The 62,600-nt window shown below is 34.8% G+C and overlaps 7 protein-coding genes across 15 annotated transcripts; 1 reads left to right on the plus strand and 6 right to left on the minus strand.

Moving 5' to 3' along the window:
* Positions 1-3,419: 3,419 nt before the first annotated feature.
* Positions 3,420-11,428, plus strand: LOC145639034 (nucleobase-ascorbate transporter 3-like). Of its 2 annotated transcripts, XM_081690132.1 has the most exons (15): positions 3,420-3,902; positions 5,995-6,092; positions 6,207-6,383; positions 8,034-8,134; positions 8,281-8,356; positions 8,444-8,503; positions 8,604-8,788; positions 8,923-9,019; positions 9,201-9,287; positions 9,377-9,435; positions 9,948-10,039; positions 10,136-10,213; positions 10,346-10,506; positions 10,888-11,138; positions 11,252-11,428. In XM_081690132.1, the coding sequence occupies exons 1-14, from the start codon at positions 3,707-3,709 to the stop codon at positions 11,107-11,109; spliced, it is 1,689 nt and encodes a 562-aa protein (XP_081546258.1). In that variant the 5' UTR covers positions 3,420-3,706; the 3' UTR covers positions 11,110-11,138; positions 11,252-11,428. The 2 variants fall into 2 exon arrangements, with proteins under 2 accessions (XP_081546258.1, XP_081546257.1); XM_081690131.1 differs by having other exon boundaries at positions 3,421-3,902; positions 10,888-11,428.
* A 1,734-nt stretch (positions 11,429-13,162) lies between these two features.
* On the minus strand, positions 13,163-17,215 carry LOC145639036 (putative disease resistance protein At4g33300). Its single transcript, XM_081690133.1, has 5 exons — positions 16,242-17,215; positions 15,450-15,844; positions 15,002-15,357; positions 14,688-14,893; positions 13,163-14,551 (listed from the first exon to the last, which is right to left on the minus strand). The coding sequence occupies exons 1-5, from the start codon at positions 16,936-16,938 to the stop codon at positions 13,719-13,721; spliced, it is 2,487 nt and encodes an 828-aa protein (XP_081546259.1). The 5' UTR covers positions 16,939-17,215; the 3' UTR covers positions 13,163-13,718.
* Positions 17,216-18,811: 1,596 nt separating this feature from the next.
* LOC145639037 (protein OSB3, chloroplastic/mitochondrial-like) lies at positions 18,812-33,636 on the minus strand. 3 transcript variants are annotated; one of them, XM_081690135.1, is made up of 10 exons: positions 33,206-33,636; positions 30,549-30,687; positions 29,529-29,613; positions 28,483-28,778; positions 23,481-23,565; positions 22,647-22,960; positions 21,559-21,634; positions 20,818-21,119; positions 19,567-19,642; positions 18,812-19,177 (listed from the first exon to the last, which is right to left on the minus strand). In XM_081690135.1, the coding sequence occupies exons 1-10, from the start codon at positions 33,541-33,543 to the stop codon at positions 18,954-18,956; spliced, it is 1,935 nt and encodes a 644-aa protein (XP_081546261.1). In that variant the 5' UTR covers positions 33,544-33,636; the 3' UTR covers positions 18,812-18,953. The 3 variants fall into 3 exon arrangements, with proteins under 3 accessions (XP_081546261.1, XP_081546263.1, XP_081546260.1); XM_081690137.1 differs by having other exon boundaries at positions 22,647-22,948; positions 28,483-28,784; XM_081690134.1 differs by having other exon boundaries at positions 28,483-28,784.
* Positions 33,637-35,298: 1,662 nt separating this feature from the next.
* LOC145637875 (uncharacterized) lies at positions 35,299-36,120 on the minus strand. The gene is made up of 4 exons (XM_081688884.1): positions 35,981-36,120; positions 35,833-35,902; positions 35,647-35,745; positions 35,299-35,543 (listed from the first exon to the last, which is right to left on the minus strand). The coding sequence occupies exons 1-4, from the start codon at positions 36,055-36,057 to the stop codon at positions 35,451-35,453; spliced, it is 339 nt and encodes a 112-aa protein (XP_081545010.1). The 5' UTR covers positions 36,058-36,120; the 3' UTR covers positions 35,299-35,450.
* Positions 36,121-38,825: 2,705 nt separating this feature from the next.
* Positions 38,826-40,502, minus strand: LOC145640258 (uncharacterized). Its single transcript, XM_081691560.1, has 2 exons — positions 38,972-40,502; positions 38,826-38,833 (listed from the first exon to the last, which is right to left on the minus strand). The coding sequence occupies exons 1-2, from the start codon at positions 40,500-40,502 to the stop codon at positions 38,826-38,828; spliced, it is 1,539 nt and encodes a 512-aa protein (XP_081547686.1).
* Positions 40,503-41,141: 639 nt separating this feature from the next.
* On the minus strand, positions 41,142-42,239 carry LOC145640259 (uncharacterized). Its single transcript, XM_081691561.1, has one exon. The coding sequence runs from the start codon at positions 42,237-42,239 to the stop codon at positions 41,142-41,144; it is 1,098 nt and encodes a 365-aa protein (XP_081547687.1).
* A 13,847-nt stretch (positions 42,240-56,086) lies between these two features.
* Positions 56,087-60,719, minus strand: LOC145639038 (uncharacterized). 6 transcript variants are annotated; one of them, XM_081690140.1, is made up of 5 exons: positions 60,478-60,719; positions 59,785-59,867; positions 58,241-58,299; positions 57,876-58,015; positions 56,091-56,706 (listed from the first exon to the last, which is right to left on the minus strand). In XM_081690140.1, exons 4-5 carry the CDS (start codon positions 58,013-58,015, stop codon positions 56,433-56,435), a joined length of 414 nt encoding a protein of 137 aa, XP_081546266.1. In that variant the 5' UTR covers positions 58,241-58,299; positions 59,785-59,867; positions 60,478-60,719; the 3' UTR covers positions 56,091-56,432. The 6 variants fall into 6 exon arrangements, 5 of the variants coding, with proteins under 5 accessions (XP_081546264.1, XP_081546267.1, XP_081546268.1 ...); XM_081690141.1 differs by lacking the exon at positions 58,241-58,299 and having other exon boundaries at positions 56,089-56,706; XM_081690139.1 differs by lacking the exons at positions 59,785-59,867; positions 60,478-60,719 and adding an exon at positions 59,414-59,546.
* Positions 60,720-62,600: the final 1,881 nt, after the last annotated feature.

Below are 62,600 nucleotides of genomic sequence, written 5' to 3' on the forward strand. Positions count from 1 at the left end.
TTAATCGTATACGTTAATTCCCACTTCCTATGAGTGCTAAGAATAATCACCACATGCTTTAACGTAGGCGCACTTCGAGCGACGACGCCTACAGTTTCACTCTCTCTTTTTCTTTCGCCCTTCTCTCTCCCGACGTTCCCCGCATCGTTGGGGAACCACTTCGGCGCTGCCGTCTCTCTCTCTCTCTCCTTCTGTCGTTCTTTCCCCCTTTTTTTAGGTCAAACTGTTTTAATTCGAAAGGGAGTTTTTTTCAAAAGCTTATATTTTCCAATGGAATTGTCATCGGAACACTATAATTCCGTCGCTATATTGCGATGACACTAAATCCGTCAGGAATTTAGAAATTTGCGACGGAAATATTCGTCCGTCGCAAGATATCTGTTGCTATTTGGCCTATTTCTAGTAGTGTTATCCCACGTATCCCTAAACAAGCCCACGAACCAACCTAAACCATGAAGTGCGGTTTGCCAATATTTTAATTGTGGGACTGGCTTTTCGCCAACGACGACATATTGGGTGGTTGGGGCTGAGTTCGATTCGTGACGGTGGTAGGTTAGGGGTTGGTATCACCGACCATGGAAGAGTGTTGAGGTTGGGCTCATGACAGGGGTGGTGATTTTATTTTAATTAATCATTTTTTCAAAAAAGAAAATTGTAAAAAAAAAAAAAAAAAAAACAAAAAAACTAAGCTATTTTTGGCATTCTATTTTAGGTAAATGGTTATCAAAGGTTGTTTTATTAAGGAATAATCAAAAGCTCGTTTTAATTTTGGAAGAAACTAAAAGGTTATTTTATTCTTGACAATTTTTCCAATAAATTATTCTAAATCACACTTTTACTACTTTGTGAAAATAAATTTTGGGAATTAGATCTATTTCGTTTAGTGAAATTAATTAATTAAAAAATTATATTATTTCAACAACGAGTGAAAGTTGTTGAATTTTGTTTCTAAGCATGTGTTCTCTTCGTTAATTTTGGTTTTAAGCTTGTATAATTACTATTTTTTTTTTATTTTTTTTTTTGGCATGAAAAATTTTCTCTTCAAGCTTTTAAAAATGTTTCTTATTATTATTATTTTTAAAAAATGATGTTATTTTGTTAAAATTCTATAAAAACACTTCCAATTTAACAAATTTTTTGTTATAAAACTTGCTAATCTTACATTTCAAACTAAATATCAGTGTCCTAATCCACATTCAAAGGTAGTAATTACCATTACTTACTCCCTCCGTCCCCAAAATTTCAACCCTTTTCGGGTTTTAAGAACTTAAATAAAAAGAAATAAAAACATATTGGAAAGAAATTTACATGGGGTTTGTAAAAAATTAGAGAGCTAAAGTATTAAAAATACAGAAAAAGCAAAATTTTATATAGGGAAGCTGATTTTGCACAAATATTGTTGTAAATTGGTGGGTATTTTAATGCAAATGAGTCGATTATTTTGGGACTAAAATTAGGCCAAAAGGGTCGAAGTTTTAGGGATGGAGAAAGTATAACAATATTAATACTCCGTCCCTAAGAGCAAGTTTAGCTCCAAGTCTTAAGACTTGGATGTGACATCATTTTTTGTGGTTCACATTGAAAATGATGTCATCAAATTCTTGTTAAGACTCACTAAGGGTCTGTTCTCTTACGTTGAAATTCAGTTCAGTTCAGTTCAGTTCAGTTCAGTTCAGCTCAGTTCAGTTCAGTTGAGTTGAGCTCAGTTCAGTTCAGTTCAGTTCAGTTGAGTTCAGCTTAGTTCAGTTCAGTTCAGTTCAGCTCAGTTCAGTTCAGTTCAGCTCCTAATTTCCTTCTCTTATAAAATATTCATTTCAGTTCAGTTCAGTTCAGTTCAGCTCCTAATTTCCTTCTCTTATAAAATATTCATTTCAGTTCAGTTCAGTTTAGTTCAGCTCAATTCAGTTCAGTTCAGTTCAGTTCAGCTCAATTCAGTTCAGTTCAGTTCAGTTCAGCTCAGCTGAGTTCAGTCAATGAGAACATGCCCTAAGACTTACACAAATTTATCACTTTAGCCCTAAGACTTAAATATTTGACATATTATAAGTAGAAAAGTATAAAAAAATAAAAATAAAAAAAAATAAAAAAAGGATAATAAAAATAAAAGTGAAGTGGGGGAAGTGGGTCCCAATCTCTAGTATTAAGTTGAGTCTTGAAATTTCAAGACTCAACTTGGGACTTGCTTGAGATTTTTGAAAAAAAATGGGATAAGTCTTAAGCATAAATCTTAAGACTCAAAATGATGATGTCACCCCAAGTCTTGAGGCTAAACTTGCTCTAAAACTGCGAATGTTCATATTTTAGTCCCTTATGGACATATTTTAGTTCCAAAAGATTCACCCCATTTGCCTTTTTCAACAACTATTATTATTAATGTTTTACAAAAATTCCCTCCAATTTGCAACAATATCTGTGCAAATTTAACTTTTCCATGTAAATTTTGTTTTCCCATGTGCTTTTATTACTTTCTCTCTCTACTTTTTTGCATACCCAATGTCAATGTACTTTTTCAATATAGTTTAATTATTCTTTTTTGTGTTTATTAATTCCCGTGAGAAATGCCCATAAGGGACTATCAAAAGGGGATGGAGAGAGTATTATTTTTTATTTTCTGATTGATGAAAATTTTTAAATTAAACTCGTTAATCTTACATTCCATACTAGATATCGTTGTCTTGATCCACATTCAAAGACAGTATTTAGATTCTAGGTGATATTTTTTTTATAAAAAAAATTGAAAAGGATAACTATAAATAGAAACTAGAAATAAATTTTCTATATTTCGATAGAAATAATCGAAAATATTCGATTAGGAGAAACTAAAAATTCTCCTGCCTAGAATGTCCATACAAAAATTCGTATGAAATCGAGTAAGATTAATTAAAATTTCATAATGAATACTAATTTCGAGTTATATCCCTGTTTATTTTTGATGTGTTGGATTCAATTTCAATGTACCTGATAAATCACATTCAAAATTTGATGCACCAATTACTACTTAAAACTATTGTAAATTTGTAATTATTCTAAAAACTTTATTTTTCCAACTTTTGATCAATATAAATTAAATTTGTATTTAAAACTATTGTAAATTTGTAATTATTCTAAAAACTTTATTTTTCCAACTTTTGATCATTATAAATTAAATTTGTTCTTGACTTCCTCCTCCTAATAGTGTGATTGAGTGAAATGCTTTTCAAGCAGTTATAGTGAAATGAAGTAGTCGTACAATCATGGCAAAAGCAAGATTTACCGACGTCTTAAGCTACGGAAAAAGGCAAAAGATATTACTCTATTATTATAAACCTTATTGTTTTAAAAAAAAAAAAAAAAAAAAAAATTTCAAGATATTTTTATAATAACTCCAACAGTACTTTCAAGTTCCAACTTCTCGAACTTCGTACAGCCGGGAAATCTCTTCTCTCTTCTCCCTATCGCACACTGTCACACTACCCATGCTTCATTTATCACCCTTCTCTCTCTCTCTCTCTCCTCCCTTCATTTTCTCTTTCTAATTAATCAATTCAAATCCCACATTAAACTCCTTAATTAAATATTTAAATACTTAAGTAACTCCTTAATACAAACAAAACAAAACTCAACTCCATTTGAATAAACTGAGTTAACTACATACTCAGCAAAGTAGCAAACTACTCTCTCTTTCTTGGCTTTCATTGTCGGTGATTCAACCAAAATCATTAAAAAAATGGGCGAAACTCACAACCATGACCATCACAACCATAGCCAAAACAACCACCCACCTCCGCAGTCGCAGCCGATGGCTCCACCACCACCGCAGCCAGGGTCACATCTTCCGATGGGCGCTGCGAGGGGTCCCATCTTTCAGCCTCAAGAACAACTCACCAATCTTCACTATTGCATCCACTCCAACCCCTCTTGGCGTTAGTCTCTCCCTTTCGCTCCCGTCATTGCATGTTCATTAAGGGCTTGTTCGTTATCGCTTTTCTTTGAAAACTAGAAACAAAACTGTGGAAACTGTAAAATTAGTTTCCGCTTTTTTGTTGTCAGTTTTCGAAATCAACATGAGTATATTATATAAGTTTGTGTAGTTTTTCCTCATGATTTAATCTAAATCAAAGTTGATGATTATAAAACTGACTGTGATACCCAACGAGCCATTAATTGCTGATTTTAATTCAAAATTTTATGGGTTGTTTTTTTGTTTGTTGTATTGTGTTTGTATTGAGAAACTAAGTTGACTAACTTTTTGAATTAGTATTGAAGTGAAAAGGTTTTGAATTTTCATTTATTATTATTTATTTGTATTGGTTTGAATCTAATTTGATTCGGCTTTTTGGTGATACGATTCCAACTTTTTTCCTGGGATTCTATAGTAGTATATGTTGAGGGTAGTTGATCAGGTGATACTTTTTGGAAGTGAAGTTTGTGATCTTTTTAGTATCTGTATTAATTAATGAGTATATTGAAATTGGATTAGTTACTTAATTATATGTTTTTTTTTAAAGAAAAAATTAGAATTTTTCTTGAAGGGAATGAATAAAGTTTCTTTCTGTGTTAGCTTTTTCCTTTAAATGGTTGTAGACTAATGTTTATTATTTAAGCTGTTTATTAGACGAGGGCTGGACATAAATCGCCTTTTTTCAATATCTTATTCGATTTTTTGGTAGACCAAGCATGTATCTAGTGGTAGGCTTGACAAACTGATATTGAGATATCTTAACTCGGCTTGACGAACTGATATAGAGATATCTTAACTCGAAGTTAGGGGGACATGAATACATGATTGAAAGTGTGCCCATGGTAATCATATCGGATACAAGTTTCATTTCACTGATCAACAGTTGAAGTCTGTGTTATTTGGATTCAACTAGTAGTGTCATGTGTCTTTAATGTCAGACATGACCATTTTATAAAGGTTTTGGTCCAAAAATAAAATGTCATGTGTCGTGTATCTGTATCTGAGATGGGAAAGAATTGGAGTAATGTAGGTGGAAATTGAATGAAAGGTCAAATTGGGAAAATAAGTGAGTTTTGGAGTTTTAATTAATATGTTCCTCTCATAGGTTCAGTAGTCTATAGATAGGAGATTGAAGAAATAAAATGGAGAGGACATGATTTCTAATACTAGGCTTTTTTTTGGCATACTTTGCTAAATACGGTGAGGCATTTTATCTCCCCAACTTTGTTTGATTCTCAAGGTGCTGGGGGTGTGAATATGTCAGCCACCTAATGTAATTCTATAAGATAGAGAACCATTACTCACAAACTTGGGTGGAGAGCGCGAGGAGGATAGGAAGAGAGTTTAGATTCAAAAGTGAGAATTCCACCTTGGCAAGCGCTTTGAAGGATTATCATTAATGTCAAATGATAGAGATGCTGTCATTGCTTTGTCTCAATGAATAATTGGATATACTCGTGTATTATTCCTATTTGTTGATTTAACATCGTTAAATCCAAAGTCAACTCACAGGTTACTCAATGGTTTTTTGCTGCCCATTTACTGTGGCAGTCTGGCTGGGCATGGGCATACTCTCCCTACCAGGGACATTGAAACTGTGGGACATGCTTGTGAAGGTCTATGTTTTAGATTGGTTACATTGTCCGGGAATATAGGTTCTATTTTTGGCCTATATAGCTTTAGAAGATAAATACTACATATAACCTTGCTTGGTAGAGCCTAGGAGAATAATTTTCTTCTGGAGTGTGGACATAGTGGCTCGGGGGGTTATAGGCTCTCTTTTGGCCATAGTTATAGTAGAAAAATTCGGTATAATCTTGCTTAGTAGAGTCTGGCGAAAAGTTTAGTTTTGGACAATGAACATGGCTACTATGTTAGTAATCCATGTACTTCGGTGTGATCTCTCATAATTCTTTGTTATGAGTAAGATAATTATTTGTGAATGATTATAATTAAAAGCTTTAGAGGAATGAAATGAAAATAGTATCTTCGACATGCATACTCCACCCTCCCTCTTCTTGCCTTTTTGCTAAAAACATGCTCAATATTTGCAGACCAAACTTGCATACTGGGTTTTCAACACTACATTGTCATGCTTGGAACAACTATCTTGATAACCAACTCCATTGTGCCTGCTATGGGCGGTAACCGTGTAAGTTCCATTTACCTTCCTAGTTTTAGTTTAAAGTATATGTTGGTATTGTATTGTGCTAAACTTTAAGTTGTTGTTGCGTGAAATTTAATCCTTGTCTTTTCTTTATATTAGGGGGATAAAGCCCGTGTAATCCAATCTTTGCTCTTTATGTCGGGAATCAATACTCTTATTCAGACCTTGATCGGGTCTAGACTCCCTGTGGTGATGGGTCCATCGTATGTGTATCTTATACCCGTTATGACTATCATCCATAGCAATAATTCTGGATATTTTGCTAGTGAACACCAGGTAAGAGGTTATTAATCTCTGTATTTCAGTTAATGTTCAAGATTTTAATTCCTGCTTCTATAAGTCAACAATACAACCCACATTTTTCTCAAAAAAAAAAAAAAAAAAAAAAAGTCAACAATACAATTATACAATGATTAAAAATGCAGCGTTTTCTCAAACCATTATATATATATGTATATATATACATATATATATGTATATATATACATATATATATGTATATATATACATATATATATGTATATATATACATATATATATGTATATATATACATATATATATATATATATATATATATATATACATATATATATATATATATATATAGGGGGAGGCTCTCGTGAGAATTTTTCTTATGTGAGAATTTTTTTTTTATGTGAGAACACTCTTTATGTTCTAAATTTTTACTTGTATGTTCTAAATTTTAAATATGATGTTCTAAACTTTTCCTTAGGTGTTCTAAATTAAATCAAATGTTCTAATTTAGTATTCACATGTTCTAAACCATAAATTATATGTTCCAGATTTTAAAGCGTATGTTCTATATTTTTTCTCATATGTTCTAAATTTTTTACTTACACTTTCTATATTCTATATTTGTTTGTTCTAAATTTTTATTCACATGTTCATAATCTTAAATCAAATGTTCTAAATTTTACTCATATGTTTAAAATTTCATAAAGCAGATTTTATAAATTTTTAATCACTTGTTCTAATTCTTAAATCAAATGTTCTAATTCTTAAATCAAATGTTCTAAACATATTACTCACTTAGATGTTCTAAATTATTACTCAGATGTTCTAAATTTTAATTTCAGACGCATGTTCTAAATTTTTACTCGTATGTTCTAAACTTTTACTCACATGTTCTAAATTTAAAATCAGTTCTCATATAAGTATGAATTCTCACATATGAACCTATTCTCACCGGATCCCTCCCCTATATATATATATATATATATATATATATATATATATATATATATATATATATATATATATATATCTAACCTTCCTTTAAACTTTCTTGAATTTACTCTTGGTTCTCTTTTAAAACTCTCTTCATTTTTCTTGGATGCTCTTTCTTTTGCTCACCTTTAATTTCAAACTATTTCAAATGATTATCTTGTTATGCTCCTTTCTTATTATCGTACAGTTCCTTATGACACATCATGTTAGTCGACCCCAAATCATTTTGGGACTAAGGCTTTGTTGCTGTTGTTGTAATTGCTAAATATATCTGAGAATATATCTGCTGGATTTGATTGGAATGTTGGATATATTGATAGTTACTATAAAATAGAGCACTTAGACCAGTATGGGAAAGACACCAACTTCTGCGCATAGCTTTTAGCAAAACCGACCTTCAAATTACGCTTGCAATGAAGATATCCATTAGTAGACAAAAGACTGTAAAGTGATGCAATGTTAAATATCATGAATGTGCTCAATGTATAACATATACGTAGTATTTGCAATATGATTTTGCATATTTACCATTTTCCCAATACTTATTTTGGATCTGAGTTGGCCATCATGCCTATTTATACTTGAGCCATTGGTAATCTACATTTTGTGTACATGTCTAAAAAATTTTAGAAAATTTGTAGACATGCTGAGGCCTTGAAGATTGATTTTTGGTGCAGAGGTTTATCCACAATATAAGGACTGTTCAAGGATCATTGATAGTATCATCTTTTGTCAGCATTATTCTTGGATTTAGCAAAGCATGGGGAAACTTAACGAGGTTGGAAATTGTCTTCCTGTGAAAATACTTCCGTATTTCAATTTACTAGTCTAATGCTCTTATATCACCGATGTGTAATTTTAATTAGATCTTTAGCCAAGATAATTTTTTGATCATCTCTTTGTTTTATTATATATCGTTGGCAGGCTTTTTAGTCCAGTAGTCATCGTGCCTGTAGTTTCAGTGGTTGGGCTTGGTCTGTTTGCAAGGGGTTTTCCACAGGTATTGTCCTCTTTTTGGGTTTGAGGAACATTTATTTGAGTTTTAAGGCTTCAAACGTTGCTGATGAGATCTTATGCTTCGTTACAGCTTGCAAATTGTGTGGAGCTGGGCTTACCAATGCTAATTTTGCTAGTTCTCGTTCAACAGGCAATTTTCAGATTGACTGATATCACTCTCTTTCATCATTAAAAGGGTACAAACTGACCTATGCTAAAAAACATAAGCTTATTGTGCTTTGCTTTTTCAGTATGCAAAACGTATCCACTCAAGAGCGCACTCGATTTTAGAAAGATATGCATTGCTTATTTGCATGGGAATAATTTGGGCTTTTGCGGCCATCTTAACTGCTGGTGGTGTCTATAATAGAGTCAAGGACCAGACAAAGATGAGTTGTCGCACAGATCGCAACTTCCTAGTATCGTCTGCCCCATGGTATGTCCACCGAAGTTTAGGCAGCTATATATATTGCTCTTAGAATTATTTTCCCATTGGTAACTACAATTAGTTCTTGTAAATATTTAGATCCTTTAATTGATCATCTTCTGATATTCGTGGGTAATATCTAGGATAAAAATTCCATACCCTTTCCAGTGGGGTACCCCTATATTCAGTGCAGGCAGTGTATTTGGGATGATGGGTGCTGCACTTGTTGCGTCAGCAGAGGTTTGAACACATTCACATAAAATTTTATAACTTTGCTTGTGTTTTCACGATGTGAGTATTATGATATCAGATTCTGTAGCTGAAAGCTGATCTAAATATGTAGTAATGAGCTGCATTCGGCAGAAGGATGCTGGCATATTTATTTGATCCATCTTAATGAATGATTCATTTTCTGGTGCAGACAACTGGAACATTTTATGCAGCTGCCCGCTTATCTGGTGCTACTCCTCCTCCGGCTCATGTGCTGAGCAGAAGTATAGGGTGGCAGGTTGAGGCTGAGATAATATCTTTATTTTGGCTATTCAGTATGGATTAATATGTACTAATTAAGATTTTCTTTTTTTTTTTGGTATGCAGGGAATTAGCATGCTACTTGATGGACTATTTGGTACTGTCGTTGGTACAACTGCTTCTGTGTAAGTGTCCTGTATATCCAGTATTCACATGCCATTTTTCTGCTGGCAAGCTGAATCTAGTTTGCAAATTTATAGTGCTATTATAGTGTATAATTTTTCTGCTAGCACTCAGTTTAAAAATGATTCGTTGTGTTATTATATAACCCAATTGATTTCTGTATAAAACTCAGTATTTTGGCCTTCTAATAGCAGAAAGTGTTCGGTGAAAAAGAACAGGTGTAATTAAATCTCCTTTTTGAGAAACTTCTTCCCGTGCTAGATAGTTTATTAAGTTTCACTTTTGTTGATGGTAGGACAATTATTTTACACTCTTAAGCTTCAGTGGAAGTAAAACTTACCCCGTCTTTCTCTGCTGTTAAGGTTATTGTTACAAGTTTCTAGACCTCTCAAAATACTGCCCACAGTACATGAATATATGCAGGGTTGTTTCTGTTACCTGTGGTAGTTATAGGTTTTTCAGTACCTTCACCAAGCTGCTACATGTCTTACATCTAACTCAACTTTTATTGCAGGGAAAATGTTGGACTTCTTGGACTGACACATGTAGGAAGTAGGAGAGTTGTCCAAGTATCCACAGCTTTCATGATCTTTTTCTCCATATTTGGTGAGCAGTTGTGGCGTACCAGCTACAATCAAAGCTTTAATGAAATTAAATACACATATTTGTTATCTAATCTTCTCTCCCAAATTTCTTTTTCAGGAAAGTTTGGCGCTTTCTTTGCATCAATACCTCTACCAATTTTTGCTGCCATTTATTGCATTTTATATGGAATAGTTGGTTAGTATCTTTTATTTCATTTACCTATTACCTATTTTTGAACTTTGCACATTTGTTGGTTAAGGCCCTTTATGGTACTTAACAACCTACTAGTTCTTATCAATGTATTCTAATTTAATCACTCCCTTGCAGCTGCCAATGGGATTTCCTTCATTCAATTTACAAACAATAATTCCATGAGGAATATGTATGTTTTGGGGCTGAGCCTTTTTCTTGGTATATCGATACCTTATTACTTTATGAGTTACACCATGTCAGCAAATCATGGACCTGTTAATACTGGTGGTTCATGGGTAAGTTATCTACATCAAGTGATGTTTGCATATCTGTGTCAAAGAATCGAGTATTTATTAAAATGTGATTGGCTGCTTGACGGAGATAGAGAGTAGAAAATATGCAAATTGAAGCTATTACCACAATAATTAGTAACTTGTATAAAAATTCTGTTCTGTGAAATTTTTGGAGCTACAGTTTTACCTCTATATGAACTATGTTTATTGATATAATAAAATCAAATAAAAATTGAAAGACTTGGTAAAAATGAGATTATCATATGGAAAACAGCAGGTTGATCAAAAGAGCAATTGTGTGGACTCTTGTTATCGATAAATGGAGTTTTTTTTTTTTTTTTTTTTTTTTTTTTTTTTTTTATGAATATATATTTATGTTTGCAGTTTAATGACATACTGAATGCAATTTTCTCATCACCTGCAACGGTGGCCATGATTGTTGGGACGTTACTTGATATCACACTAGAACCAAGGGATACTGCCCTTGATAGAGGTGTCCCATGGTGGATTCCTTTCCAAAACAGAAAGGGTGAGGTGAGAAACGAAGAATTCTATAGTCTTCCTCTCAGAATAAACGAGTTCATGCCCACAAGATTCATCAAGTAATAACATCAAATCTTGCCTTGTAAATTAAGGTTTGGGTTTCATCTTTTGTATCTTTAACTTTTTAACTTCTTTTGTGTATGTGATATAGTAATGATATTCATTGCAACATATAAGAATATGTCAAAATAACTTTTACTGGTAGGTATTGATGTTTGATCCACAGCCGCCTATTCCTTTCTCTTGTAAACGACTGCTAATTCGATTAGTTTAGCACAGTTTTCCTCTCCTAGAAGAACAGTTGTGATTTTGTTTGTGTAAACTGTAAACGATTGCAATGTACTTCGTGTTTATTTCAATGTAGCGTAGTTTTTCTCTCCTAGATGAACGCTTTGTGATTTTGTCCTGGTACTGTATTATGATCCTTAATTCCAATGCTTGCGATGTACTTAGTATACCAATATGGTGCAGGCATTCAAGAAAATGTTGCTACGTATCATTTTTTTCTTTTGTGGGCAAAAATTTAGGGCGCATTTGTTAAGCATGAAGTGTAGGAGAAAGGCATATTTGTTACGGATTGCAATTATAAATTATCTAAATACTGCCTTCATTTTTAAATACTTGTTCAACTTTTCTTTTTTAACCGTTTTTAAATACTTGCTCCATTTCCTTATTTGGAAAGCTTTTACAATATTAAATTAATTTTCTCTCACCTAGTGGGCCACCATGATCATATTTTTTTATTTTTATATTCTCTCTCCTCCAATTCTCCTCACTACTTTTGTTTTGTTTTTTTTTTTTTTTTTTACAATTTTTATTCTTCCACTTACCCCACTATCTCCATATTTTATTTCATTCTCCAATTTTTCCTAAAACTCCGCACATGAAGAAATGGAATAAGTTTTTAAAAACGGAAGGAGTAGTACTTTTTGTGTATTATTATGCATGTAGTGGTAATTTTTACCATAATATACGTTAAATATTTTCTCCCAAAATATTTACCACCTATTACTTATTATACATGTAATAGTACATTTTTTATCCTATATATTTACTAAACGCATAGGAGTTATGCCCTAAGGGTTAATCGAAGAAGGATAAGCAAATAATACCAAAGTCAAACAAGAAGCTATTTTGAAAACAAAGGTAGGACTCGTACTCCGTATGGCCCAGAGTTAAGATATTTTAGATAATCTGTGTTTTTTTTTTTTTTTTTTTTTTTTTTTTTGATAAGCATGAATGATATGATATGTTGGCTAGGCCCGCAGTCCACTGAGACAATGAGGGCTAGAAATAGTTGCACCACGTATGATATTTGTGCAATCACTTTGCTTTATTCGTCGACATGCGAAAAGACTTGATGTGATTATTTTTTTTGACAAAGAGACTTGATGTGAACTTAATGCTTCTTTATGTGCACAATTTTCTAAGAAGCTTCCAACTCTTTAAAATGTCTTTTTGTAATTTTTAGCAGCCTCTAATTATTCATTTATTATTTTCAACGCGTTATAAGTATTTGGGAAGACCAAATTCAATTCATACTCTACGTTCTGATTAGGACACATTGCCTTATCTCTTACAGTACAGTACGAGTAGTATTCCGTATTTTGTATCATTAATTCATTACTGTAATAATCCACCATAGAAATTGTGATATACTGGTATACATCACCTAAGGATATTATTTACTCATTTCGATGATTATGACTCATTTTATCATCAAATGAGCAAACAAATATCTTTAGATGTAGTGGGTGTACCGTATACCCGAATGTATATAAGAACCTCTCAATCAACCATCTAAGTTACGAAATATGTAGTACTGCATTTGGTTTAATTGATACCTCGTATTACCTTTGTTTATTCAAGTAATTTACATTTTGATTTTATAATCAGTAATTCTTTACATATGACTGATTAGTATTTTCCATTGACAAGTGTTAAAAGATAAAGTATGATAAATTTTTAAAAAAAAATGGCAATATAAACGTAATTCAAGTCTATTTCAGCAACCATTCAGATTTTCAAATTATTTACCTGAATATTAATAGAAGACTACTGCCTTCTTTTCAAAGCAGAAGGAGTAGCAGTAACGAACTCATCACTCATCTTTGAATATAGAACATTTTCATAGAGTAATCTACACTTGCATTGATTTTTAGTAGCAGTTTATACATCCTAATCTACACTAAATAGCTACCAATCATACCACTTTATACATCATATATTCATATTAGACTAAGATCAGATATAATCACTATATACAAAAATAATGTCACTTTACTGCCCGGCATAAGGTGGGATGGGATCCTCTACCACCCTGTGCAATATTGAGCACAGCATGATGAAGGGATCACATACCATCCCTTCCATCCTATAACTGTTCTTCATTCACTCATCTCTCCATAGTGTGCTGTGCTGAACACAGCATATGATCCTTTCCCGTGTGAGCTAGATCAAAACATACCTTGACTGAACAAAAAGTTGTATACAACTCAGTCTGTTAACCAATCTAGGTCAAAACATCCCTTGATTGAATATATAGTTGTATACAACTTAGTTTGTTAACCAATCTAGATCAAAACATTCCTCGATTGAACACAAAATAGTTGTATACAACTCAGTCTGTTAGCCAATCTAGATCAAAACATTCCTCGACTGAACAAATAGTTTCAGTCTGTTAACCAATCTAGATCAAAACATTCCTCGACAACCTGAACCCTGAGTCCTGGATGAGCCATTTCCAATTCCTTCCACCCCCATGATATCTCTTCATCACATATAACATGCCGCAATGACTGCAAAGATACTGCAGACTTTGGCAGCTTCTTTATATAGGAACACTCGCGCATGTCAACCTTCTCCAGACTCATCAGTCTACCAAAGTTTTCTGGGAGACATACCAAATTGACACATTGAGAGATGTCAAGGTATTTTAACTTAACAAGCTGGCATATCCCAGGAGGCAGAATTTTCAGATTGGGGCAAGCATAGACTCTCAGGATTTGTAGTGAATCCAACATACCCAAATCAGATGGTAGCTCTTTTAGGCTGTGACAGTTAGTGATGCTCAGAGTCACTAGTGAGCGAAGCCAGCATATGCTCACAGGCAGCTTCACCAGGTCTATACAATGATCTATAGTGAGTTCTGAGAGATGTGGGAATAACCTTGGCATATCCATGACAGATTGGTCAAAACTATTGTCAATTTTGGATAAGACTAGTGACATCTTCTGCAATTTCACCAATGGTATGGTACTCTTGGGTAACTGAGGAACTGAAATCTTTTCGAGCCAAAGGCTCCTCAAATTCGGCATATTAGCAAATACTGATAGGTTGAGAAGGACTGCATGTATTGTGCTGCTGTTGATTAAGATCAATGCCCTTAGCCTTGGCATGTTGTTTATGAAGGGTGGAAGAAAATACTCGCTTGAGTTGAAGTTCAGTACAAGCACTTCAACTTTAGGGAAATCCATGGCAAACCAATCCATTTCTTTCATTTCTCCTGTAGATTGAAATATATAGCATAATCACAGAAGAATTAGGACCATAAAGTAAACCATCAAAGCAATTTTAAGCATATTAGGATGTGAAATCAGCCACTTATGCAAGCAAATGCTGCAACGAATTGTTGGTTATACCTGTATGGAGTGAAACAATCTGGGCATTGAATGGCTGATCTGCATTCCTCTCCCATTCTTTAGGAAGACTTGCTTCTCTTCGTGGCATAAGCATTCGTTTTCGCTGATTTATTTTCCCAGTATTGCTTAAATGCAAAGCTAGGTCTCTCAATACATCATGCTGCATTACAAAGATGGTATAATAACTACTATACAGATCTCCAGCCCTGTCAATTGAACACATTGAATGTGACCAGTCAAAATCTATGCAAATGATCGTATTGAACATAAGATTAAATTACTCTTTCAAAATGATTTCCTGGCTTGAAAACTACCTTGCATCTTTCACTATGGTAAGAAGATTCTTCTCCGACAACTCAATAAGAATAGCAAAAGCCTCCTCTTCATCAATGTCATGAATTTCGACCCACATGTTAATCAAAACATCTAGGGGAATCTTCTTGTCCTCAGGGAAGCAAGCCAAGTCCAAGAAACATTCCCTAACCTTTTCTGGCAAGTAAGATATACTTGATTCCATCCGCTTTAGCAAATTAACCTCATGAGATTCACCAATTGGCTCACCTCGCGAAAGCCTGTTCTTTGCACTTATCCAGAACATTTGTGGTTGCCCTCGCAATGAAGCTCCAATGACTTTTAGAGCCAAAGGCAGCCCCTTACATTCACTGACAAGCTATAAACAAACCAACTTCAGCATAATGTAAAGAGCAGCAGAATTGAAGACTAACAAAGAACAAAGCTTCAAGACAACTACTGAAGCAATACCTGCTCGACTAATCGTTCATCAGCACTGACAGGAACAGAATTCTTCCCAAAAGCAGAGTGACAAAACAAAGCCATAGCTTCAGTATGGTTCAACAGCTCAACCTCATAGGTCTGGTTAGCAACAGTTGGAAACTTCGACCTGGAAACCACAAGGGTTTTGCACCCAGGCACTCGAAAAATAAGCTGTTCCAGCACTGACAGTGACCAAACATCATCCAAAACCACGAGAGCACGAGCTCCAAATATTGATTCAGATTGGAGGTTCCATTGAGAAGCCTCGGAACTGGTTTCCATATACTCCGTTTCTGACAAAAATTGCCATACCCTTAATCTCATTTCCTCCACATTAGGAGATTGAGATACTGTCAAGTTCAATATCCGGTCATTAAAGTAAGCTGCAAGAATTTGATTCAGACAAAGTCAGAGGCAATAACACCAAAATACAAACTAAATTTAGCCAAAGTCTACTTATTTACTGAAATTAGAAAGTTATAACCTCCATAATTTTGACTAACATACTTTCTCTTCTTTGAATTCAATACTAGTAACAATTTACCAGAAATTTCCAAAGCAAAAAAAAAAAAAAAAAAAAAAAAAAAAAAAAAAAAAAAAAAAGAAAGAAAAGAGTACTCCATAATACATAGCAGCTAGCACTAGTTTGGATGAAAAAAAAAAAATCAATATCATTCTATCATATTTGGTGGAATGATTCATATCATATACTTGAATATTAAAAGTACAATACTTAGACACATCACAGAGGCAACGACACTTGACGATTAAATAACTTACATTTAAGTTGATCATCCCTACAAAGTTCTTTAACAAGGGTAGTTTTACCACTCCCACCAATCCCACAAATCCCAAAAATACCATCACTTTTTTCCAATAAAATCTCCCTAACTTTCCTAACACCCACTTCCAAACTCACCCCTAATGGCCCTAAATTCCCCAAACTACCCTCAAACCCCCCTTCTAATCCCTCCACTCTCTTAATCTCCTCCTCCACCCACCCACCACCAACACCTCCAATCCTCAACGACCCAAGTTGCCTCTCAATCTGTCTAGTCGACCCATCAATCCGATCAAACCGCTCGGCCGAGTCGAACCTAAGATGATGAACATCAGCAAGAATATGAGCCTGCATAGGACCGTGCACAAACCTTGACACCTTCTTCTCAAGCTTCTCCATCTTCCTAGCTAGCTGCAAATTCTTGTACACATTCCATCGGTTCGATGCAAGAACCTTCTGCGAGAGCTCCATGCCGTGTCGAAGCAATTCAGAGACTCGATCGAGCTGAGCCTGTCGACACTGAGGTAGCTCAACGCCAGAGTACTTGATTTCTTGGATGATGGGGAGGAGATCACGGATATGATTACTGAGTTCTTCTGCACTAGCTCTACAAAAAGCTGATTTACGGACGATTGCGAGGAGGTGTTTGAGGAGTTCAGCGGCGATCTCGCCGGCGAAAAGATCAGTCACGGCCATAAGTGTGGACGTGAGTGGAATATGATGGAGAGAAACAAAGTGTGAGTGGGGATATGGCGGGGAGAATGTAGTCAATTTGGTGGGAAGACTAGGAATAGTTTAATTTATAAAAGTCAATAAGAATCATTTGTTTTTTTTTTTTTTTTTTTTCTTTTGGGTAGGTCCATTGGATAAGAGAAAGTTGTTTTTTTATTGGTGAGTTGTCAACTATCCGGCCAAGCGTGATAGGTTGATACTCTTCTAGTTTGATAAGGTATATAACATACTCCCTCCGTTTTTAAATACTTGTTTCACTTTTTTTTTTTTTCCGACCGTTTTTAAATACTTGCTTCATTTCCTTATTTGGGATGTTTTTACAACATTTAATTAATGTCTCTCATCCAATGGACCCAACTTAAATCATATTTTATTAATTTCATATTCTCTCTCCTCCAATTCTCTCCACTACTTTTACTTTATACAATTTTTTATTCTTCCACTCACCCCACTACCTTCATATTTTATTACTTTCTCCAATTTCTCCTAAAACTCCGCGCATGAAGAAATGGAGCAAGTATTTAAAAACGGAGGGAGTAGCAAATACTACCTCCGTTCCATATTATTTGCAACGATTTCACATAAAATAGAGAGGAAAAATAACTAATCGTTGCAAATAATATGTAGCGGAGATAGTATATATTCTATTTAAAAAATTAACATTGATATTAATTGGTTGTTGGTGTAGTGATGATTGGGACTACACTTGATAGGGAGGATTGCGTATTTAATCCTCTATAACAATAATTGGAAGGGAACTAAAACCTAACCAACCATCCTTTGATTAACAACTAGTGTTCAGCTCGGGCGATGCCCCGAATCTATCGTTAAATATTCTTAACTTTGTATTACAATTTTTATTATTTTTTTATTAATAAATGATAATCCTAAATACTTTCATTATTGATTTAGTTGAAGAAAATAATTTGAAAAAAAAAATGCGTGGCCTATATTAACTATATTTAAGAGGAATAAATAAGCAAAAGTATTAGATAGCAAAGTTAATATGATTTCTTACTCCATTTCTAATGGACCCGGGTTCAATTTCGCTCCAATGATATTGCAACAATGGACTTTAGCGCTATTTTTATATCTCTTTTTTTTTGGAACGAGCATTATTCATCTCTTTTATTTGACCATATAATATGATTTATACATTAAACAAAATATAGTCATGTAAAATTTGTTAGATTCGTCTCTTAAAATAATTTCACAATATCAACTTTTATAATATTTACTCTTATATAAATACCAAAATTTAACATATAAAATGTATTTTAAAATACGTAATTTCATCCTTGTTGCAACATTATTGGAATGGAAGAAGTAATATATAACAACAGTGCATTACTACTTCCTCAATTACTAATGGAGTTTACCACTGTTAATTATTAAGAGCATTTGATAACATTTTATTTAACTCAGGAGTATATGGTAAATTTGAAAAATTTAATTGGTATATGGTGAATAAATACTTGTTGACATTTTTATTAAACACAAGGGTATATGGTGGAAAAAAAAAAAAAAAAAAAAAACCCTAATAATTACAAGTTATTATTAGGGTAATAACAACTTCAGTTTAAACTAATTTCAAAATATAATAATAATAACACATTTTGAAAAAATAATAATAATAAAAATAAGAGGGGGGGGGGGGGGGGGGGGGGGGAGGGGGGGTGTGGTTGTTAAACCATCTAAACATGCCTAAGTAGTCATTTTACCGCAGAATCATACCTAGACGTCCAAGACAGGAGGTGCAAGCATAAACTTTCACCTTTCTCCTTAGGTTTCTGCTACAATGCCATGTACTTTAAATAAATTTGAGTGCCAGTAGCAATAAAAATAAGAAGTAAAATTTTAAAATAAAAATAAAAATAAAAAAGAGAGATATACAGCTAATGTTCCAGCATCCAAGTTGATAAACACTCATTACATCTTATAATAGTTAGCCGTCATTGTTTACACCTACAAAAAGCTTTCTAACCGTTAATTGGTTCTCTTGATATTCCAGAATCAAGTATTTTAATTTGTTTTTTAACCCAGGGAGAATCACAACCACCTAGCCATAGCGCTTCACCAGAAGTCTTGTGCTTGAAATCTGGTTGCTTTGGATTCTTCTTACTTTTACGATTGTCATACCATTCATCAGGATTAGCAAAGAATTTCTTCCACAGTTTCTTTTGCGCGCTAGATTTACTTTCACCTATAAAACCACCAAAAAATAAAAATGGATAAGCCTCACTGATTTGCGCAAAATAGGAGTCTGGGATCAGACAATGACTTCCAAAATCCAAACCCCAGATCATGATGACCAAGTAAACTGTAAAATGTATGTAAATATTAAGCTGAGGTATGCATGGCAGCCAAATCTGCTAACAAAATTGCAAATTTTAAATCTACATATGCAGCCTTATTACAGCTTTACCTTCCACTTAATTATGACAAGATTTATGCAATTTAAAACACTGATTATTATATACATCTACAATTATATTATATTCTAAAAGTGACACCATGTACATAGGCTAGTCACAAAATCGAGATAATCAAACAAGAGAAATCATTTCCTAGCTAGTAATATGTATAACTTACGAGTTTCTGATCCTGAATTTTCAACACTCTGGAAATTTTCTCCAGGCTCATCCAAAGTGAATTCCTCTGCTATCACCTGCAGAAACCATTTGAACATATCAATGATCCTGTGATAGAATATGAAATGTGTGTAATTCTAAATCTGTGGATCCAACCCATATCAGTTGCAATTAGTGGATGGAAGGCACATTGTTGAAACATATCACATCCTAATTAGCTTCACCGTTGTCAGTTTGTCACACTAGATTAACATATGACTAGGCACATCTGCCTCTTACCCTTGCATCCTACATGTTTTGCAACACCTTATCTTTCCCGTCTACCTCAAAGTACTAGACTAGAAACGCTCCGAAAAAAAAGTGTTCATCAAATTTATATATTGATTCAGCTTCAGCACTAAAAACACCAATATCTATTAAGGGTCTGTTCTCATTGACTAAAATGAACTGAGCTGAACTGAACTGAACTGAACTGAACTTATTAGAGCTAAGCTGAACTGGAATGAATATTTTATGAGAGAATGAAATTAGGAGCTGAGCTAAACTGAACTGAACTTAACTTATTAGAGCTGAGCTGAACTGAAATGAAAATAATATGATGAGAACATGCCCTAAATTAAGAACTCAAGAGGATTGCTTCATTTGTAGATAGTAAGGTGAACTTCAGTTATATACCAAAAAGCTTCCCCTCCCCCTCCCCCTCCACCTCAATCCCTTTAAAGTTAGTTGCCTTTGTCTCATCAGCCCACACCACCTATATTGCACCTTTTTACAGTGCCCTTCTCATACAATATCATGTCAGCAAGGGTCATGTATCATACCTTGAAATAAAACTATCTATAGGAAACCTAAAGTAAGCAAGAGAATAGAGATCATAACAGGTAATGTACATCACAATAACAAATGAAACGGCTCTCTCTCCTAACAAACAAAAGTTTTTCCAACAAGCAACCTAAAACAAACAATAGGCAAAAAAGAAACACAACTTTCATATGGCTAAACAAGTCTTATGCAGCATTAAATCAAAGAGCACCTTGAGGATATAAATGTGCATCAATCTTTCTTCGGATAATGACTCAAACTAAAAATCGATAATAGATTATATGATATTAACAGCCATGATTTTGGACTATGTTTCTGTTGTCATACCTGTCAAGTTACTAAAGTTCCATTTCATCCATAATAAACATCACTAGACCTAAGAGATAAATCTAGTTTTTCACTTGTATCATTGACAATCTTCATTGCTTACATTAAGGTTTATCTCCTCCAACAGCTCACCAGATACCCATTTGGTTGGGGAAGATTTGGATGTCACTTCATTATTTGCTCCTCCTAAAACTCTAGAGCCAAGTAATTCAACTTGTTCTTTAACCCATAGAGGATCACGTTCACTGAACCAGAGTGCTTCACCAGAACTCTTATGCTTGAAATCTGGTTGCTTTGGATTCTTCTTACTTTTCCGATTGTCATACCATTCATCTGGATTGGCAAAGAGTTTTTTCCACAAATGAAGCCTGTCATTTTTCTTTTGCAAGCTAGATTTACCCTCACCTATAAAACCACCCAAAAAAACACGATAAGCCTCACTAATTTGCACAAAATGGGAGCGCGGGATTAGATAATGACTAGTAATCCCTAAATTATGATGACCAAGTAAAACGCATGAAATATTGCAACATTTTATCGATGTATTCAAATATATAGCTGAGGTATGCATGGCAGCAAAAAAAAAAAAAAAAAAAAAAAAAAAAAAAAAAAAAAAAAAAAAAAAAAAAAAAAAAACTGACAATATTGCAGATTGCAAATCCATATATGCAGTTTTTTTACTTCTATATTAGGGCAACATTTACGCAAATTTAGGTACTAATTATCATACTAGTATACAGCTTCAAGACTCCAAGTAAAGCGACATAATGTACATACGCTTGCCGGAAAATCAATGAGATGGCCAAAAACCAGAAACCATCTCCTAACTAGTAAGGTAACTTACAAGTTTCTGATCCTGAATTTTCAACTCTCTGGAAGTTTTTACCAGTTTCATCTAAAGTAAATTCCTCTGCTGTCACCTGCAGAAACCAATTAAGAAAATTAATGACCATCTGATTGAGTACTACAATTATGCGTAATTCAAAATCTGTGGATCCAGCCCATATCAGTTGCAATTAGAGGGTGATAGACATATTGTTGAAACACATATCACATCCTAATGACCTTCACCGTTGTCACACTAAAATAACATATGACCAGGTATATTAACCTCTTAGCCATCATCCTACAAGTTTTGCAACATCTTCTATTGCCCTTTCACCTCAGAGAGTTATAGACCATAAACGCTCAGAACAAACATTATTCATAATAAAATTTTAATATTTATGTCAGCTTCAGAATCAAAAACAACAAGTTATCAAATAAAGAGCTCCAGATGATTGCTATATTTACAGATATTATAAGGTGTGCTTCAGTTATATTCCAAAAAGCAAACCCTCCCCCTTAGTCTTTCTAAAGTTAGTTTCCTTTGTCTCATCAGCCCACCCCTCCTTTATTGCACCTTTTCACACATCAAACCAATAAGAAGTCTCTAATACCAATTTCAATCAGTGCCTTTCTCATACAATATCATGAGTAAAGGTCATAGATCATATACATCATGAAACCTTAAGTAAGCAAGAGATCATGCCAAGCAATGTACGTCACAATAACAAATAACAAACAACAAACAAAAGTATTTCCAACAAACAACCTAAAACAAACAGGGAAAGAAAAAAAGAAAGGAAAAGAGAGAGAGAGAGAGAGAGAGAGAGGGAGAGACAGCTTTGGTCTAGCTAAACAACTTGTATGCAGCATTCAAATCAAAGAGCATCTTGAGTATCAGAAAGTGCATCAATCTTTTCTTCAGAGTATGATTCATACTAGAGATGGGTAATTGATTATATGCAATTGAAAGCCATGATTTTGGACTATGTTTCTGTTGTCATACCTGTCAAGTTACTAAAGTTTCATTTCATCCATGATAAAATTCTTGAAATTGCTAGTCTAAGAGATAAATCTTGTGTTTCATTGATAATCTTCATTGCTTACATTAAGGTTTAGCTCCTCCAATGGCTCACCAGACACCAATTTGTCAGAGGAAGATTTGGATATCGCTTCAATATTTGCTCCTCCTACATGTCTAGAGCCAAGTATTTCAACTTGTTCTTTAACCCATAGAGGATCACATTCACTGAACCAGAGCGCTTCACCGGAACTCTTATGCTTGAAATCTGGTTGCTTTGGATTCTTCTTACTTTTACGATTGTCATACCACTCATCTGGATTGGCAAAGAATTTTTTCCACAAGTGAAGCCGATCAATTTTCTTTTGCGAGCTATATTTACCTTCACCTATAAAACCACCTAAAAGAAAGAGGTTAATGCACCCTTCTTCAGTCTTCTACAAAATCTTGTCATGATTTTCCATTTAGCATTAATTGACGGGAAGTCCAGGATTAGACAATTCATTCCAAGCCCCAGACCACAATTATTAAGTAAAAACAGGCTAGGCTACAAAGTACAAAGCCTACAAGCTAAGATAAACAAATGCTTGCAACAATGTATTTGTGAGTTTATTTTTTAAAATTTTTTTTAATTTTTTATTTTTTATGTGAAAATGTATATGTGAGTTGAAACATCAGGCTGAGGTATGCATGGAAGCCATATCCCAAACCACACTAACAATATTACTGAATTCCAATTACATGAGCAATTATTCATTTATAATATGGCCAAATTTATACAATTTCAAGCACTATATAATTAGCATTTCAAAATATTTTCTGTAAATTCAGCCATCTGAGCCATGTACATAGGTTCATCACAATGCCAATGAGAGAATCAATGACTGGAACAGTCACCTAACTAGAATAAGGAACCTTACCAGTTTCTTTGTCTGAATTTACACCTCTTTGAATGTTTTTCCCAGATTCATCTGGCTCAGGATCATCTAATTCTTCTTCAGTCACCTGCAAAAACAATTAGAACAGGTTAGCAACCCTGTGAGGCTGTGAATAAAGCTCACAAATATGTGTGATTTGAACCACTAGGCATAATCCTTGCATCCAACACCTCAGTTGAATTTTGTGGGTAAAAGTCATGTTGTGAGAACACATATCACATCTTGATGAGCACCACCACCGTCGTACTAAAATAAAATATGACCAGGCACCTCAGCCTCTTACCTCCCCCATCAAACATGTTTCCCATGTTGCAATATTTAAGTAATGGAGAAAGTACTATTTACATGTAACAGAACATGACAGCCCACCAGTAGTCTTGACCTACACTCAAAGGAAAAGACAAAAGCCAACCAAGGAGGGGGGAACAACAAGCAGCAATGGTAGAACAACAAGCAGCCCGACAGCCGCCACCTGTGGAAGACAAGTCATCTAGAATCATCCTAGGGGAATGTAAATAGAGAGAGAGATAGAGCTGACTAAAAGTCACTAACATGGAGAGTTGTAGCCTCAACCTACTAAATTAGCAATAAAGGCTTAACTATATCAATTTAAATATCAATCTCTCTTAATTTCCTGCTTTATTGCATACATACAAATCAACCAGCTTTGAGTCTATTACAAGTGGTATTAGAGTAGGGAGATCATAGTGACATCAGTCTTCAGCCACTCAAAGAATGGCCTCCTTGGAGGATAAGTTTGTAGGAATGGAAGATTAGAATTGAAGGAGGAGGACGCCACTAGTAGGGAGGTAGCACCCAGGGTGTCACAGGGAAGTCGAGGCTGCTCAAAACTCTAGAAGAAATTGTGGATGTGGCAGTGAAGAGAACAGAAGGGCAAATTGACAGATTTCGAGATAATTCCAGATGACATTCGCAAGGAGGGACCAAGAGAAGCTTAGACAGAACTTCCAACTGGGAGGAGACAGGGGAGACCGAGGATAGTCACTTGTAATATACTTGAAGGGGGAAAACAGTCATCAAGGGTCAAAGTAAAAGAGCGATGAGAGGGAAGAGGAAAAGCGAGAATGGTCCAGCGGAGGTGGTGGGGGTGGCCATTGGAAGTACTGTAAGCTTGAGTCCGAAGGAGAAGACCCAGAAGGGTGGACACTTAGAAGTGTACTTCAACTTCTACCACCTGAACAAGGAGGAGAAGATGGAAGCACCGATGGTTTCGATGGAAGGTGATGCCCTGCGCTGTTTAAGTGGGAGAACAGGAGAAGATCGATTAAAAGTTGGTTAGAGCTCGCACTATATACTCCAACGTTAGTGGAAGATTACAGGCAAAAGTTTATTGAACTAGAAGCACCCTTGGAAAACGCTACGAAAAATATTATGTTGGGGCACAGACAACTCATAATAGGGTTAGAGGAAGAGATTAAGGCAGAAATTTAGGTCTTAGATCCTTAAAGCCAGAAGGTAGTCACAGACACTTCATAACAGGTAACATAATGAGGTAGGGGAAATTAAAAAAGGAGTGATGGGGCCAAGTAAGTTGGGGCCCTCTAATCAAATCCTAAGACTTCTACATTTGGGCTTGGAATCTATCAGGCAAGCAACACCATCAACACTCACACTTAAAAAAGTCGGCCCAAAAAAAACATTCCCAGGGTTCCGTGAACATGAGAAAGCCCTACCAGCATGGAATCCCACGAACATGAGAATTGCAGGAAAAGAAAGCCAAAGGTCTCTGTTTTAGATGGGGAGAGTGGTGGGGACTTCTGCATCAATGTAAGAAAAGGCAATTGAGTGTTCTGTTGGTCGAGGATGACGGGGTGAAAAAACTGTGAATGGGGTGGACAAAGCGACGGAGTAGCTGTCCATAACAGCCCGGGTGGAAATTTTACTATGGTCGGCTATTGAATTTTCAAACTCGAAACCATGAGGTTGAGAGGGGCAATAGGCTTCACCCGCGCAATGGTGGTGGTAATAATAGATCCGGGGGAAACTTATAATTTTATTAATTTATTTCCACAACGACGGTCTATGTTAATTGACACTTACAAATTTGGAGTATCCTAGCGATTGGAGAGACAAGTTGTGGGAGAGGAGTATGCAAGTAAGTCAAGATGAAACTAGATGGGGGAGTGGAAATTGTGGAGGAATTTTTACCCTTACAACTAGGAAACACAAATGTTATTATGGGAGTCTATGTTACTCGGACTCTTCGTTTTACCTCAAGTACCAGTGTCGGACCCTCGACACTCGAACATGGGTATGGCACTTGGACACTTCATTTTAGTTCAAAATCATAGAATTTTTTCACAAAATAGCCGAGTCGGATACTTGGACACATACCCGTGTCGGACATGGGTACCCGAGTCCGAGTAACATAGATGGGAGTACAATGTTAGAGGATTCAATCAATATGAATTAGAAGACGCATACAATGAGATTTCAAAGCGGGAGCCTCCTCGGTGATCCAACCTTACAACTCTAGAATAACACTCATGGCTATGCTCTGTACACTCAACAAGGTATTTTGCTAAAGAAAAAAAGACAAGTATTGGCGTTTCAGGGTGGATGAACGAGCGCTGAAATTCCTTGAAGGTCGACTATCATTAAATATTGATCAAGGCCAACGACACTCATAAAACGGTTTTTCACATCAATAAAGGCCATTATGAGTTTTTAATGCCTTAGCGACCTTTCAATAGCTTACAAATGAGGCATATTGGCCTTGCGAAAATTTGTGTTGGTCTTTTATTTGTGATATTCTCACATGCCAAGGTGGTCGTAGGCATATTGGCATATAATCTCACATGCCAAGGTGGTCGTAGGCATGGAGAAGGTGAGGGCGATGATTGAGTGGTCCATCCCCAAATAATTAGAAAGATTTGCGAGGCTTCTTAGATCCACCGTTCCCCACAGCCGCATAACAAGACACTTCCCTTGACTTCATCGAAGGGCTGCTTAAATCAAAGGGGTTAGATACCATCCTAGAGGTGGTGGTTTGTGTATCCAAATATACCATACCTCAAGTATCCTTCATAAAGGAAATAGTTCGACTCCGTGATTTTCTTAGGGTCGTTTGGTTCACTAAGCTGGAATGGATTAGTATAGATTATCATACTTGGATAGTATGGATTATATATCCCATACCAATCTAATTGGATAGTATGGATTCTATATACCATACCATCTAAAGTTGTTTGGTTTAATCATGGAATAGATTCTCATACTTGAGTGGTGGTATGGATTATGAATCCTTGGGGGGGGGGGGGGGGGTAATGAGATTCCAAGGGAATGGGGTGGAGTTAGAATCCCCCGAGTATGAGATTCCATACTTAAATAGCCCAGCCAAACAAATAAAACCATGGCATGGATTCTAAATCCATTCCAAGAAGCTCAACCAAACAGCCCCTTAATCTATTGTATCAAATAGACACAATATTTTTTCGAGCATCTTAAGGAAGGAATTGTTTCGCCTGCAGAGATTGTCAACAAGACCCTTGAGGTGTACATGAGAGGCTCCGGCATTGTGGCTCTATTAGGCAAAGTTCTCAAACAACACTTTGCCCCACACTTCGATGGGAATGACACCCTTTAAGGTGGTGTATGGTAGGGACCTGCCAAAGGGTCACCAAGGTAGGAGTCGGACACACAATAGTATAAATTGGAGGAGCGATTGCAGAGGAGGGGATTAGGATTTCATGTTGGAAGAACTAAGGATGATGCTGAAAGTGCAACAAAAGATGAAGGGGAATGTCGATCAACAAAGGAGAGAACAATCCTTGGAGGTGGGAGATGAGGTATACCTAAAAATCCAGCCGTAGCAGCAGACCTTGGCCAAAAGACTCTTTGAAAAGCTGCAGACAGGTATTAATGGCCTATTGCGATAATCCCTGCCAGACACTTGTAAGCTTCATCAGTCTTTCATGAGTCCCAACTCCCAATTAAAAGGGCCATAAACAGCTCACTGTTGACATAGAGCTAGAGGGGCAACTAGCGGAGGTGATGGATGTCAGGCATAGGAGGAAGGAGAGTTCAACAATAACTGAAGTCCTAATCGAATAGAAGGGGCTGCAGCCATTTGAACCCACCTAGGAAGAAGTCGTGGCCATTAATGATTCCTTGGTTCCACCTTGGGACAAGGTGAATCTTCAAGGGGGAAATGATGTAACAGATCATAACAGCCCACCAGAGGTTCCAACTACACCCGAAAGAGAAGAAAAAAGCCAACCAACCAAGGAGGAAAGGAGCAACAAGCAGCAACAGTAGCACAACAAGTAGCAGAGTAGCAGGCAGCAGGTGGCGGCCCTATGCACAAGAAGACAAGCCGTCTAGAATCAACCTAGGGGATGTACATAAACAAAGAAAGAGAGAGAATAGAAAGAATCGGCATTTTGTGAGTGAATTTTGATTAAGACTTGTGATCTAAAGTCACTAGCATGGAGAGTTGTAGCCTCAAGCTAGAATAAAAATGTAAGGAAGGCTTAGCAATATCAATCAAAGTATCAATCTTTCTCTTAATTCCTACTTTATTGCATAAAGACAAATCAGCCAGAGTCTATTAAAAGATCTAATATGCGTCATGCAAAGAAATTACCATCTTTTCAGAGAGTGCATGTATCGAGTATTTAGATCAAAGAGCACATTTTGATAACTAGTAAAGTGCCAAGCACATCAAAAAACCTCCATTGGAGCATTAGTAAGTGATACAGAGTGTCCTTTAAGGAACATAAGCTCCAAAGTGCAAATAAAATCCTTTACTCCCAGTAACACCACTTATGAATTGTATTTAGTGAATCAATCTTTTCTTCTAAAAATGCCTAATAATTAAGATGTAAGAAAGTTTGCCACCATGACTTAAGACTAATTCTGTTAAGTTCATTTCATCCTATAAAATAAATAAATAAATTGTATTGCTAGGCTAACAGATCATTTTTTGTGTTCGCTTGTATAATTGACAATTCAAATTGCTTACAGTAGGGTTTGGCACCATAAACAGCTCGTCCGACAAACATCTGGATGAGGAATATTTGGAACTCACACCATAATTTGGGCTTCCTGAAAGTCTAGAATCGAGTATTTCTATTTGTCTTTTTACCCATGGCGGATCACGTTCACTGAACCAGAGTACTTCACCAGTATTCTTATGCTTGAAATCTGGTTGCTTCGGATTCTTCTTACTTTTCCGATTGTCATACCAGTCACTTGGATTGGCAAACAATAATTGCAGCAACTGAAGCCGATTATTTTTCTTTTGCAAGCTAGATTCGCCTAATCCTACAAAAACACCAGAGATAAAAAAATAATAATAATAATAAATAAATAAATAAACATAAAATAAAACAAAATTTTAGGCCCCACCATTCTCCCAAATATCTTGCAATTTTATCATGCTTATCCAGTTAACAGTGAATTTTCAGCTTGGAGACAAAGTGTTAGAAAATGCCTTCCAAACCCAGATAGCAATGCTATAAATCATGCAATAATTGACACGAATTGATAAATAAGGCTGAGATATGCATGGCAGGCATAATAAACAAACAATATTGCAGAATTCTAGTCTTCATAAGTACACATGCAGTTTTTCAGTCCTATTAAGATACTGTTCTCTTCACCTTAGAAAAAAAATTAAGTCAAAATTAAATAAACAGTAAAATCAAGTTTAGATTGATAAATATAAGATTCAATAGGTAATAATATGTTTTTAATAGTAAAATCTAGTTTAATGTGGTAACAACAATAAATACAACAAGAAATCAGAAAATATCATCTTCTATCAGTTAAATTTAGCTTTTTAAACATATATACTTTGTATATTACAAGATAAAAAAATAATTGAAAATAAGTTTTAATCAATCAAAATCAGAAGAAAATGAAATTTAATAAAAATACAGTGAAAAGAACAAGCATATTTTCAATATTTCCAAACGACATCATATACATAGTCTCATCGCAATGCCAATGAGAGAATCAATCACAAGATATAGCCTTCTGAGTTCTGTCTACAGTCAGAAACCTTACCAGTTTCTTTTTCTGGATCCGCAGCTCTTTGAGACAATTTTCCAGGTTCATCCAGCTTTACATAATTTAATTCTTTTGCTGTCACCTGCAAATGCAAATGAACAGGATAAAGACCCTGTGATGGAAAATGTCACATACATGTAATTTCAACCTCTGGCCACATATCTGTGGATCTAACCCGTCCCAGTTACAATTTGAGCCCTTGTGAATGGAAGGCACGTCATAACGTCATTGGAAAACATATTACTTCCAAATGAGCTTCACCAATGTCGCACTAAATAAAATAAGACAAGGCAATCGGCCTCTTACCCTGGCCGTCATTAACGTTTTGTAACATTTCCTGTACATCATCCTAACAAAGTTACATACCACAAAAATGGAGAGCAAACTCATCAAAAAATTCAATTTGGTGTCAATTTCTACACTTGAGCAATTATATCCATCAAGTTCCAGAAGATTTTATTATAGAAAGAAAGAGCTTTGAAAGACTGCTTTACTGGCAAAACAATCAGGGGCTCTCTCTCCTCTCAAGTTAATTCCCAGCCTCTAATCACACACCTCTACCACACCATCCTACGCATCAAATACTTGTAGGTAGTGACAATGCCAGTAATAATAAGTGTCATACCAATCTTCACTCAGTACCCTTCTCATGCAATCCCAATTTAGCACCACTATGATAAAATGATAGAATATAAATGAAGCAATCTGGAGCATCCAAAGGAATGACAACAAAACAAAGAATCTCCCCCTAAGATATCTTTTTTTCAAAGATCTTTCCCCTACATATTAAATGCCAAAACCTTCTAGAGGCACATTCAAAGCTTAAGAAAAGGGTCTTTGATCATGTCATAGCCTTCTATAAAGGGGTTTTAAGTTACCTTTAAATAATAATTGCAACATTTATTGCAAAGGAAAAGAATGGTTAGTCCACTTATGTCTGAATAAACCATTCCAAATAAAAAATTAATAGGGAGAGAGAGAGAGAGAGAGAGAGAGAGAGAGAGAGAGGAGAGAAACCTTATATCTTATACTCTCTTTCCCTTCTGAAGTTGCTTTTGCATATGATCCAAGTTCACCAGATATGTATATGTAATCATTTTGTTTCAAATGCAGCAAAGCTCTCTCAGCCAACTCATCCCACATCACAAGTGTTATCCTGTACAGAAAACAATGGATTTGATATTTTGATCTCTAAAATTGTATTAAAAGTAGATCAGTCTAGAAAATATGTGGCCTAGATGTATTTCAAACAGACCCAGCACATTGGGTTAAGTTAAGGTTGAAGTAAAGCTAGCTTAATACGCTATAACATATACTTCCTCCGTTCCATTTTACTCGCAACAGTTTGACATTTGCCAATATTCACATATTTCTGTTCGACCATCTCTCAGTCAAAAGGGTCTTTGATTGAACTAAAACTGAAAACATCATATATGAGAAAATAAAAGATAAAAACTACACAAACCTAATTATTGATCAGTTTATTCGAAAATAAAATCCTATGTCTAATCTAACTCCCAATTTGTTAGAAAAACTAACTGGACAAGGATTACTGATTAGCTATATGATTAATTCACCCCTTTTTCACAATCTTTCCACCAAAAATTAGGTCTAGGTAGGTAAGTAGAAGAGTTCTGCCAAGTTGTACCAATCATTGGGCATTAATCTGCAAAGTAACAAAAGTGGCATTTCAGTATTTAATTCCCCAAACCAGTAGCTATTAATGTAAATAGCAGCTTCCATACTCACGCCTAGGTCTAAGACTTTTGACAAACATAAAAATACCCATTTTAACTTAATATGTAAAATAATGCAAGCCCAAAAACAAACAAGGCAAATTAATTAATTAATCATGAGTATCCACTTTGCTCCCACATCACTCAACATTATTAAATCTTTAGCCTCATTTATAGATATTTTGATCAAAAAAGTAAAAATAATAATAAAAAAAAAAAAAAAAAAAAAATTTAAAGAAGGGGTGCCTAATGACTAACGTACAAGACATGAGCGCCTTTGACTTGCACCTAGCACCTAGCACCTCGACTTCAAGGATCCTTTGCACCTTGATGCAGCTCTCACACCTTTTAAAACTATTAGCTAAGTAGTAACAAAGGTCCACAGCATTGGCAAAGCTGATTACATAAGCATCCTTTGTCGCTTGTCCGCTTGCCTTAGAGAGGAATATGAGATAGATAATACAAAAAGGTGAGGCTAAAGATTTGACATCCTCTGGTTATGACATGGAACATTATATAGTTGAAAACTTTCTGCAAATGATATGCAGAAATAGATCTCATCACCAAATACTTTGAGGAAGATCGTAAGATAGAGATAATTAACAGAAGTAGAAGGAACTCACAAGTCACAAGCTATCATATCTCCAACAATGTATTATAGAATCTATTAGCAACAAACAAAGGATGTAACTATCATCCTTCATTCTAAGGGAAATGAAGACAGAATTCTACATCCCACCAAAATGAATGTGATATAGGCTTCTTAAGACTCTTCCTCAAAGGTAATAGAAAATTCAAGAAGCTCAGCAGATTTCATTTGTTCTTTCTGGATTTTCTGCAACTGATCAAAAAGAATTAGGTGGCATTTAAAGGGTCTCAAGGTGGCACGCAAAGGATTTCCTGGAGGTTAGCATGTCAACAAAAAAAGAGGAGGGCCATGAGTGTTCTATGGATTCAGATTTGTCACAGGCTGAAATAGAAAACTCCCATTTCAGAAACACATGCTGAAATATCTGAACAAAGTAATTTGGTTATTGTGAATCCCTAACATCCTACATTACTGCCATATTTTCAGCAGTGAGAAGTGAGAAGTGAGAAGTGAGAAACTTTTCTTTCTCTTCTGACTCTCAAAAACGGTCTACAACAAGAGAACAAGCACTAACATGTTCCAAGGAATGATTCTACATATATAAGAGGTAAGTATTCTACAGAAAGAAAAAAGTAGGTCGATTATGCAAGCCAAATCAGCAAATCAAAGTGAAAGGATACTCCCCAGTCAGGCACGGATTCTAGCTTGATCAGCCATAGAAATGAAAGGAACGTCTTCAATCACTTGTTAATGTCTTTTTAATTGATGATACCTTATTTAAGTGTTTGTGAATTCAAAACATACGTTCCCCCACCAGCCAAAAGCATGGATTAGACTATTCTCGGACATTTCAAAGAAAGATGTCCAATTTGACATTTCTTGTCTAAGAAGTGAGTTTTCAACCTCTGTTTATCAGACTACATTTCATCAAAAATTAGAACAATAAAGTTCGTAAAAAATACTTTACTGACAATTTCAAACCCTCTCTCAATGATCCCGAACTCGAATCATCTCAAACTCATCCCAAAATTGAATTAGTCATTTCAAAACAAACGGTCCTCCTCCAAGACACAATTCTACAACTTTTCTCTTATGCATTATCAGAGAAACAACATCATAGCATATAACCAATCATCAAACACTCAATTCTTTCAAACCGATTTTGCCACAAACGAAGCAAACCCCATTATAAAATTAACCAAAAAATGAAAACCCAAAAGGCCAAAATTGACATTATTCCAGTTCAAAATTCCATAACCCAATACTCACAATAAATTTAATAAAAAAAAAAATTAAAACCCTAAATGAAAGCAACAGAACAATTAAGCAGAAAGAAAGAAGAGTCTTACCAAAAAGAAGAATCAGAATTAGGAGAAGCTTTGACACGAAGAGAAGTGTAAACACCTAAACGGTCATCCTTGGAAGCATATTTCTTAACAGGGAAATCGACGGTCCCAATAAAGCTGACTGAATTGTGAAGTTGAGGTGACCAAGTTACGGTCGAAAGACGAGCGGCTTTGCGAGCGTCAGCGTCGGCACAGTCCACTGATGCGGTGGCTGAGTAGCTGTGCGCTTGCGCCGCTGCTAGCCCAACAGCGGAGGAAGAAAGGTGGGTGGCACCATTGAGGGTGCGTATGAGGGAGATAGTTGCCGGCGAGCGTAGTCGGAGCAAAGCTCGAGAGATCATCGCCAAAGAGGAAACGCAGGGCTTAGTTGTGGTTTAAATGTGTAATAGTGTATGCTGTATCGGTGTATCCTATATGCTGTATGAGTGTGTGGCCGTGTGGGGCGCCAAAGAGGCAAAAACCCTTAGTCGTGGACTCCTATAAAAAGGTGAAAATTCAAGTTTATCATCGTAACTAGTTTTGTGCCCGATGTCCATGTCGTTTATTGAATTTACTTGCAACTATTTTCTTTTTGGGTCGGTCCACATTACTTGCAACTTTCTCATTTCTTTTCTTTTATAATAACTTTTTAATGGCAAAATTACTATTTTACACTTATGTTTTTTTATTAACTCAACTTTATTGCACTACTAATCTTATCTATTTAAACTACCTAACTGATTAATTAAATTAATCATTCCCACCAAAAAAAAACCCCAACCCTTCAAATTCACCATCACCCCAACCACCTCAATTGAATGCTCCCCCATTCAATTAACCAGACGAATATGGTTGAGTTCATTTATTCTGGAGAATTCTCCGGAATAAATCCCCCTCCAAAAACCCAAGTTCATCTTTTCTCACTCCTCTACGAATCTCATCATCTCTCTCTCTCTCTGACACACACACACACACACATCTGGTTCGTTGTTTTCGCGTTCCTCCCTTATTCAATTCTCTGTTTCAACTTCTTGAGTCCCTCAATGACTACCCCAAACGACAAAGATCTTGATCTTATTTGCCACAAGACGCTTGAATCAAGTGGATCTAAGCGTCGATCTGGGCAAATCACCTACAAGCCGCAGCGAGGAACGGGAAACATGAAACCCATTCGTCGTGCTTCTCTCATTGCAAGGAGGAGGATTAGTGGTGCTAAATTGGTTGAGTATGTGAGCGATGAGGAGGAGAAGCCTTAGGAGGTGGTCTCTGAGGCTACGGCACATGATGAACCACCATTTGAGGTGGTTACACAGGGCTGAGGGTTTGGTTGTTGTTGTTGGGTTCCTACTGCTCCAGTTGATGAGGGTGAGGTCTCCGCTGCTGGATCTGCTACTGGGGAGTCTTACCCAATAGATCTGGAGGTTTCTGAGGTGGCTAAGCCACCCGAGTCCCACGACAATGATGAAGGGCCTTCCACCGGCGCTAAACGGATCAAATCTAGTCCACCTAACGGGATGACGCGGGAAGAGGTGATTCACTAGTAGAAAAAGGCTCATTTGCGTCGCTCATTTATAGTGTATTTGTGTCGCTTCTATGAGCGACGCAACTGCTCGCAACGCAAATGACTCTTAAAAGTCATTTGCGTCGCTCCTTTATAAAGGAGTGACGCAAATAAGAGTCATTTGCGTCGCTCCTTTATAAAAGAGCGACGCAAATGACTCTTATTTGCGTCACTCATTTTATAAAGGAGCGACGCAAATGACTCTTATTTGCGTCACTCCTTTATAAAGGAGCGACGCAAATGACTCTTCTGATAAACTTCTTGTTTGTTATTTGCGTCACTTGTTTATATAGGAGTGACGCAAATGACTGACTAGACAATACAAAATTACTTTATTTGCCTCACTTGTTTGTTTAATGAGTGACGCAAATGAGGTGATTTTTTTTTTTAATTATAATAATTGCCTTGTATATGTTTGTAGTACCTGTTTTTCTTGCTAGTGGTATAAAGTAATATGCTAACGCTAATATAATTGAAATTAAAATGCAATATTATTGAATAATGCAAATGTAAATTTCGGCAAAGTCTCCTTTGTAATTTGGCCTACCCATAAAATTGGGAATGACGGCATTATATTAACAACCTGTCCAATAATTTACATCTCAATATCATAGACATTATACTCATCATCCCAACACCAATTAACCAAAATCATTTATGTCAAGCCTATAATCCAAAACAAGAGTCCAACATGCGCTAAGTGTAAATCTAAAGTTCAACATTACATATAAAATACTCTGCCCAAATATCTCGAATCTCATTTATCTCCTCCTCGGTGTACGGTGTAGTTCTTGAAAAATCCTATCAACACAACAAATATACAAGAGGAAAGTTTTAATTCAAGATTGTAGCTAACATCAAATTGTATTTATCAAACAAAAATGAAATATTTGACAACTCATACCTGAATAAGATCCTCACTGCTATGGTGATGTTCAAGTATTTCGTACATATAACGCATGACGTAGGAGCCACACTCACGTCCACCCAATTGTTGAGGACACTACATGTAATATATTTATAAGTTGAATTAAATTGATATACTTAAATTATTAAGAAACTAAAAGTTAGGGTAAGAAATTAAGGTAACCTGTCCCAAATGCCATGTCAATTTACTTCCCCTAGATTGTCCACTTAATGCCTTGAAACTTCGAAAAGCACTACACGTTTGAAATAAATAACATATATATTATCCTTACACACATAAAATCATGACATTAATAATAAACTAGACTTACTTTGTCATTGCAAACTTAATTGCTAAATTTCGCTTCTGCCTCAAAGAATCAAAGATGATGACTTCACGCTTAGCCATGCATAAGACCAAAAGAACCCAATGATTCCTACATAATAAATTAGACGCACATTTGTAAAAGAGTAAAATAATATCAACAATTTGCAAAGTTCAAATAAATACAAGTTCAAAGTTTATACTTTTCATGGTATGGGCATAAGATGAACTGCTTAGATTTTTGTTTTTTCATCACATGTGTCATGTATAGTAGGATATGATCTGCATCACTATGCAAATAGGTTTCTGAAATCATTTCCGGACACATGAATCCAATGGAAGCCACATCCACCGTATCGAGTAAGTCACTCAAGGCCCTACGTATATATCATGTAATAACATTATAAATGGTAATAAATAATTAAGTATATATGGGAAGAGTGAAATTTGAATATCTTACATCATAAAAACTTGCAAAACTGAAATATTCAGCCAAGCTCCCGTGAGAAGTTGATTGACATCTTCACGTTTGATAATGATGTCCTTACTATCTTCATAACTAAAGGTCCAAGCATCAACCTTGACCTTAATAGTTTCACCTTCGGGTAATGAAGATAACAAACTATTCAAAGACCCACACTTCTGAGACAAGTTTTCCAAAGCATAATCCATAAGAAAAACTTTTTTTGGATTGGTGTTGGACTCTTTTGTTTCGTGACCACTTTCAACTACTTTCAGTTTGTCTTGCATGTTTTCTTTGGTCGCTTTGTTGTTATCATCGTTCTTATTTGATATGAATTCCTAATCAATAGTAAAGCAAATTTATTCAATAATTTGCTATATTTTGTATGGAAAACTATATGTAAATTGTTACAAAAATAATTTACCTTGTCATGCATGAGTGAAACCAAGTCTTTCGGCCATTGGGTAAATGTACCGTGAGCATGCTTAAGTTTCTTGATGACTGAAGAAGGAACTCGAACCGAGAATTCTTTGAACTCGTCAAAAAAATCATCAACACTTACCCTCACGTGATCCGGAAGGAGGTTACTATGATGATCAAGGATTAACTCCGGATGATATGTACCTTCAGCGACAATGACTTTCTCAGAGTCATTTTTCAACAATGATAGCCGACATGGAACCGGTTCCTTACAAAGATAGAAAAAAATCATATTTAAAAAATAGAAAACTGAGTTACAAAGTTAAAAGTATGTCGCAGTCATAAATCATTAAAAAAAAAAAAGATAAAAAATATAAAATAACAAAGTTTTGGATACCTTTATGTTTGCAAATGGATCATCACCCACTGATTGGCAACTACTAGGATTTTGTTGAGTCGTCCGGCCTATGTTATTCATTTCCATCAATTCAGTTGGAATTTGAATACCAATCTGTTTAGCAAATAACATAAACTTCTCTTGAACCATGGAATCCATTTTAGAATCCATCTCCTGCATAGTCTCCTCTCGTACCCTCCGGGCTACTCTTGCCTCTAATTCTTCCAGCTCAGCATCTCCGAATTCCCTACCCCGTCGGCCACTACGCCTCTCTCCGGATCCCCATACAGCTTTAATTAATGCCAATTCCACTGCCAAATGCTATTGCCCGACCATTACGATCTTTTTTCCCAAGGGCACGAGATAAGATATCATCATGCCTATTAGGAACAAATTTTCCATCAGCTTGTTGCTTTCTCCAATTATCCTACACAAAGACTTCAAGTTACAAAACTTTGATTGCAATACATAAACTTAACAAAATATATTCAAAATTGAAATAAAGACTTATTATATACTTACAATGGATTCTTTCACCTCTCTTGTTTTCTCATCCGGCAAATAAGGATTTCCCTTATCATCTTCTATTGATCTTGCTAGAAGCCAAGCATATGTCCTATCCGGCAAACTAGACACAACCGAAGAACAAGATGAAGTACTGGATGCTGAAGATGTTGTGGGAATATACCCTTTTCTACGCCATACAATATTCATTTCACCATATGATTTGGCTCCTAAATGGTGAGGGTATTCGTTGAAAGACTGGCTTTGTCTTGCCTTCTCACTGATTTCCTATTCTCACGAGCATAAATGAAGATTAGTACATAAGAATCCGTTAACAAAGTATTAATAACCTGCATGATCATTGATATTAATACACACAAACCTTAAAATCATCTGTACTATGCTCCTCCACAAATGTTTTCCACATATCCTCATATATGAAATCATAGAGTACATACGGCATTCTTTTCTCCTTCGGCATATTCCTGGTACATGTGATCCAACCACTGACCAATTTTGTTTTAAAATCTCTCCAAGTTTTATCACAAGTGCATAGGACCTTTTTTTTTCTTGTCTTCATCTTCTTCGATTTGAAACTCTCTCTACAAAAAAAATTAAAAAAATAAAAAAAAAGTTAGTAAATAATTTCATCATATTCAAATAAATTGTTTTCATCATATTCAAATAATGTCAAAATGATCATATAATAGTATAACATTTAACATTTAATAGTGAATATTACCTTAACATCTTCCCACAAAGTGTCTTTTATTCCTTGTGGAACTTGATTCCAATCTTTATACAATATAGACACCTTTGCACGGCTTATTTCACCAAGATGAGTTTTGTATGCTTTTGCCCACTTTCCAATGGGTCGACACAATTCATCCCATTCAAGCACTCTAGGAACCCCAGGCATGGATTTCAGGCCCTTTGAAGGACCTCTTGGCTTCTTTTTCTTCTTCTGAGAGTCGGTTGTTTGTTGCTCTGATTGTGATTGATTGTGTGGCTCATCTTCCTCACCTTGCGAAGACATGGAACGATTATGCATATCCTCATCCTCCATTATTACTTACCTGAAAAAAAAAGACATAAATAAATTAAGACATCGATTTGTATCATTTTTAAATTATAAACTTGTACACATAACAATAATAAGCAATTTATGCAATTAGTAACACATATTGGAAAAAAAAAAATCACAGAATTCATACCTACTTCATTCTTCTCTTTTGCGACATAAAATCCTTCATTATGATCTTTTCGTTTCAACGTTGTATCAAAATCATCGACTATTGGAGGGATGCTCCAAACGGAAGGTGGTGACTCATTAAATTGCTCATCATATTCTTCCTCGTCCACCACATCTTCAATGCCAAGTATCCTTCTTTTACCTTCTAAAACAACTGACCACTTACAATTAGCTGGGTCAGCCATGTAAAAAACTTGTTTTGCTTGTGAAGCTAATATAAATGGATCAGCTAGATGCCCTCGTCGACCAAGATTTACAAGGGTCAAGTTCCCTTGTTCATCTTTTTTTACATCACGGCTACTATCAACCCACTTACATCGAAATAGAGAAATCTTGAAATCTACATAATCCAGCTCTATTATTTCTTCAATGATTCCATAATAAAATTTCTTCTTATCAACAAGTGTTTTATCATGTGCACTAACATACTCAGATGACAAACCTACTACTTTAACACCACTGTTTTGCATTGTTGACTTGTCATCTTGTCGGCTAGTGTAAAAAGAATACCCATTGATATCGTATCCCTCATATGACATGACTTGACATTTAGCACCATATGCCAACCATCTCAATGTGTCAGATATATCGTTAGGTGTGGTGGATAGTTGGGACATCACTCGTTCCTTGAACCAAGTAACGAATGAACAATTATGCTCCTTTATCAGCTGAAGATCACTTTCGGAAGGATATATATTTTTCAGAAAAAGCATGTGCTCGTCCAAGTAAGGATGAACCTCACTAAGATTTTGCAACACAAAAAGCTCGGCCTTATTTTTCATTTCAAAGCCCATGGATATCCTTTTCCTGCCAATAGTACCTTGACCTCCAAGCCTCCCATCGTGTCGAGACTTTGGCAACCCAATTTTCTGTGAACGTGCAAGATATTGAGCAACCCATGCTGCCACTTCCTCAGCAACTGTTCGTTGTACAATACTAGCTTCAGGTTTGGCCGGATTCATGACTTTTCCCTTTAAGTCACCCATTTCTCGTTCAAAAGGATACATGTATCTCATACACACTGGTCCACAAAGTTTAATTTCACGTACAAGATGAATAACCAAATGAGGCATCACGTCAAAAAAAGATGGGGGAAAATACATTTCAAATCGACACATTGTCTCAAGTACATCTGCTTGCAAGTCATCTAAAATACTTGGATTTATGACCTTGCTATAGATAGTGTTAAAAAAGACACATAATCTTGTAATCGTATACCTCACTTGAGGTGGAAAAATTCCTCGAATGGCAACTGGTAATAATTGTTGCATCAAGACATGACAATCATGAGATTTCATGCCACCCAATTTCAAGTCAGACATTGACACAAGTCTACAAAAATTAGAAGAAAATCCAGCCGGGACCTTTAAACCATGCAATGACTCACAGAAGCTAGTTTTTTCCTTTTTAGACAAGGTAAAGCAAGCTGGGGGAAGATACCAGCGTTTTCCTCGAGATTCGGGTGCCAACTCTGAACGACCCATAGTAGCCATGTCTTTTCTTACTTTAACTCCATCCTTTGTCTTTCCTGCATATTTAATAAAGTTCCCACAATGGCATCACAGACATTTTTCTCAATATGCATTACATCTAGACAATGTCTAACTTCCAAATGTCTCCAATATGGAAGAGACCATAGCTCAGACTTCTTCTTGTAACCCCCAGTTGATTTGCTTTTGTAAGGCTTACCAAACTCATTCTCATTGTCTTTGACCCGCTGATAAACCTCACTTGCACGTAAAGGGCCACGAGCTTCTCTCAACTCCACTTTTCCATTAAAAACATCCTTATTGAATCGAAAAGGGTGGTCTTCTGGAAGATGTCTTCGATTATCCATGTATACATGCTTGCCACAATTGTCTAGGCGTAATGCCTCCAAATCATCTTCACAAATGGGGCAAGGAGTTGTTCCCTTCACAGTGTACCCCGACAAATTCCCATAAGCTGGGAAGTCATTTATCGTACAAAAAATCATGGCACATAAAGTGAAATTGGTTTTACTATATGCATCAAACATTTGGACACCTTCATTCCACAACAATTTTAAATCTTCAATGAGAGGCGCTAGATACACATCAATGTCATTTCCAAGTTGTTTAGGCCCAAATATTAGAAGGGACAACATAATGTATCTAGCTAGACTTCATGCATAACCAAGGAGGCAAATTGTAGATAGTTAGAAGAACCGGCCAAGTGCTATATTGGGTACTTAGTGTCCCAAATGGGTTTATTCTATTTGTACTAAGACCAAGCCTAAGATTTCGATCTTCTTTACCAAAGTCCTTGAACTTTCGATCAATGTTCCTCCATTGCGGGGAATCAGCAGGATGCCTCATTAACCCATCTTTCTTCCTCCTATCAGCATGCCACCTCAATAATTTTGCAGTTTTTTCATCCGAGAAGAGTCTCCTAAATCTCGGTATAATTGGAAGATACCATAATACCTTAGCCGGAGACCCTTTCTTACACAACTCACCAGTATCATTCATCTTGTAACGAGAAACTCCACACCTTGGACACTCATGCAAATCAGCATACTCATTTCGATACAACACACAGTCATTGGGACAAGCATGTATCTTCTCATACTCCATACCCAAGGGGCACATAAGTTTCTTGGCCTCATAGGTGGAGTTTGGAAGTTCATTCCCGTCGGGAAACATTTCTACTAAGGCTTCTAACAACTGCGTAAAACCCTTGTCGGTCCAACAACTGCTCGCCTTTAAGTTGAATAACTTCATAATAGCACCAATTTTAGTGAACTTTGTATAACCAGGATATAACGGGGTTTCTGCAGCTCTCAAAATACTATCATATGTCTGGGGACACTCTGTGAAATGGTCTTCAACATCATGCATCATTTCATCTATCCTGTCCTTCTCCACTTCACTCTCACTTTCAACACCAATATCAGTTGTATCGATATCCTCGCCTTGGTGTTCATTATCATCATCACAATGATTCTCATCTTCCCTTGGACAATAACTAGAACTTGCCTCAATATATATGCTCTCACCCTGCCATGTCCACCTTGTGTAGTTTTCTTTAAACCCACGACGAATTAGATGATCTTTAATATCAACTATATCACGATATCCCCTCGAATTATTACAGTCACAACAAGGACAAAGAATAATCTTTGATTTATTCTCTGTTTGGTGTTTTAAGGCAACAGTGCTAAACTCTTCAATTCCTCGTAAAAAACTTGTACAATTTCGTTTACCATACATCCAACTTCGATCCATTTTCAACCACTGAATAACAAAATTAATTTAAATAATGTGTATATTTTCTAACATATATAGCTCCTTAACCATAAACAAGAATATAAGGCATCAAACATTTTCATTCAAAGTTTATATCATGTAAATGCAACTCCGAATGATCCAATAAGGTCCTTATCACTCCAACCTAACCCATTCTTGAATATCCTATCTCACTATTAACTACTTGTAAAGTTTGGTTCTAAAGAAAATCCGGCAGCATTTCCCTATAGTTCTCCAAGCACACAATGTAGATAATCGGCTATCAACATATGTACCCAGAGAACAATCGGGAAATAGTGAGCCATGATCTTCTCAGACCCAAAAACAGTTCAAGTAGTTATCACCTAAATGAGATAGAACATTCAAGAACAGTCCCAAACCGGGGACTATTCAAGACTTACTCCTAATGAGTAAGCCCTGAACGGGTATCTAAGCCAATGATGCAAGTATTATTGCAATTCCAATCAATTATATCACAATTAAAAATCTCATACAATTCACAATCATTATACCAACCAGAACAAATAAGTTAATATTGCAAAGAATGGTTCAGATATATATACCACAAGTGAAGACAATCTCGTATGCGTACTACCACCTTAATCGTTTGTCCACAACCAGAACCTCGAGCAACTTGTGGAATTCACTTGCGCATAATTAAGAATCTGCCATAAAAAATTACATATATTATACCAACATAGTTGATTCAACTTAATCTTCCATGTGAAGTAAAAGTTGTTATTCGGCATTGCTTATTAGCCAATCATGGTGTAAAACTTGAAGACCTGAAACGAGTGTTAAGCCATCCGCAGGTATTTAGATCTTATACTAATCCATGTCTTTCTTAGATATGATATTTGCGTCAATTTAAATCAAAAAAATTGAATTTGTAGGCTCTTACTCAATGTGAGAATACATTGACCAAGTTTGGATTAATTAGAGAAGTTGCAGATGACAGTGCTGGTTCAGCACAAGTAAGTTTTTGCTTTAGCTTGTTTAAGTTTTTTTGTCCTTTTTCCTTACTCCTTTTATTTCGTTGTAATTATCAAATATACTATTTGTGATGATTGAGGAAAGTGTGAGACTAGTTCGATTAATGAGAAAAGTGTGAAAGCAACCCAACTGATAGAATTGGTCCGATAGTTTTTTGAAACTTTTTTTTAAAATTAAGGGTTGAACAAGGTGGTTGTTTAATGGATGGAATATTGATTTATAGTTTTTTTTAACTTGATGACTGATTGAAGGTCACCTTAGCTAGGTCCAACAGATGGGAAGTACCTTTTTTGTCGCCTAAAGTATGTGAAACTTTCAGTCCAATGAATTAACAACCTTATAACAGCTGCAAAGCTAATGTTTTATTGCCATCAAAGTTAAATGCTGTAAAAATCAGCAGCTCTAAGATGCAAACCAGCAGCTCTAAGATGCAGTTGCAAACCAGTAGTATATTGCTTCCTTAAATTTTCAGTGCTCATCTTAATTTCTCATAAAACTAATTTCTCAACTACTCTAGATCATCCCCTATATAAAGAAAGACAGAATTAAGGGCCTACCGAAAATACCAGTAAATCTCAAATTTGTTTTCATAAGATTGATTCTATTCTTTAATCCTCTTTTTGTTTTCTTTTCTGATCAAATTTGACTTTATTACATATCTTTATAAGTAAAGGTGGGGGTGCATAACTGCATATGTAATAGTCAGGTGTGACGGGGTTTAAGCAAAGAGCAGGAATCTTAGTGGATCATAATTTTCACCAAAACCCTACCTAATTAATTAATCATACTAATAATTTTCTGTATAAAATCAGATCAAGCAACCCATTCCTAAAAGGTATTCACAATATTTGACTCACGTGACGCCATGTGAGTCCGTAGGAGCAATTTTTTAATTAATGGCAGATCTACTGGTACCGTACTCACCCCCTTTCCTTTATATCTTATTGTTTATAGTGGACAGGAATACATACAACATATACTATATATGATGATCACAGAAAGTGACCAAACTAAAAGGGTCAGTCCAAATATTAAGTATCTTTGTCCCTGTGATTATGATAATCACTTTGTCTGACCACGTATTTGCGTGTGTGCTCGTGATCCTAAATCTCATAGAACAAGAGCGAGCACGAGAGAAATAGAGTTCAGGACATTACTGAAAGTGCCTAAGTAGAGGTACTTGTTCTCATAAATGCGCCCAATTCGTGCTTCCCATCGCCCATTATGATGATGCCTACAAAAAAATTAAATGATAAAAAATAATTTTAATAAGACATTCAAAGAATCATAGATGTCACATGACCCATAATTAAAGAAAAAACAATGAATGTTCAAAGATGCAAACCAGCAGCTCAAAGATGCAGCTACAAACCAGTAGTATATTGCAAACCAGTAGTACATTGCAAACCAGCAACTGTAAAAATCTACGGACTAAATGTACTAGCTGAAAACATGAAGGTGAATATATTAAAGCTTTGAATTGAGATGAGCCTCAATGAAAATTCAATGACTGAAATTATAAAAATTCAATTAAATCTGCCATATATTTTCTAATTAATGAACTAACACTAAACCTGAAATTAAACTAAGTCATTGTTCAAGTTAAATGCTACATTCTTCTACCATTAAAAGATTGAACATAAATAGAAGCAATCTTACCTTAGGTGAAATTGACTTCACAAATTCAACAATGTTGAGCCGAAATTGAACTTCAATTATTATTTCTGTAATTTGCTTGAACTTCCTCGGGTTTTTTGGGGCGAAATTAAGCGATTTTTCCACTCGAAAATTTCAGTTATTGCTCGAATATTTTCGCCAGGATTTTTAATTGAATTTTTTGGGGTTTCTAGGGTTCGAATTCGTATGGAATTGAGTAGATTTTTTGCTCGAAATGGGGGATTTTGGGTCGGAACAATCAATTTTTCTAGGGTTTAAGGGTTCGAATTTCTTAGGGTTTTTGGTCTAAATTTTTGCTCGAAATTGCTCGAATTTGCTGCCGATTATGTGTGTTGAACTTGATTGCGATTTTGGATGTTGAATTTGCTGGGGAATTGCAGTTTTTTGGGCGAATTTGTTGGATTTCAGGGTCGAATTTGTGGGTGTTTTTCTGTAGAAATTCACTGGAAGCAACTCTGTTTTTTTTCTTTTTGTTTAGTGAATTAGTGAAAGGTAGGCGTGAAAAGCTAAGGTCAAAAAAGCGCCAAATGAATAACCTAAATGCATCAGAGTTATTTGCGTCACTTAATTATAAAAATGCGACGCAAATAACAAAATTTGTAATGCTGAAAATTTGTCATTTGCGTCGCTCATTTATTAAAAGAGTGACGCAATTTATTCACTCACTTATTTGCGTCGCTTGTCAATAAATGAGTGACGTAAATAAGGTTATTATATGCGTCGCTTCAATAAATAAGAGCGACGCAAATGATAGAAAGCTGACATACACTTGACTTTTGCGTCGCTTCTTCAATAACACGCGACGCAAATAATTTTAAAGGATGGTAAAAATATACATTTGCTTCGTTCTTTAGAATGAGTAACGCAAATATGGCGACGCAAATGTACATTTTTCTACTAGTGATTGAGGCTTACCTGCAGATCTACTACCCTCCGTTCAACCCTCCTCCTAACTGATTATTCTAAAAACCCTAATTTTTTACTGTGGTCCTGATATGTCTATTTTATATAGTGTTTTACCCCCGTCCCTTGGTCATAATTAGTAGTGTTTTTGACTCTTTAGAGTAAATTTTATTACTAATTAGTATTTTCTAGTGTTTTCGTAGTTTTGGTTGAGTTTTGTAGGAAATTGCATCTTTGGAGGTTTTTCCCGGGATTATTGAGGAACGACTACGAGCATTAGAGGGCACGACCGCTTGCATTGGACACCGAGTATTCAAGACCCGAAGTGGAGATTCGAATTGGGCCAAGAATGAAGCCAAATCCAAGTCCATCCTATAGCCGGGCTCGATCGAGCAATCATTAGCTCGATCGGGCGGCTGCCAAGAACGAGAGTGCAAAGACAAAGGCGGGCCCGATCGGGCGCGCGTCTCTGAGGAGAGTTTTTCGGCGATTTGCTTAGTTTAAATTAAGAGTAATTACAAGTTTTGTATAAATATGATTTAATGCTTTTCTCTTAGACTTTCTCTTTCTACTTAGTTTTATTTTCTCTCTCTACAACTCCATACTTTGTTCTTGAATCAACTCCTTGTTTACGATAACTTCGGTAACAATATCTTCTTTATTAAGTTCAGTAATTTTATTTCCTTAATTCATCATGTTTCCTTTAATTGCTTTGATTAGTTTAGATTCAATTATGCATGAGTAGTTCTCTTTCTAGGGTTTGTGGGGATCCGTAAATAATATGAAGGGGTAATTTGTTATTGTTGATTGTCAATGCTTGATTAATTTCCTATTGATTGATTTTATGCTATGCAATTAGATTATGCCTGGTTTAATTGTATGAGTTTAGCAATATTAATTTGAGATTCGAGAGATGAGAGTTGATGTTTAGGCTAGTTTCAATAGGCAGACTAATTAATAAATGGTTAAGTCGAGATTCGGCAGATGAGATTTAATGCCGATAAATTAACTCCGTGATTGTAATATGTAGCGAAAGCCCTTATGATCTGATTAATTGATGCATTGATGATTGATTGTTATGTTTTACCCTGGAATATTGTTTATTGGTGAACCTATGCCCTAGGCTTTTTATTCATTGATTTTCCTCCTACTTTTATTCCTTCCCACTTTTACTCTTAGTAGTTTAGCTCCCTTTTATAATAACAATTTGGTTACTTGATAATTTAGATTATATTGATTAAGTAGGAATAAATTGACTTGTTTCCTTGTGGTTCGACCCTTCTTCCCTATCTGCATAGCTAGTGGATTTAGGTAATACTTTTGATTAGGTGATTACGACTTTAACCTGTCAAAATTTAGCGTCGTTGCCGGGGAAACGTGTAGGCGTCGCTCGAAGTGCGCCTACGTTAAAAGCATGTGGTGAATATGCTTGGCACTCATAGGAAGTGGGAATTGACATATACGATTAGGGACAAGGAAAGTAGGGAGCCGCCAACAAGTTTTTAAGGAACTTGTAAACCGTTCACAGATCATAAAAGGCAACCACGAATAAGGGACAACGAAGGCAACAACGATTGACCCGTGAAGGTTACACCCCATTAATAATCCATGAAATTACTAACTCCATATGGTTCAGAACCACGAAAGGAGGATCGGGGATGATGGTACGAAGTGAGTCATGGAGTCACATTCGCCCGTATTGGCCTCTACTCGATTCTTATAGTGAAAAGTGATTCCTGCGATCTCAAAGGCATACAAACAAAGATTCAATTTGCTCCAAACTATTATTAAGCTAAATTGGTTGAATATTAATGCAACATATTATTCTAAAATATTGGTGATCACTTGATTAAACAACAAGATTAAAAAGGAACCTAACCGGTTGTCCAAATTATCTTATTAGGCACGATTTTCAATTAAATATTCCCTTTAAACATGCAATATGGTGATCAATAAATAATAATAAAATAAACATTAATATTGGAAGCAATTTAACAATAAATTGTTAGTCAAATCAAATAATAATAATAATAACCTAATCATGATGCTAGCAATATTAAAAATAAAATAAGTAATTAAATTAATTAATTACTCATATTCCGCGCGTTCCTTTAAATTGCTACATCATGAATAAATTGTTAGTAACTTCAATAAAAAATATAAATCAAATGAAAATTAAATTAAATAAAGATTAGATTTGATTTGGTCCAAACCCTCAGTTAATTATACCTTTCACGCCTTGGTTAAAGTATAGAACTTTGGGTATTGTATGAACTCCTTGGAGTGCTTAAGGAAGGAATGAAAGAATAGGGAGGCTAGTGTTTAGGCTAAAGAGGGAGAAGAGAATTATTTGATGATCAAGCTTGTTGATGAATCAAAAAGGGGAGATATGACCTCTATTTATAAGGAAAAAAGAGGGGTCGAATCAAGAAAAGATAAGAATTCGAATCGGATAAAACTCTTGCGATAGACAGCATTTTTTGCGGTTTTTGTTTTTATCATATCTTTTGATCCAGAAATTGGAATAATATGAAAAAGATATCGTTGGAAAGCTCTTGAAGTCTACTTTCTAACCCAATTAGAATCAAATTAAAATATTTTGTATAACAAAAGATATAGTCGAAATAGTGAGACGGTTTCAGTTTTGGATAGAGTTTGACATTTTATTCATATCTTTTCCGTTATAGCTCGGAATTGATATTATAATATATCATTGGAAAGATAATTTCAAGGGCTATCCAAACATATAAAATTTGGATAAAAAATATGTGGCACGAAAATAATATCTGTCTATCTTTGAACGTCTTTCAATTCGGATAGAAATAGGATTTTCAAAAAGAAATTTTTTATTCAATTTCAAACTATTTAATCTTATCTTTTCAAAAAGGATAATTAAGATCTTTTAAAAACTTATAGAAGCTTCTAATTAATCCTAATTGGTTTTGGATTGGGATTAAATCATTTGGACCCTCCACATGATCATTGGGTCGTAGGTAAGGTGGGCTTAGGTTCGGTTTGGGCTCGGTTTAATATTTTGGCCATAACTTATTCGTTATAACTCTGATTTGGGCTTATAATATATCGTTGGAAAGCTCTTTTCAATCCCCATCCAACTATTCAATCATTGGACCCAGATTATGGACCAAAATAAACTGGATCAAACGTTTTTATAAAAAGGACACGAAATGAATGATTTTAAAGGACACGAAATGAATTATGTTAAATATGGAAAACTAACCCTTTCTATAGGAGACGATAATATCACTTTTAATTTAGGGAAAGTTTTAAAAGGACCTATGCTAGAAGAAAATTTTGTCTAATAGATGTCATTGATATAATGGATGATATTTGTGAAGAAAGCTTACCACATGTTCTTGCAAGGGATCCCTTGGATGAAGTTCTTTGTGGAGAATTATCTGCAGGTGATGCACGCATCTGGAGTAATGAGGTGGATGTCCTTGAAAAAGCTCTTTCACTAGAAGAGCTTGATCCAAAAGAGACCATGAAGGTAGTGAAATTAGTTCAGGAATCAAAACCTGCTGAGGTTAAGAAACCTGAACTAAAACCTCTCCCTTCTCATTTAAACTATGTTTTTCTTGATGAGCAGGAACTATACCCCGTGATCATCAGTACTGCACTTGATGACCCACAAACTTCCCAACTTCTAGAGGTTCTTCGAACCCACAAAAGGGCAATTGGGTACAGTATTGATGATCTCAAGGGTATTAGCCCTGATTTTTGTATTCACAAAGTACATCTAGAGGACAACTATAAGCCCTGTATTCAACCCCAGAGAAGGTTGAATCCTAATATGCAGGAAGTAGTTAAGAAAGAGGTGATGAAATTACATAAAATATCTGCTCAAAAGCAAAATAAAGGTACTATATATGCATATATATAAATTCTTGTAAAAGAGTAATTATTATATATTGGCCATTAGAAACTTGGTAGTGGCAAAGTTCATATAAGGTAAATGATTGGGAAAGTAACAACTAAGAAAATAGGATACTGGACATAGGTCCAGGTACCATACCTTTTTGAAACGGTACCCATAATTATTTACTTTAGATTCAAATCATCATTAATTTAGATCATACAAATAAATAAGAACTGTGTAAAGGTTGGAGTTAATGAGCAAAAGAAACTCATTGTGTTGCCTGAAAAGAAATGATCTTCACGGAAAATTAGATGGGTGAGCTGTTAGGAATGAAAATAAAGGGATTCAAATGTCATGGTATATGGAGTAGGGATAGAAAAATATTGGGAAATCCTATAATGTTGTAATCCTATTATGAATTGTGAAATTGGTTCCCTTTTCCATAATCCCCCTTGACCAAAACTTTGTACACTCTTTAGAATAGTGAAATAATTTGGTTGTTTCCATTACAATTACAACTTTCTGTATTCTGTTAATTCTTGCAGTTGTTGGATCCCATGTTTTTTACAAGTCCTAATTTTATATCCAGTCATCTATATTTTTAGTATGTCTCTTAGTTTGTTGTTCCTAATTTAGAATTCAGATTGCAACCTATACTACTATTTTTAAAATTATGAGTCTGGAAATTGATTTAAATTATCAGAGTATCATATACAAGCAATTACAACATTCTTCTAGATAATATATGAATTCTGCTCTTTCAATGCTGGATTATCCCAATATAACCTTCACTAAGTTAGTACTAAATAAAAGTTTGATTTCAGAAAATAGCTGGTATAAGTGCATCACCAAGTGAAGCTGCAACACTTTTCATATATGATGCATATAATGGTTGTTCATTAATATGTTTAAGATTTATTTATCTGTGTACAACAGTTAAGCACTATTCAGTTACTGTGTTGTATAAGTGGTACTGGATATTTATATTATGAATTCTGTGAGCGTTATCGATGGGATCCTTCTTCTAGAGAATGGCGTGAACGAAAGACAAAAAAAATTGTAGTTGGCATATTGGCATTTGTGTATCCAGCCGAAGGAGAGCAATTCTTTCTTAGGTTACTCTTGATTAAAGTTCGAAGCCCAACATCTTTTGAGGACCTTTGAACTGTGAATGGCCATGTATATGCAACGTTTCAGGAAGCTGCTTTGAAGTTGGAATTGCTTGAAGATGATGACATGGTGACTTGTGTATGTTAGAGGCAAAGGATAGTCAACTACCTGTTGCTTTGCGACGTCTATTTGCAACTATTTTGACATTTTGCCAACCAAGAGGTCCTTTTGCTTTATGGTGTAAATACTCAAATGATTTATCTGAAGACTTTCAGCATCAGTACACATGGCATGTTGAAAGATCACTTGAACAGTTTCTTGAGGCTATGGGAAAATCATTGAAGAGTGTAGGGTTAAGTGCACTGTGTTTAGGGGAAGACGATGACTTCCAACGAACTAAAGATATCATTGATGCTCTAGATGCACCTATTCCTCAATCATGTATTGATTGCATAAATAAGCTTAATATTGACAGTTGAATGCTTTCACATGTATAATGGAACATGTGCAATCAGGGACATCTGGTGGTTTTTTCAAAGATGGTCCTGGTGGTACCGGGAAAACTTTCCTATACAATGCTCTGTATGCACAAATTAGATTGATGAATAAAATAGTGTTGCCAACAACCACTTCAGGGATTGCTGCAGCTAATATTCCTTCTGGTAGAACTGCCCATTCAAGGTTTAAAATACCAATTGATGTAGAAAGTTCATTGGTATGTGATGTTCCAAAACAAGGTAGTTTAGCGGCTCTTTTGAAAGAGACAACATTGATCATATGGATGAAGCTTCTATGGCCAATAAAAGCAACCTAGAGTCTTTAGATCTGTTGCTACAGGATGTATGTGGGAATAAAAAATTATTTGGTGGGAAATTAGTAGTTCTTGGAGGTGATTTCCGGCAAGTATTACTAGTTGCTCCTCTTAAGAATCAAAGAGAAGTTGTGTAGGCTAGCAAAGTCACTTCATACGTGTGGCCTCAGCTTACAAAATTCAGGTTAACAGAGAACCAAAGGGCTAAAGAAGATCCAGAATTTTCCTCTTTTTTACTTGCAATTGGAAATGGTGAGCTACAAAGGTCTGAAAATGCATATGTTGAATTACATGGGAATATAACAAACCCTTTTACAGCTAGCGATAATCCTGTGTCTCAAGTAACAAAGGCAGTCTTTCCAGAATTCAACACTGTTGAAGTTGATAGTAATTTGTTCACAGAAAGAGCTATTCTAACCCCTTTGAATGATAATGTTGACTCTATAAATAGTTCTCTTATAAGTCAATTTCCTGGTGAACTTGTGGTGTATAAAAGTTTTGATATAATGTTAAATGATACCTGTGACGTGTATCCAATAGAGTTTTAAATTAAACTTTGTCCAGGTGGATTGATTCCTCATGAACTTGTGCTTAAGAAAAATTATCCAGTAATTTTGCTGCGGAATTTACTTCCGTTTGCTGGTTTGTGCAATGGGATACGCCTTATATGCAAGGGATTTTTCCCAAATGTAGTGCACTGTATAATTGCCGTGGGACAGTATCAAGGGAATCATGTTTTCATACCACGTATCAGTTTGCGGCCTTCTACTTCAGCTAGATATCCATTCCAGATTGAGCGAAAACAGTTTCCTTTGAAATTAAGTTTTGCTATGACAATAAATAAAGGTTAATTTTTAAATTACCACCCAAAAATGTAACAATTTTCGAACTAACCACCCGATTAATTTTTTATTTTAAATTACCACCCCTTAAATTAAATTAATGCTCAGATTATCACCCATTTTAAAAATCCGGTGGATTTTCCGTTTGTAGGCCTCACTTAACACTTATTTTGACCCTTTGATTGATTTTTCCCCAATTTTTCTCTTTAAAAACGCTTTCTAAACTTTAATTCACATTTCCTTCACCAAATTCTACTAAATTTCAAAGAGAAAAATGTGAATTGAAGTTAGGAGAGCGTTTTTAAAGAGAAAAATCGGGGGAAAAAATCCGTCAAAATAAGCGTTAGGTGGGGCCCACAGATGAAAAATCCACTGGATTTTTGAAATGGGTGGTAATCTGAGCATTAATTTAATTTAAGGGATGGTAATTTAAAATAAAAATTTAAACGGGTGGTTAGTTTGAAAATGGTTACATTTTTGGGTGGTAATTTAAAAATTGTCCATAAATAAATCACAAGGGCAAACACCAAACAAAGTGTCTGTGTACTTACCACGCCCTTGTTTCTCACATGGACAGCTATATGTTGCCCTTTCGCGAGCGAAGAAAAGGGAAGATGTTACGTTTTTTTCAGCATTGCCTCCATAACCCTTTGCTTCAACATGTACTAAAAATGTAGTGTGTTATGAATTCCTAATGTTGTCAGGAATCTGTTAGCAAATTAGCATCAAAAATACTATATGTATTGCAGACTATTATTTTGTATCAAACAATATACTTACTGTCGCTCTTGTATGGAAAATGACACATGTGCACTAATAGAATGCAAATAACACATACATAAACTATACACCATATAATATATAATATTGATTAATATTACATGTGCAGTAAGTAAAATAAGAAATGATATTTAATAATAAGTAGAGCTAATATACTAAAAGCTGTTATATATATATATATATATATATATATATATATATATATATATATATATATATATATAGACACACACATATATAGGATCAGGATCATGTGAGAACCTAGGTCTATAATAGGAACTAGGAACTAGGAACTAATCTGAGCCTTTGATTGCATTTGATCTGACGGTTGAGATGCCATACGCGTTTTGGCTTAAGCAATGGCAGTTTGGTAAATACAATGTATCTTGAGTTTTTTTTTTCTCTCTTTCTTAATTCTCTCTCTCTTCAATTCATATGATTTCTCTTTTCTGGCGATTATTTACAGCGATTTCACTTCTTCGACATTGCGCATCAAAATCTTCAAATTAGTTTATTTAAGTTCTTCGATTTGTTGTTATCGGTTGTTTCTGGAGAGGTAAATTTTTTGATTGTAATTAACATTACTTTCTTTGATTTAATTCATTTTTTAATCCAATTTTGCGATTTTGATTGCGAAATTAGGATTTTCCGAATCATTTGTTTGAGTATTTGTGATTCCATTTGTAATATTAGGGAATTTACAATTATATGATTCCGCAGTTATATGATTGCTCGCTTTAGTTTAAGTTTGCTCAATTTGGTTTCGATTAATTCGAGTTTGAATTTAGGGTTTTTGCTATTTTTAATTTTATTTGATCAATCAGTGTTTTTGCATTTTATAATTAGATTAAGTTGTCGAAATTTGGGGGTTTTTTGCTAGTTTTTGTTTGATTTATTTGTGAATTTTGATTGTTGCATGTGCTGTAATTTTAATTGCAATTTTTGTTGTGTTCTTTCATGATTTACTGTCTAGATTATAAAATTCAATTTTATTAACTAGGAATTCGATTGGAATTATTGTATCTCTGGTTAATTTATTTCTTATTTGCTTTAATCTATTGCACACTATGCGTTCAATGAAATGTCTGACTAGCTTAATGGAATGTATGTTATGCTATGTTGCTAGCTTAGGTGTGATAATCAACATTACAATTAATTTGAACAACTGTGATTAGCCTAGTTATTTGCCCAAATTGTAACTAGTTTTGCATAGTTGTTTTGGTATTGCTTTTAAGATATTTTGATTTACTTTTGAGTTTTTTCTATTTACTTTTGAATTCACCTAAACATTCATAGGGCATGAATTGTCAGCTGTATACTGCTAGGCATCCTAGACAAGAGTGTGTGTAGTTGTGTGGCTGTTTGAGCTTGGCATTACGAGGGTGTGTGTAGTTAGTTATGTGGTTGTATACTTGTATGGGATGGGCATCCTTGCAAGGGTATGTATAATTGTGTGGCTAACTAGACTGAGCTTTCATTCATACCAAAAAGAATAGTATATTACAATTAGATGCTATGTGTCCTGGACTCTTTTAGTTTTCTATGCATATGCTACGGTAATAAAAATGACAATGCTACGGTATGTTTGATGTCTCTAAATTAGTATATTGTTGTCTTTTTGGTGGTCAGGCTAAGCAACACTTTACTAGATGATTTTGTCACATTGCAATTCAAGTTCATGAGTTTATATAGACTGAACTATTTTTCATGCTCTTTAATAGCTTGTTCTAAATGGAGTAAAAAATGCATTAAGTTGCTGGCTCTAATGTAATTGTGTTATGAGCCTTTGACTAATGGAATTCATAATACTTGCTGAAATCACATCAGGGGAAATTTATTAGATTGTTGATTTTTAATTTTATTTTTGACAGTCTATGGGTTGTGTTGGTATTATGCAAGTTTTTGTAAATAACTCATCAATTCTACATAATTTAAGCCCTGAAATATGTTAAGTACTTAAGTTTCATTTCTTTAATTTTATAAGTTTGATACTTCATTTCTTATGGTAGGCACTGGTGCTTTTATGAAGGTTTGAAGTGGTATTGTGTGAGTGGGTACACGCTAATGTAACACATGTCTCGTTTCATTCAAATTGTGCCACAAAACCAGGAAAGGTCGTGAGACTTACATTAATGAGGTAACAATCATCACTCTTCACCTTTGTTTTAATAAAGGGTTGGTTAATCTTGTCTTTAGAGAGTCACTCTACTATTAGTTTCTTGCTCATGGATAATTGTTCTTAGTTGATTTCTTTTATGATCTACATTTGGATATATGTGACGGTGTAACCGATGCTTTTTTAGAAATATATAATGTGGTAATCTTGCAATGTGGATCCATGAGGTTGCTTCTCTAGGATTGCATGTTGTTGACTAATAAATTGGTAAACCCCCAGTACATTTACTTTATAGTTTTTTTCATTTACTTTTGAGATTGTTTGGTGTACTTTTGAGTAATTTTTCTTTATTATGAATGTTTTATAAAAACTAGCCTACTACATTGCTTTGAATGCATGAGTGCATGACTGATTTCTTATGTACAATTGGTACTATTTGAAAAAGAAAAAAAAAAAAAAAAAAAAATGATAAGAATGATAACGTTAACCTACTAGCTCAACTGGTAGAGCATTGTGCAAATGTGCAAAGGATGTGGGTTTGAATCCCACGTAGGTGTATTATTGTTTAATCAGCTTTTTACCAAAAAAGATAAGATTATTTACTTTTTGCACTGTTTTCATTCAACATATACACTTGAAGTTTTTTTACTTTCTTTTCCATTTACTTTTGGTAATTTTATATTTACTTTTGAGTATTTTTTATTTACTTTTGTGTTTTTTTTTGTATAAAAACGATCGAGTGTGCTAAATCAAGACAATCGCGGGAAATTTTATCAAGTTAAATCAAGCTCTGCGCTAGATGCGCTAGAGTATTTCATACAATGATACAAATACATTCATCACTAGTTCTCGTATCCCACCTAGCCGCTAGATGCGCTAGAGTATTTCCCGCTCGTTTAACATGAACACAATTAAAATAGACAAAATTCATACACATTTTAGAAATATCTTCAAAGAAGTGAAAAATCGGAGCAGCTCTCTCTTGCTTCAACTTGACAGCCCTTACAACTTCTATTGCATCACAGTCCAAGATCACCTTGCTATACCCCTACCTTCTAGCAAGCTCAATCCCATATCTAGCAGCTGCTGCCTCTGCTAGTTTTGGGCTCCACCTACAGTTTGTCTTCTTGGCCACAATCAACAGTAGCTTCACAAATTCATCTCTAATTACCACACCAAAGCACACACCAGCAGACCCCAGGACAAAAGCATCAACATTCACCTTGAGACAGCTATGAGTTGGTGGAATCCACCCTGCAGACGAGCAAACAGCAGGAGCAGAAATAGGCCCATGAACCTTTGTATTATACTCTCTATACTCTCTGCAATAATTAGCAAAACCCACAGCCAGTCTAGCCCCATCAATTCCAGAATTTCCATCAAAAATAGCCTCGTTTCTAGTATGCCAAGCTGCCCATGCTAGCGATGACTTGAGATATATAAGAGGATGACTTGAAAGTGCGATGTAAGAGGTCATGTGTAACAAGTTTCTCTTACTCTTTCTTACTATGAAATACTATGTAATGGTACTTTGGAAGATTCGATTCATATTGTTGCTATATACTGTTTTTGAAGTTTGATTTTTTTAAAGCTAATTTTATTTACTTTAGACATAATTTGCTCTACTTTTGATTACTTTAGACATAATTTTTTTAAAGCTAATTTTATTTACTTTAGACATAAGTTGAAGTGGATTCTTAGCCAATCTTGAAAAAATATGACAACATTTTTGAAGTTTTTCGTTTTAATGGTAGTCAAGGCCTCCAAACCCAATTTATTGTTTGTATATTTTAGAGCTAATTTGATTTACATTTTAGTTTTTTTAATATGCTTTTGAGATGTTTTGAATTACTTTAGAATGTTTTGTATTTACTTTTAGAGGAACCTATGTAGGAATCGAACCTACATCTCTATGCATCAGTATAGTGCTCTACCACTTGAGCTAATAGGTTTACTTTAGAGTCTTTTTTTTATTCACTTTAAATACTATTTTATTTACTTTAGACAACTGATATAGGAATATACATTTTCCCACCTTATTCATCTTTTGTATTTTTATACCCAATGTAAACCAAGATGAGCTATTAACAGCCACACTAACTCAGTCCAATTCCATTCATATACTTGAATCATGCATATACATATCATAAGCATAAGCATAAGCATAATACTCGATATTAATAAGAATAAGCCTTCCAACTATGTTTACTTTCATTAACTTATGAGTCTAACTGGTTTACTTTTGTTAACTTTCAATCTACTTTTTAATCAAGAGAAAAAACAAACTTTTAAGACTAATTGATTTAGTTTAAACAAACTTCTATCTACTTTAAGAAATTCAAAATTACAAGAAGCAATATTCATTTTTTATCAGAATAAGATCATATCCTTCAAATATAGCAGCAAATTCATATAGACTATGCATCACTCTTTTCACCTCAGTAAAGACTCTACCAGCAATGCAGCATATGAATTATAGTCACAAACATACCTGGTGAAACCTGTAGCTAGCATTATAATCGTGTGTTGACTGCTCATGAATGACGTTATTCCAGCTAGTCCAAGAGGACCAACATAAGTTTGCAAACATTGAAATCCCATCCCCTGATAGTCTCTCTCAGGAACATCCATCTGATTCATTTTTGCAATATTAGAACCGTTAGTTGTGGACTTGTGGTTTTGAGTTTAGCAATATCTTAGGGACTTAAGAATAGAAAATTCTACTTACATTTTTTTTTCTTTAATTCTTTTACATTCAGCTAACAACTTTGAAAAGTATATTAATTGGACTAATACTTGGTGTATTGTGCAGTATATTGACTCAAATTTTCCTTTGAAAAACATTGAGGACTTTACCTTGATAAAGGCGCCGTAATAAGTAAGCAGGTGGTGGAACCCATCATAGATTCACAGTCCTTACAATTATCAAGTCGAGTAGTTGAAGACGACATAATCAATTAACAATATGTAAGATGAAGAATATAATCGCAATAGATACTTCTCTTTAGAAAAGACAAAGAGCATCTGTACTTGAGAAAAAGAACGGAATCAGGAAGGTAATCAACTGACAAGCACGGATACAAGCAAGTAGAAAAGAACAGAGCATTTCTACATGGAAAAAACCAAGGACTCACAACTGCACACTATCAGCTTACCTGTTCTGACAATTTAAAGTCATTTCTCTTTGTCCTCCTATCCTCTCAAGTCTCAACAACAGCTGATGAGGCTATTAGAAAAGATTGCTTCCACTCTCAATGAGGCTTTAATTTTTGCATTTGATCTGGGGTAATTTGCAACGATAATGGTTTCAACATAATACTAGCTGTCTCCCTTCTGATCTCAACTCTGTCTCTCTCAACTCAGCTCACCATAACCTCCCTCGAGAACCATCTCAATCTCCGGTCCTTTACCCCTTTCCATCCTCACAAGTCTAACATTATAAGTATAACCTCCAACAACTTCACATAATCACATCTGTCCCATACAAAGCCTTTTCAGGCCTTAATCACCTCCTAATTTTCGCTTGATCAGTTTGCGAAACCTAAGGCTATTATACAACAAACCAAAGCAGAAAGGGAAACATGATACCATAAGCTAGCTCAAGAAGTCTTGAGGCTCATTAATCCGCTACCTTGTATTAACAATAAGGGTAGCTCTTTCTTGGTTATCAACACTATTATTTTCCCTTATATTTCATAATGTAATATCACTTTGAATCATTATTAGCACCATTGACTTTCATTAACTTATGAGTCTAACTGGTTTACTTTTATTAACTTTCAATCTACTTTTTAATCAAGAGAAAAAACAAACTTTTAAGACTAATTGATTTACTTTTAACCAGCTTCTATCTACTTAAATAAATACAAAATTACAAGAAGCAATATTCATTTTTTATCATAATAAGATCATATCCTTCAAATATAGCAGCAAATTCATATAGACAATGCATCACTTCTTTTCACCTCAGTAAAGACTCTACCAGCAATGCAGCATATGAATTATAGTCATAAACATATCTGGTGAAACCTGTAGCTAGCATTATAGAATCGTGTGTTGACTGCTCATGAATGACGATATTCCTGCTAGTCCAAGAGGACCAACATAAGTTTGCAAACATTGAAATCTTACCCCCTGATAGTCTCTCTGCCACCCAGCTAAGTCAATCCTGAAACTAAGAGTTGGGAGCTTCTGTAATTAATTTTGAAAATCGATTCACACCCAAATTAGGCTAGCATATGCTTACTTTAAGAGAGGATTAGTTTACTTTTTAGATAGATAGAGTTTACTTTTATGAGATATATACTTTCATGGACATAGGTACGAGACCTAGCACAAGAACATATATTGTACGTGAAGTAAGAAGTAAATATCTTAAATTAGCAACTAGGCTTGCGAACCTTTAAACCAGCCACCAAATCAAGCTCACAGAGGGAAAATATTTGCTCTTGCCTTATTGGAAAATAAAGCAAAGTGTAAAGACCTAGATTAAGACACATAAGTGAGAAGAGGACATTGATTATTTAGTTATTAACCTCAAACACTCATCCCTTTGTAATTTCCTGTCACCACAAGAAACAAAATTGCACCTGCCACATCCATAAAAGGACCATATATATCTATTTTTTAAAAATTGATTAAATAATAGGATTCATTGAGGCATTTTATCAAACACTTAGTGTGCATTAAGAAATTAACAAAAATAAATGAATAATCAAAATTAATATAATGTAAAATAGAAAAAAAAAATTCAAACATGAAAATCTCACTAGTGTTTAGAATCGAGCTCCAAATCATAAGCTAAAAACATTCAAAAAATCATATAAATTCAATTGTTAAAAACTTATAGTACGAATTCACTCAGTTCACATAGTTTTGTTTGCAAACTCACCAAAATTCATATAAATTTGAATGACAGTACTTTCAGATTTAGGTGTTTAGAAATTCTAGTAACAAAATTAATCGTATAATAATTCATAACCTCAAAAGCTCGAATTTCACTATAAACTATCCTAAATTGATAAAATAAAATGATAAACCATGGATAGTGAAATTGAAAATCGTGATTCAAAAGAGGAAAAGAAACATCTTACCTCAGAAGCCGCTTCAATGGAGTACATAAAGCTCGACATCCGCTTCAATGGAGTACAGAAAGCTCGAAATCTGCTTCAATGGAGTAGAGAAAGCTTGAAATCTGCTTCAATGAAGGTAGCTAGGAAGTAGGGTAATCGCTGCGCTCGAGCAGAGAGAAATGACAGATAATGCGCTTGATTGTGAATTAATTTAGGCCGCTCATCAAGCGCGCATCTAAGTTAGATCCAACGACCGTAATTAGTTCCTAGTTCCTATTATACCAAAGGTTCTCATTATATATATATACACTATTTTTGTGCCCCGTGCGATGCCCGGGTTGTTTATTGAATTTTAGGATAAATTTATAATCTATATGTCAAAATTTAAAATATATCATTGATACAAAATTAGTTAGGAGTTGATGTGCTTTTCTGGCGATTTGCTATCTAGTCAGTATGTAATGATTAATAATAATGTTGGTGAAAATGATCGTTTTTATACATTAAAAAAATAATTAAAAAAAATAGCAAACAATAAGATAAATAAAAGAAATGTTCAAAGCACGTCAGATTGACCTGAACCCAAAACTTTGGGCAGGGATGAACATTCCTTGACTCATAACCTGAAGTGACCCAATCAAAGATGTTTCATAACCCAACCCTAATTGAGAGGTATCTATTTTATTAGATTGTAAAGTATATAATTTTAATCAATTAGTGTATATTATAAATAGATGTTTTACGCTTTGAACTACTTCCTTTGCTCAAAAAAAAATTATGATATAAAAATTAAATTATATGATAATTTTTTAGAGTTATAATCTAATAATTTTTTGGATAAAATTATAATTCAATTTGTAAATGTTGATATTTTACCGATAATAAAACTCTAAACTTTATCCTAAAATTCTATCCAAATAGAATTCTATACCAACTTTTTTATCCTATAAAATATATCCCTAACGTGACGCGACACTTGGCGAAAATTTAAAACGCCAAGTGTCGTAATGTCGTGACATGGCTAAAAGTTTAGCTTTATATATATATATATATATATATATATATATATAAAAGATGGTTTTAACAATAATTTGACTATAAAAGTTAGTACAAATAAGATTTCTAGAATTTCCTTTTAAAGCCTTGGATGTGAAGGAAAATGTTTTTTTTTTTTTTTTTCATTTGTGGTCACAATCAACTAACTGTTCTGTCCATGTATGCCCTTCTTTGCATTTTGTACTTTGAGAGACTAAATATATAGCATTTCCAATCAGTTTATTACTCTTCATTCATAAGAAGATCAATACATCTCATTTTGGAAAGTACACCTGTCTATATCAAAGGTACTTCACTTATTCATTGATTTTATTTTCTATTTAATTTATAAATATTGTTGTATATAGATATGATAATAGATGATTACAATTCTTAGTCCGAACAATTCATCTCCCTTAATCTAATATGTGTTCCCATGTATAGCTCTGATAATAACAGATAATACACTCAGAAATAGTTGTTCTTTATATGTTATGTTGAAATGCATAGATGTACAAAAAAAATCCTTTTATTATCCTGATTACAATTACAATCTATAACTTGACATAGACCTTATGAAAATTTCATATAAATGAAATATGTGTATTACTCATTGTTACTCATTGTTAACTGTACTAACCCTATTTTATTCCTCATTTAATATAGCTATACTTGTTGTTCTAATCCAACCATTTGACCCTTTGTAGATTTGGAATCATGAAGAAAGGGTATATATACCTTGATGAACTGAACAGTAACAGCAAGACTTACAATGTGAAGGTTAAAGTAGTTGAGAAAGCTAGAGCAAAACCATCTTCCAAGAAAGGCCTTTTATATCAGACTCTATTACTTGCTGATGCTAAGGTAATTCATCTGTATAAACTTATAATCTATTTAGCTAGATCAGTGTTAATTCTTTATGCCTGCATTACATTTTATGCCACCAATTTGTAGGATTGTTAATAATGTTTCAAAAATTTATAGCCACTTAAATATTTTACATATAGATCCAAAATACTTACACATGTCCATTCTAGGGTAACAAAATGAGAGCTGCATTATTTGGGGATCAAATAGACAGTTTTAGTGATGCAAAAGTTTACAATGGT

Source organism: Chenopodium album, chromosome 7, assembly GCF_948465745.1.
Source record: "Chenopodium album chromosome 7, dcCheAlbu1.1, whole genome shotgun sequence".
NCBI lineage: Eukaryota > Viridiplantae > Streptophyta > Magnoliopsida > Caryophyllales > Amaranthaceae > Chenopodium > Chenopodium album.

Excerpts from the sequence above, each read along its gene's own strand:
- LOC145639034 (XM_081690132.1), top strand. The coding sequence starts at position 3,707 with ATGGGCGAAACTCACAACCATGACCATCACAACCATAGCCAAAACAAC. Across the intron at positions 8,789-8,922 it reads CTAGTATCGTCTGCCCCATG|GATAAAAATTCCATACCCTT; the intron begins GTATGTCCACCG and ends GGTAATATCTAG. Across the intron at positions 9,020-9,200 it reads CACTTGTTGCGTCAGCAGAG|ACAACTGGAACATTTTATGC; the intron begins GTTTGAACACAT and ends TTTCTGGTGCAG.
- LOC145639036 (XM_081690133.1), bottom strand. The coding sequence starts at position 16,938 with ATGGCCGTGACTGATCTTTTCGCCGGCGAGATCGCCGCTGAACTCCTC. Across the intron at positions 15,845-16,241 it reads TAGGGATGATCAACTTAAAT|CTTACTTTAATGACCGGATA; the intron begins GTAAGTTATTTA and ends AAATTCTTGCAG. Across the intron at positions 14,552-14,687 it reads GATTGTTTCACTCCATACAG|GAGAAATGAAAGAAATGGAT; the intron begins GTATAACCAACA and ends TTCAATCTACAG.
- LOC145639037 (XM_081690134.1), bottom strand. The coding sequence starts at position 33,543 with ATGATCTCTCGAGCTTTGCTCCGACTACGCTCGCCGGCAACTATCTCC. Across the intron at positions 22,961-23,480 it reads AAATTCAGACAAAGAAACTG|GTGGTTTTATAGGTGAAGGT; the intron begins GTAAGGTTCCTT and ends TCTTTCTTTTAG. Across the intron at positions 19,643-20,817 it reads TGGAGGAGATAAACCTTAAT|GTGATAGCAGAGGAATTCAC; the intron begins GTAAGCAATGAA and ends TGGTTTCTGCAG.
- LOC145637875 (XM_081688884.1), bottom strand. The coding sequence starts at position 36,057 with ATGGCTAAGCGTGAAGTCATCATCTTTGATTCTTTGAGGCAGAAGCGA. Across the intron at positions 35,903-35,980 it reads ATTAAGTTTGCAATGACAAA|TGCTTTTCGAAGTTTCAAGG; the intron begins GTAAGTCTAGTT and ends TCAAACGTGTAG. Across the intron at positions 35,544-35,646 it reads GCAGTGAGGATCTTATTCAG|GATTTTTCAAGAACTACACC; the intron begins GTATGAGTTGTC and ends TTGTGTTGATAG.
- LOC145640258 (XM_081691560.1), bottom strand. The coding sequence starts at position 40,502 with ATGGCTACTATGGGTCGTTCAGAGTTGGCACCCGAATCTCGAGGAAAA.
- LOC145640259 (XM_081691561.1), bottom strand. The coding sequence starts at position 42,239 with ATGTATGGTAAACGAAATTGTACAAGTTTTTTACGAGGAATTGAAGAG.
- LOC145639038 (XM_081690138.1), bottom strand. The coding sequence starts at position 59,883 with ATGTGTCTTAATCTAGGTCTTTACACTTTGCTTTATTTTCCAATAAGG. Across the intron at positions 58,016-59,784 it reads ATTTGGTGGCTGGTTTAAAG|ATGGATGTTCCTGAGAGAGA; the intron begins GTTCGCAAGCCT and ends AAAATGAATCAG. Across the intron at positions 56,707-57,875 it reads CTAGCTACAGGTTTCACCAG|AGAGTATAGAGAGTATAATA; the intron begins GTATGTTTGTGA and ends TAATTATTGCAG.